Source organism: Lycium barbarum, chromosome 4 (genome assembly GCF_019175385.1).
Source record: "Lycium barbarum isolate Lr01 chromosome 4, ASM1917538v2, whole genome shotgun sequence".
Lineage (NCBI taxonomy): Eukaryota > Viridiplantae > Streptophyta > Magnoliopsida > Solanales > Solanaceae > Lycium > Lycium barbarum.
In genome coordinates, this window is record NC_083340.1 from 21,906,685 (window position 1) to 21,978,773 (window position 72,089).

General features: G+C 33.1%; 5 protein-coding genes, 1 long non-coding RNA gene and 1 pseudogene across 10 annotated transcripts; 4 read left to right on the forward strand and 3 right to left on the reverse strand.

Moving 5' to 3' along the window:
* The first annotated feature begins 19,303 nt into the window (after positions 1-19,303).
* Positions 19,304-21,251, forward strand: LOC132637271 (polyphenol oxidase E, chloroplastic-like; annotated as a pseudogene).
* A 4,648-nt stretch (positions 21,252-25,899) lies between these two features.
* LOC132635536 (polyphenol oxidase B, chloroplastic-like) lies at positions 25,900-27,870 on the forward strand. Its single transcript, XM_060351967.1, has one exon. It carries the CDS (start codon positions 25,927-25,929, stop codon positions 27,085-27,087), a length of 1,161 nt encoding a protein of 386 aa, XP_060207950.1. The 5' UTR covers positions 25,900-25,926; the 3' UTR covers positions 27,088-27,870.
* A 1,975-nt stretch (positions 27,871-29,845) lies between these two features.
* On the reverse strand, positions 29,846-48,275 carry LOC132635537 (mediator of RNA polymerase II transcription subunit 28-like). Of its 5 annotated transcripts, none has more exons than XM_060351970.1 (4): positions 47,330-47,751; positions 46,561-46,673; positions 46,297-46,453; positions 29,846-30,033 (listed from the first exon to the last, which is right to left on the reverse strand). In XM_060351970.1, exons 1-3 carry the CDS (start codon positions 47,487-47,489, stop codon positions 46,319-46,321), a joined length of 408 nt encoding a protein of 135 aa, XP_060207953.1. In that variant the 5' UTR covers positions 47,490-47,751; the 3' UTR covers positions 29,846-30,033; positions 46,297-46,318. The 5 variants fall into 5 exon arrangements, 4 of the variants coding, with proteins under 4 accessions (XP_060207953.1, XP_060207951.1, XP_060207952.1 ...); XR_009580606.1 differs by having other exon boundaries at positions 29,849-29,971; positions 46,042-46,453; positions 47,330-47,746; XM_060351968.1 differs by lacking the exon at positions 29,846-30,033 and adding an exon at positions 48,075-48,275 and having other exon boundaries at positions 46,026-46,453; positions 47,330-47,498.
* Positions 48,276-48,805: 530 nt separating this feature from the next.
* Positions 48,806-53,959, forward strand: LOC132637272 (uncharacterized). Its single transcript, XM_060354384.1, has 3 exons — positions 48,806-49,201; positions 49,833-50,630; positions 53,686-53,959. The coding sequence occupies exons 1-3, from the start codon at positions 48,806-48,808 to the stop codon at positions 53,866-53,868; spliced, it is 1,377 nt and encodes a 458-aa protein (XP_060210367.1). The 3' UTR covers positions 53,869-53,959.
* On the reverse strand, positions 50,789-52,640 carry LOC132638278 (uncharacterized). Its single transcript, XR_009581655.1, has 2 exons — positions 52,180-52,640; positions 50,789-51,162 (listed from the first exon to the last, which is right to left on the reverse strand). It is a non-coding gene; the product is annotated as an uncharacterized LOC132638278 (long non-coding RNA).
* A 4,348-nt stretch (positions 53,960-58,307) lies between the features above and the next one.
* Positions 58,308-61,180, reverse strand: LOC132637273 (uncharacterized). Its single transcript, XM_060354385.1, has 6 exons — positions 61,120-61,180; positions 60,280-60,820; positions 59,571-60,121; positions 59,380-59,485; positions 58,875-59,262; positions 58,308-58,742 (listed from the first exon to the last, which is right to left on the reverse strand). Exons 1-6 carry the CDS (start codon positions 61,178-61,180, stop codon positions 58,308-58,310), a joined length of 2,082 nt encoding a protein of 693 aa, XP_060210368.1.
* Positions 61,181-70,847: 9,667 nt separating this feature from the next.
* On the forward strand, positions 70,848-71,906 carry LOC132637274 (uncharacterized). Its single transcript, XM_060354386.1, has 2 exons — positions 70,848-71,098; positions 71,207-71,906. The coding sequence occupies exons 1-2, from the start codon at positions 70,848-70,850 to the stop codon at positions 71,904-71,906; spliced, it is 951 nt and encodes a 316-aa protein (XP_060210369.1).
* The last annotated feature ends 183 nt before the right edge of the window (positions 71,907-72,089 follow it).

The window sequence follows — 72,089 nt, forward strand, 5'->3', positions numbered from 1 at the left end:
TTATATATATATATAACGAATGAGTTTGGAACTAAAAATATGGCTAAATTACAACAACAACAACACATCCAGTGTAGTCCCACACGTGACTAAATTATTTGTGTAAATTAGTTAAAATTAAATTATACAATTATAACAATAGAGCTATTGAATATTTCTACCAATTAAAGAAAACTATCGCACATATGACTTTTTAAAAAGTATTTAACTAGTAGTATTAGAATAGGTGTCATTGCGGATAATATTTAAAGAATATTAATTATTTTCAGAATATGACTTGGCTTTTTTATCCATTATTGATCTTTTCATTATTGTTATGTCCAGATTCTATTATGAATTTTTACAACATTCTTCATAGGGCACTCTTATTTTTTTCTTGTTCGAACTCTTGTAATGGAGGAAAGAACCGAGAAAAAGGCATCGACGACAATCGATTTTACTACGGGACAATTCGTGTCATATTTATTTTATTTATATGCATTTGAACTTTATTTAAGCTCTTATTAAAGTAATTGATTTTGCAAGGAATACTATTTGCTACTACTAATAAAAAAAAGCTTATGAAATTATAGTAGTTATAGAAATAGGAGCAGTTTTTATTTTTTTTATTTTGGTTCTATGTACTTTAATACTCTTTTTCATTTGGACCCAGACTTTCCCCCCAAAAAATTAAAAAATCCCCAAAGACTAAATCTTCCCCCCAATAATTTTAAACTTAATCAAATACTACTCCCACGAATAAAAGCTGGAACCCTAACCTTTTCCCTTCCCCCAATTCCCTTTACGTCATAGGCTGCACCGGCGGCCTAATTTCTCCATTTCTCTTCTCTCTCTCTCTGCTTGAATTTTATTTGTCATTTACTTTTCTTGATTTATTTTTTCTTTTGTAGGTTTTACGAAGTGGAGTCCCGAAAGAGATTAATTGTATAATATGATTGTTGCATTGGATCATATTTTTGTGGATGTGAAGGTAATCCTCTGTGGTGTGGGCTTTAGGATTGACACTGAATTTTGAGATCTGTATTTTACTTTTTTAACTGTACCGTGAATGTAGCAATACTCTTATTTCACGATCTTTTGTCTTCTATAAAAGTTGCCTGCTATTTTGTTTAAACCATATTTTTCTAACTTCTAATATTTGCCCTTATCTTTGGTTTGCTGTCAGAGATCTCTTTCTCATCTTCATCAGAAGTCGATATGCAAAAATTAGAGTCAAGAAGAGAAGTCTTTTGAAGAGGATGCATGTTGTCATAGAGATTCAAGATGCTGCTTTGTATGAAGGCTCAACAAGTGACAATCAATGAATTGGTGTTTTTGTGGTCACTAGTCAATATTAGATTTTATTTATAGCATTCTCAGCTTAGGAGAAAATTTTGTATTCTTCCGGAATCATATATTTAATGGTGTTCACGAGATTTTTCAAAAGTTTGTCGAAGTGACTCTTTTGTTTAATTCAAAGTTCTATTGTAGTGTATAACTTGTGTACTGGAATTATATGATTCATCGTGGCATTAAATTAGATTTTTTCAGTATATAAAAAAGAAAAATGATGCTATTGACTAGAGATGATTTTCCGACATTTCTATGTATGCGTAGTAAGGATGGTATGATTTGATGACATTTCGTTATATGTCGCAATTAAATTAATTTCAAAATCGGTGACATTTAATAAAAGTTGCAAATAAATGTCGCTAATTATTTTGCCGACATTAATTTAAATGTTGGAAATTTTGTTGTGACGTTTTTAAAAAGTTGTAAATAAATGTCGTAAATTATGTACCGACATTAATATAAATGTCGAAAAATTGCCGACCCTCAAATTTACGACATTTGTACTAAATGTAAAATAAATGTCGCTAAGTGATTTTGCGACACTTATGGCACTTAATATGACATTTATAAAATGTCGTCGTAAGCCTAATTTCTTGTAGTGCCTGTAAATTGGGAATCCTTCTGATTGATTTGACTATAAAACGTTATCTGTAGTTACGTTTTATTTGTAAAACGTGACACACAATAAGATTGTGCACTTACAATTCTTCTGACTGATTTGACTATAAAACGTTATCTGTAGTTACGTTTTATTTGTAAAACGTGACACACAATAAAATTGTACACTTACCTTTAATAGTTGTTATCTGTTATGTCAATGTCATTTCCATGCTGACAACATTTTCTTACACAATTTAGTGTGCAAGTTATGTGATTATTTTATTCACATAGAAAGAAAAAAAAAATTGGATATTGTTACCCACGTGATTAGATGGCAGAGTCAGAGCCAAGAGTTCAACTTTATGTTTTTAGATTTTAGAACGACGATTTCAGATTTAATACTTATGTTCTAAACTTATTATTTATACATATTTAATAAATTTCTTAACACAAATATATTATTTGAGCAAAAATTATTGAGTTTGGCGAAACCCGTGTCCAGGCTTCTAGTTTCGCTCTTTCAACAAAAAAAAAAGTTACAAAACTACCTTTAGCGCAGTAAAATACTGCGTTATAGAAACAGTACCAAAAAGCAAAAAAATTGGCCAAACTTTATTTTTTGCAACACTTAGTGTTTTTTTCCATACTTTGACCAACGATTAGTCGTGTGTCATGACTCCGAAACGTCAATATTTTATATAGAACCTGATATTTTTTTCTGCGTACAATAATGTAGGCCCAATACATCAAGGATACGTAGACGTTCAGATCATCATTTTAGGGGATGAAAAGGTGCCCGAAGTAAGTTTTGTTTGAAAAAACTTAGTGTTTTTTTCATACTTTGACCAACGATTAGCCGTGGGTCAAGACTCCGAAACGTCAATATTTTATGTAGAACCTGATATTTTTTCTGCGTACAATAATGTAGGCCCAATACATCAAGGATACGTAGACGTTCGGATCGTCATTTTAGGGGTTGAAAAGGTGCCCGAAGTAAGTTTTGTTTGAAACAACTTAGTGTTTTTTCCATACTTTGACCAACGATTAGTCGTGGATCAAGACTCCGAAACGTCAATATTTTATATAGAACCTGATATTTTTTTCTGCGTACAATAATGTAGGCCCAATACATCAAGGATACGTAGACGTTCGGATCGTCATTTTAGGGGTTGAAAAGGTGCCCGAAGTAAGTTTTGTTTGAAAAAACTTAGTGTATTTAAGTATCACTATCTTTGTAAGGCCTCACAGGCTAAGCAACATGAGATAGCGGGATTCCTACCACTACTACAGGTATACCTAAAAATATTAATAAAAGTATTAACTGTATTTATAAAAAAAAAACTTGTTCAATTCCGAGATGAGGCTGACTGGCCATAGCAAATCCATAATTTTGAGCCAACAAATTCATGTGATAACCATGCTGACCACTCATTTGAAATATATTATTTTGATTTGCTGTTTTGGTCTTTACATAAATCTCCAAAATATTTATATCGATCTTATCCGCAAATTTTTGCCGTATGGAGAAAAATTGTAGCAAGGACTGGTCATTCTCAATTTTAAACTCAATGAACCTTGTATTGTTACCTTGAAATGAGCATGGATATTTTCCAGAAATATCAATTTGAATATTTTCACTATTTGTCCCCATCTTCTCATGCAATAGTTCAACCAATTCAGCATAGTTCGTTGAAATAAACATGCTGACAATCATTTTGGCACCTTCAGTGTACCTGAATCCGTTCATTTCAGTAATTATTTCGCCACCCCAATACAAAGCAACCATCACATTATGTTCAAAATTGGCCATCTTTACTCCTACACACGAAAATAAGACACTTATTATTATTAATATAACAGAAAAATAAATTAAAACTATAGTATTATTTTAACATATTACGAAATATTTGACTTAATTAACTTATACCTGTTGAATTTTTTAATGCTGTTCCAACAATAGGCCACACAAGTAGAAGCTTTGATGAAAATTGTTCGAATGTGTTTGAACATTCGTTTCATACACTATATTTTATAATGATATGTGGTTTGTTCAAAAAGTATGAGGAAGAGGGACTTTAGCAGTGTGTCGTTATTGTGTGTCACGTTTTACAATTAAAACGTAACTATTAATCACGTTTTATAGTCAAATCAATCAGAAAGATTCCCAATTTGCAGGATTCTCGGCAAGATTTGCGCATGCCTAGTTTGAGTAGAAACGTAACTGTCAGTTACGTTTTATGCTAAAATCGTAACTCCTAGTTACGGCTTTAACATCAGTCAATGTCAGATTACAAAAAAGGATTGTTCATTTTTGAATTCTCTAAAGTCGTTACTGACAGTAACGTATTAGGAATAATACGTTACTAACAGTCACAAATTAGCTTTTAACACCGTTAACCCGACCAAATTTTTTCCGTTAGAATTTTTGAATAAAATAATGCCTAATACGTTACTCAGGAATACGTTTATGCTAGTTCCGTAAAAAAAATAAAAAACGTATTATTTTGATAAATTGATTTAAAAAATAGCTTATTTTGGTCAAAGGCTCAATGCTAAGTGTAAAGTGTGATACACGTGCACAAAGCTAAGTACACTTATTGTGACTCATGGTATTAAAATAAAAATAAATCCATAGTTTAAGTGAAGCCTACCATTTTGTTCCACGTATTTTTCTATGATGCATATATACACACATATCTTCGTACATATGGAAAGAGCGACATAAAGTTGCTGAACCTCGTTTTCTTTCCCCTTTTGTAACTAAAGCACATCAATTTCAAAGTTATTCTATACGGATTATTGTTAAAGAATTCATAAGGTGCATTTAATTTCAAGCTTAAACACGGTTATTTCTCTTATGATTTTCCGATTTAAACATTGATTCTACCGGATCCTTGCACGTCAAAGATTACCTCGCAGTGAAGTAATCTTGAAATTAAAGTGTTCTTGAGCTCTTGAGGTAAGATTCCATTTTATTTCAAAGTTTGTACAAATTTTTGGATGAAGGAAGTTGTGGGAAGGAGTTTCAATATATGTTGAAGTTCATGTTGGGTTTATGGACTATTTTGACCACGTTGTTTTTGTGTTAGTAGGCTGATTTTTTTTATGTATGGGGTAGTAATCGATATTATGATGGTGTTGCTATTGATATACTTTATGAAATTGGAAGAAGAAAATGCGACGTTGTAGTCTTGTCGCATTTGTAAAGGTTTCGGGTGGAATATGATGTTGATGTGATCGTTGGAATATTGTGTAGATCGTTTGAAATGCTTTTGAACTGTGTTGAATGATCTTGAATTAGTAACGAATATGTGAGCATTGGAATTAGCTTGAAAATGTGTAGTGAATTGAGTGTCGATGAATTATGTAGAGAAGAAGGTTACTAATGTTAGAATATGTCTTAAACTGATTGTTGGTATTATTGTTGTTGTTGTTGGTTGCTGAATTAAAATTCGGGCTAGGCATATAAACAGGGGAGATGCTGCCCGATTTTCGGCAGAATATAAAATAGTATAATTTGAAGTATGGTACAAGTGTACGATGAAAAGGCTAACATTAGTGTGAATTATCTTAAATGTAGACTTACAAGCTCGGACACATAAGCGTAGCTAATAGGACGTGGAACAGGTATGTTAAGGCTTGCCCCTTTCTTTCAAAGGCATGATTCCTGCGCTATAATTTTGTAAATGTTCCCATATTTTCCTTGTTTTCAAAAGTTAGATGTTTTGGATTCTAAGGCATGATTCTATCCCTGATGACCCGTAAATATTTTCCAAAAATGTCTACACTGTTTCAAAACAAGGGTTTATGATTTTGTAAGCTTTCATAATTATGACGACGGACATGTCTTGTAATGAAAACGATCTTGTCAAAAATGAGAATATGTCTATAATGATTATGATGAATATGGTTTCATGGTTGCAAATCTCAAGTTATGGATTCAATATGAATATGAGAATATAGAGTAGTTCTTGATCTTCAACTTTATTCCTTGAATATGACTCTACTTCCTAAAGACTTCCACGAATATAAATTGACGCCTTATGAGGTTTATGATTTTATTATGTGTTTTCTCTTAACGCTACCCTTTATTGATAGTTTCGCCTTATAATTATCGTTCCTTCAAGGTGAGACAAAGAGACCATGGTTATTTCATAATGTAATCGGAGGTTACCGACCTTACGTCACTCCGATAGATACATAACCCTCTTCAGGCTCTTATGCATGCTGTTTATATGATGTATGTATACGACACCTGGACATGATATATGTATATGTATATGTATATGTATATGTATATGGGAAAAAAAGAGGCCAGAGCGCTATGGACGCTGATATATGTACATGACACACGTATCTGTATATGGGAAAAAGGGCCAGAGCGTTATATACGCGTACCCACCTGATCAGTTGGCATTATATGACATGATATCGTCCCGGACGCGGGATACCCGGACGCGGGATATATGGCTAAATGGATCGGAGCCGACGCCTCGGCAATATGATATGTTCTATTTTCTATATATATGAAAAGAGATGTTTTTCCAAGAAAGTAAAGTATTATATGCACATATGGATCGGGCTGCACGTTCCGCATCAATATGTTATAGTATATGCACATATGGATCGGGCTGCGCGTTCCGCAGTACTAAGCATGCATGGTACCGCCAAAAGGGCATTCACACGTACAGGTTACTCCTTCATCTCATCATATGCTCTATGTTTCCTTTGTGTTATTATCTATGCTATGTATTCCTCATATGTTATTATTCATGCCTTACATACTCAGTACATTGCTCGTACTGACCTATTTTTCTTCGGGGGCTGCGTTTCATGTCGCGCAGGTACACCCAGACGAGTTGAAGCTATTATAGAAGACGTTCCAGCGAAGTTGGCGACCTCCATTTGGCCCTGGAGTGTAGCCGAGTCAGCTTACTATGCTATGATGTTCTGTTTGAAGTTAGAGACTTTGCAGACAAAGTCATGGGTATCGGGAGTCAGTTTGTATTATGATATAAGTATTTCAAAGTTACAGACTTTATTTGATTTGAAAACAACAAAAGAATATTTCAGTAAACTCTATTATGTATACTTGATTTAGAGGTTCAAAAAAAAAAATTAAGTACGTAATAAGAGTCAGCGGGTTCGCTCGGCTCCGGATATGGGGTCGGGTGCCCATCACACCCCAGTAAAGTCGGGGTGTGACAAAGTGGTATCAGAGCAGGTCGGTCTAAGGGTTGTCTGCAAAGTCGTGTCTAGTAAAGTCCTGTTTATGGGTGTGAAGCCGGCCACATTTATAAACAGGAGGCTGCGGGGCATCTAGGGACTGTTGACCTTCTTTCTGTCTTTGATCGTGCGATAGAGCCAAGTCATAGGAAATAAGACTCCTTATACTAATCGTTGAATTCCGCAAACGCCTAGTATCGACGGAAGAAAGCGAGTGATGATATGGCAAGTCACAAAGGTAAGTCTGGATATTTGTTCTGTTATCTGAAACTGGAAGCTCTGGATAGCTAGAACGTGTTATATAGCCGTATGTTCTGTGAGGTCTTGTCGATATCTACTGCATACGGACTGTAAATAATAAGAATGGTAAAGGAGATTCTGTCAGAATTGCTAGGTATGTTTAATAGGAAAAAAAAGTGTGGAAAGGAAACATCGTAAACAGACAATAAGTGAGATGTGCCGCTTAGAGGAGCCACGGATTTGGACACGGCATGAAGAAAAATTGTGAGAAAGACGATTAGTAGTCCGGACTGGCTGATAATCGGATATCCATAAGTAACGACGACGAAAGTGTAATTGTTACCATCAGGAATCTGGGAATCCAGGGCGAAAGATAGTTATGCACGTAAGTGAAAGGTGAACATTGGAAATCAAAAAGGGTAAAATAGTAATTGCAAAAGAAAGGACGTGTTACGAAAATGTCCCGGAGCCAGTAAGACTTCAGTTTGCTTCAGAACACGTAATAAAGGTCATGTGAGGAAGCGGACGCGAAAATATCAGTATTAAGGCACCGAATTCCAGTGAAGTTTCGAGGTTAAGCGTGCTCAGATGGGAGCAATTTTGGGATGGGTGAACCCCTGGGAAGTGTAACAAAATTTCCACAAATTTAGTTATAAGAGACAAAAGGGAATTTGGGGTAACCTAAAGGAAATTAGAGTATGCGGAGTAATTAGAAACCTTAAAGAGGTCGGGTAGGTTAAGGTGGAATCGGCCGGTGAAAAAGAAGGAAGCGTAATACAGTTCTGGGATCAGAGTAAGTTTGAATAAGCGTTTGGAAATGTTTTGTGAGCAAAATGGGTACTAAATGCATAAGTATGCATATGATATCCCGTTTATGACTGTACCAATCGGCGGTGGGCCCCAGCATCCAGTGTTGCGAGATGTAAAAGACATTAGCTGAACGAAATTCAAGAGACAAGTAAAGGGTGTGGTATAGATGTTATAAAATAAACTGATACTGATCTCACTACAATAAGGTTAGAAGATTCTGATACAACAATATTTGGAAAGAAAAGAAAAGGAAGTAAATGGAAGACAAGAAGATAGCAATTGTAACGTTTGAAAATTATTGAAGGAAAGAAAGAAACCTCCCTGAAGTATTACGAAACCCCCCTAAGGTCAGTTGAACATTCGAGGACGAATGTTCTAAAGGGGGGGAAGATGTTATATCCCGTATTTTTCGTTACATCTCGTATTTTTCATATGCTGGGATGCATCATATTAAACCCATACAAGTTTGAAAGTATTAAGATCATTTATGAGGTCATAGAGGGTTTATGATAGTGTTATTGTGAGACCTTGTCAGTTTGACAACCTTGATGCCGTTAGATATTATTTTGATATGGTATTTCCTTTTAAGTGAAATATTTTTGTAAAGGGTGTGATAAATATGATTTTATATAGTTATTGATATTACTACTTTTCTTTCCAGATAATTCTTTATATTATATATATTACATGAGGAGATTTATAAATGAGATTTTTATTATAAGAATAGAAATTATTTTCTCATAAGAAAAGAAAATTATCTTTTAAAAAAAATGAATGATACAAAAATTTGTACTCTTGATATTAGCTTGGGGAAATTTAGAATTTGACAAGATGGAATTTTATCCATGTCTTGATCTTTATGAAATATTAGTATATGTTTTGATTTTATAAAGTACGTATAATTTATTGATGATATATTTATCACATTAGAAGATTGGATAACTAAGGGGATATTTTTCATAATACTAAAATAATAATATATGGATAAGGATCAAAATGCTAAGTGTAAAGTGTGATACACGTGCACAAAGCTAAGTACACTTATTGTGACTCATGGTATTAAAATAAAAATAAATCCATAGTTTAAGTGAAGCCTACCATTTTGTTCCACGTATTTTTCTATGATGCATATATACACACATATCTTCGTACATATGGAAAGAGCGACATAAAGTTGCTGAACCTCGTTTTCTTTCCCCTTTTGTAACTAAAGCACATCAATTTCAAAGTTATTCTATGAGGATTATTGTTAAAGAATTCATAAGGTGCATTTAATTTCAAGCTTAAACACGGTTATTTCTCTTATGATTTTCCGATTTAAACATTGATTCTACCGGATCCTTGCACGTCAAAGATTACCTCGCAGTGAAGTAATCTTGAAATTAAAGTGTTCTTGAGCTCTTGAGGTAAGATTCCATTTTATTTCAAAGTTTGTACAAATTTTTGGATGAAGGAAGTTGTGGGAAGGAGTTTCAATATATGTTGAAGTTCATGTTGGGTTTATGGACTATTTTGACCACGTTGTTTTTGTGTTAGTAGGCTGATTTTTTTTATGTATGGGGTAGTAATCGATATTATGATGGTGTTGCTGTTGATATACTTTATGAAATTGGAAGAAGAAAATGCGACGTTGTAGTCTTGTCGCATTTGTAAAGGTTTCGGGTGGAATATGATGTTGATGTGATCGTTGGAATATTGTGTAGATCGTTTGAAATGCTTTTGAACTGTGTTGAATGATCTTGAATTAGTAACGAATATGTGAGCATTGGAATTAGCTTGAAAATGTGTAGTGAATTGAGTGTCGATGAATTATGTAGAGAAGAAGGTTACTAATGTTAGAATATGTCTTAAATTGATTGTTGGTATTATTGTTGTTGTTGTTGGTTGCTGAATTAAAATTCGGGCTAGGCATATAAACAGGGGAGATGCTGCCCGATTTTCGGCAGAATATAAAATAGTATAATTTGAAGTATGGTACAAGTGTACGATGAAAAGGCTAACATTAGTGTGAATTATCTTAAATGTAGACTTACAAGCTCGGACACATAAGCGTAGCTAATAGGACGTGGAACAGGTATGTTAAGGCTTGCCCCTTTCTTTCAAAGGCATGATTCCTGCGCTATAATTTTGTAAATGTTCCCATATTTTCCTTGTTTTCAAAAGTTAGATGTTTTGGATTCTAAGGCATGATTCTATCCCTGATGACCCGTAAATATTTTCCAAAAATGTCTACACTGTTTCAAAACAAGGGTTTATGATTTTGTAAGCTTTCATAATTATGACGACGGACATGTCTTGTAATGAAAACGATCTTGTCAAAAATGAGAATATGTCTATAATGATTATGATGAATATGGTTTCATGGTTGCAAATCTCAAGTTATGGATTCAATATGAATATGAGAATATAGAGTAGTTCTTGATCTTCAACTTTATTCCTTGAATATGACTCTACTTCCTAAAGACTTCCACGAATATAAATTGACGCCTTATGAGGTTTATGATTTTATTATGTGTTTTCTCTTAACGCTACCCTTTATTGATAGTTTCGCCTTATAATTATCGTTCCTTCAAGGTGAGACAAAGAGACCATGGTTATTTCATAATGTAATCGGAGGTTACCGACCTTACGTCACTCCGATAGATACATAACCCTCTTCAGGCTCTTATGCATGCTGTTTATATGATGTATGTATACGACACCTGGACATGATATATGTATATGTATATGTATATGTATATGTATATGGGAAAAAAAGAGGCCAGAGCGCTATGGACGCTGATATATGTACATGACACACGTATCTGTATATGGGAAAAAGGGCCAGAGCGTTATATACGCGTACCCACCTGATCAGTTGGCATTATATGACATGATATCGTCCCGGACGCGGGATACCCGGACGCGGGATATATGGCTAAATGGATCGGAGCCGACGCCTCGGCAATATGATATGTTCTATTTTCTATATATATGAAAAGAGATGTTTTTCCAAGAAAGTAAAGTATTATATGCACATATGGATCGGGCTGCACGTTCCGCATCAATATGTTATAGTATATGCACATATGGATCGGGCTGCGCGTTCCGCAGTACTAAGCATGCATGGTACCGCCAAAAGGGCATTCACACGTACAGGTTACTCCTTCATCTCATCATATGCTCTATGTTTCCTTTGTGTTATTATCTATGCTATGTATTCCTCATATGTTATTATTCATGCCTTACATACTCAGTACATTGCTCGTACTGACCTATTTTTCTTCGGGGGCTGCGTTTCATGTCGCGCAGGTACACCCAGACGAGTTGAAGCTATTATAGAAGACGTTCCAGCGAAGTTGGCGACCTCCATTTGGCCCTGGAGTGTAGCCGAGTCAGCTTACTATGCTATGATGTTCTGTTTGAAGTTAGAGACTTTGCAGACAAAGTCATGGGTATCGGGAGTCAGTTTGTATTATGATATAAGTATTTCAAAGTTACAGACTTTATTTGATTTGAAAACAACAAAAGAATATTTCAGTAAACTCTATTATGTATACTTGATTTAGAGGTTCAAAAAAAAAAATTAAGTACGTAATAAGAGTCAGCGGGTTCGCTCGGCTCCGGATATGGGGTCGGGTGCCCATCACACCCCAGTAAAGTCGGGGTGTGACAATTTCAACCTCACCAGGTCGAAAATTATCAATATCTGGATTGATTTTCGACCTCATAATCTGGAAAAAAAAATCCCCAACATTCAGCTGCTTACAGTAGCCTACCTGCTAATCTCTTTCATCGACCAAATCAACAATGCAATTCATCAACACATCCAATTCATCAAAGTACTTCTACACTCATAAACTACAACATTCTACAATCAAATTCAACCTCAAATTTCAATTTAAAGTACTTCTAATTCAAATTACAACTTGATTGAAACACTTAAACATCATAAACTTAAACAACCATAAACTACATTCTACAATCAAATTCACCTTCAAAGTACGTCTAATTCGAATTAAAACTACATTCAAACACTTAAATATCATATACATATCCAATAAAACATAGGAAAATTAGAATCCAAAAGTATACGAATCAAAAAAGTCAACGTTGGGTGTTGGAGACATGATCCGAATCCTTCTGTTGGAGACATGATCCAAATCCTTCTCACTATCCTCATCCACAAGACCATGAACTGTCACACCCTAACCTTACTAGGCTGTGATGGGCACCCGACCCCATATCCGGAGCCGAGCGAACCCACAGACTCTTATTACATACATAATCTTTTCAGACTTTTAAATCGAATACAAATGAAATTCATAGTAAATGCGTTCAGAATATTCTTTTAATCTCTCATATCAAATAAAATCGGTATTCATATGGAATTTATTTTATAACACAAAATGACACATCGGCTGATGGAGCCGCTTACAGACTGACTTCCAATACCCACGACTCTGTCTGCAAAGTCTCTAACATTGATTATACATCATAGCATACATACACTCTGACTCGGCAACACTCCAGGAGTAAGTGGAGTTCGCCAATCCCGCGGGACCATCTTCTATAATAGCTTCAACCCATCTGGGTGTACCTGCGCGGCATGAAACGCAGCCCCCGAAGAAGAGGGGGTCAGTACGAAATATGTACTGAGTATGCAAGGCATGGAATACAGAAAAGGGAATCATAACTGAAACAAAGATTTACTCGAATCAAGTATGACTTTTTAAAACATCAAAACACTTGCTTTTTTAAACGAAATCATGTATGTCATCAGCATAAATCATAAATGAAAGTCATGTGTCAACATAATGTCGTGGAACGTACGACCCGATTCATATATCATAATATATCATGTATGCATGTAACAGATCCCGGCCCTTTAAGGGACGCGGTGAACAAATCATGTATGCCGAAATCATATGTCTGAAAGGGTACGGAAAGTAAGGAGCTTATTCAGAACATCAAATGCTTACTTTTGAAACATAAATAATGCATATCAAAATCATGCATAGGGCACAGGAACGTGGTCGCCACTCCTGCCTTTGGCGCCACAACACATCATACTCCAGAGGATTTCATATCCCCGAACATCTCCGTCACACATCATATCATATACACGGTACCCCGGGAACCGGACAAATATACACGAGAACCCGGGAACCGGACACATCATACTCCATAACATATACGAAGTAACCGGGGGCCGGACACATATACACGGTACCCCGTAACCGGACACATCTAACTCCGGAATTATATATATGGAACCCGGCCCTCAAGTAAGGGACTCGACGAACCATACGCACGATACATACCGGCCCGGGACTCGGCGAAGGAGGTCATAACATATCCACGAGCAGAGTAGTGAGAAACTATATGCATATAAATCAAGACTCGATAGATACGTACACTTACCGACATCAGAAGGCTCATAAACAAATTTCGGGTCAATCCGACTTAGTATCGGAAAGTTACGATTGTTTGAAGTACAGAGCCTTCTAAGAACGTTTCAGAAGCCGTTTTTGGAAATTCATAGCAACAACCATATCAAGTACCTTTCGGATATCGTTATGGATCAAATCAAATATAACTTTTGGAACCGTATGTACGTGAAAGTTACAGACATTTTTACCACCGAACTTTTACGAACATTTCAAAGCAAATCCGAGATCTTTTACGAAAGTTAGGGGCATTAAAACTTACATAACTCTTTTAGAAACACAATTCTTTATACTTATCTCATTATTCAATCATATAATAAGCTCGGTCATATCAGACATACTTATGTCAGAAGTGAATCAGCATCATAGACAACCTCGGAAACATATCAAACAGAGCTTCGGAATCACGGATATATATCAAACCATATAAAGTAGCTCATTTATTTGTTAATCATACAATAGACTTAGCCATACGAAACATGCTCATGACAAAAGGGAATAAGCATCATGACCGAGCTCGGAATAAAAAAGTAGAGTTACCCCGAGGTGCGTGTCATGTCATACCTTACTTAGCTCTAGGACATGCCAAAGAAAGAAAGGGTAAGCCTTACATACATGTGCCGCCTTATTAGCTACGCTTATTTATCCAAGCCTGCTAGTCTACATACAAAAGAATTCACATAATCATTAGAATCATTGTCGTTCACTAGCCTTAGACTTTCAAATGAATGCACTTATATTCTACCGAAATTTCGGCAGCATTTCCCCTGTAAATACACCATCCCCGAGATTCCAACTCGGTCAATTTTATCAACAATCCGAGAATTTAACTCGGCCAAAGTATCAACAAAATCCAAAATCATTCTATTCATGATTCAAGAATACTTTGAACAATACGCACAATATTCAAAACAACCCAACCAACATACCACACACTAACAACTTCATGAATCAATCCAAAATACTTTCTAACGTTAGTAACTCCTTTTACATAATTCAACGACATTTTTCTTACATTCAATTCAATCATAACAACCCAACTCACAATCTTCCAATCACATCTGTTGCTTCCAAATTCAACAAGAACAATATCAACACATTTCCTTTCTTCCAAATTCATAAACTACACCAACATTCTACATATTAACAACATTATCCTCATAAATTCATGAAACTATATTAGAATCTCATTAGTTTCCACAAAAAGCCACAAACAACTATAACTTCCACTTGGATCATTAAACTTTTATTTGCATCATAAAATCCACAACACAACAACAAGATATACTAAATAAAATTTGTTCACCATTCCTACACCACATACACCTATTCGGCCAAGCACCAACACCCATAATTTCATGAATTTCATCCATTTCCACACTCCACAACATATACAAACCATGCATAACATATGAAAATGAAGATTAAACCTTACCTTCTTCACTCGGCTAGAGTGTAGGTTTGCACAAGTAAATGATTTGCTTGCTCCAACAACCCCTCCATGTTGTTAAGGACGTTCCAATTGGTAGAAAAGCTAGAAGAAAATAATTTTTTGTGATCAATTCCCATAGGGCTAGGTTCGGCCATGGCTTGGACGAATACTCTCCCCTTCTCCTTCTTTCTTTTCTTTGCTCTTAAGTTGTGAAGGGAGATGAATTATCTAGATTTTTCTTCCACTCATTCATATATATATATATATATATAGTTCCCACAAGCATGTGAGGGGCACATGCCCTCTCTCTAGAAGTTTCTTAAAATAAATAAATATGACCACTTGTCTTGTTATATAAACTTTGGTCCATATATATTTATAATTGGCCCCATTCAAGAACCTTCTTGAATATTTTGTAAAATTCTCATTTTGCCCCTAGTCTTCCACAATATTACCATGAACCACTTTGTGAATTTCCCTTTCCGCCCTTAGCCTTTCTCAATATTTCCATACTAATAAACAACTTGTATATTAAAATGACTTTGGAAAATTAGTCTTGCCCTCAACTTACCGCAACTATCTTGAATCGTCCGAACATACAAAATGCGGGCTATAACATGAACTACGTTGGCCTGTGACATACGTCGTCTACCATGAGAAGGTCGGGGGGTGGGTAGGTTGTGACCTACGAGCATCTCCGGAATATATGGGGGAGGAGATCGATCTCTGCCAGGAATCCTAAGGGTTCCTGGCACTACGCCCTCTGGTGGTATAAACGGACCCTTCTTCTTCTTTGACTTTTTCGGGGCTTTAGCAATAGCCTTACCCTATTATCACCCGCCATCTACACAAATTAATAAAAAGAAAGGGTTAGAAAAAATGTTGAACGAGACATACGTACTAAAAAAGTTACTAACATCACTTGCTCAATGGATATCATGAAAAGTATGCACAGGACACGTGAAAGATGCGATGGATATCATGAAAACTAAGTGTTAATAAAAAAGTGGGTAGGAATAAAAAGTTAGTCATGTTAGTCTCTAACTAAGTGTTAATAAAAACAAAAGTAAAAGCATGTGAGATTATTGTCAAAAGTAAAGTTTCAGAAAGTAAATTACAGAAATTAAAAAAGGACTATGATCTTCAGTTCCATACCAAGTTCTCATTTTAGATTATTTTCAATGTTTCATAAATATTTTGGGAAAAACATAGCCGTAGAGTTTAGTTCAAGAATTTAAGGGTGCTTTCTAATCACAATTACCTTTTTGATAGGTAAGCCAAAGAAATGATGTATAAGCTTGTTGCTCAGGAATAATTTAAGAAACTCAAGAATTTCAAGTATGTACTCACCCAAAACCATAATTCACTCAAGTGATGAAGCTTAATCCACATCAATAGTGCATAGAGCACTTCTTATTTTGGTAAAAAAAAAAAAATTAACTTAGGCCTGGATGGTTAGGGAAAAGAAACTCAAAACCTTATGTGTCTGCTCACCTAGCTATGACTTGGCAAGTTTGGCAGATGGACAAGGAACAAGGTACATATTAGAACAGAGATTCAGACCATTTGGTCAACAATGACATTTCTCTTCCACCTTGATACTGACATGGAAATCTGAAATTACAACTTCCAAACAAGAGCAAATAATCTAACCTCTGCTGCTACTTTCTTGTATCTAGCAAATCTCCCTTAACTCCGGCAATTGACAACCTATTCCAAAAATAAGGACAAAAATAATAAATCATATAAAATGACAATATGCATAAAAAAAAAACACCTAAAACCTTGTTTTCATATTTTTCACTTTCAATACATTCAAACAACCAAATATTTGTTGCAAAAACTGTAACCAAACACAACTTCAAAATTCCAAATAAAGTGAAAAAATTTCGGGTTTCATGGCCAAACGTCTACCAAGACCTGGACACTTTACTTCTAAGCAGACTAGCAATCTTCCAATGCAAGCAACCATATATTTTTTTTGACATGGGAACCTGCAGGCATGTTTTTCCTTCTTTCTTTTCATTTGGCATCACCTACAGTCTGCTAATATAGAAAATTACCACTCCAGTATGTTTCAATCTTAAACAATAAACATCTAATATCAGATTTAAAATCCAAAACATCTAATAATAATTTTGGTAAAAGTTCCCATTTTAGAAATGTGGACATTAAATTTGGGAACAGAGGAAATAGTTAGTGACTATCAAGAATTAACTTGTCCTTGAATGTGGTGCCCTATTGATTGTATTTGAATAGCTTGACTGTGTATGACTAACTATGGTGCTATTTAACTGCTTTACTGGTAATAAATGAAATACTAGTTACCAAAAAAAAAAAATGACAATATGCATCAATGTTTTGGTTCATATGTATCACCTCTTAAAATTTACACAACAATCATAACTCATAATTGCATAAAATTATCAAACAGTACACAACAATCATAACTCGCAATACAAAAGGAAGCTTAAGTATTCGGATACTATGCATCAATGTTTTGGTTCAAAGGACCTTTCTCTATTTTTCTAGCTTCATTCACATGTAAGATTCTCCAATTTGTATTGTCAAAGACCAAAATTGAACAACAGAACATATACCTTGGGGGAGAATTCCAACAACTGGTTGATGATCTGAATATGGAATTTCAGCTGCTTCTGCCAAAAACAAATTTGAAAAAAATAAAAATACAAAAGTAGTCAGCCTTAGAGGTTTGTTGAATTGCAGTACAAGTACATGAGAATTAGAAAATATGAGAAACTTTTAGTCTAATGGAAAGATCTGTAAATCTCAAAATAAAGCCAACTGTCATCTGTGGCCATAATTTTCTAGAGCAGCTAGTTCACTCCCATACATCCCACATTTATTGAACAATATAGGATACAAAACCAAAGTTACTCAAGTTGATTGTATCAGCAGAAATTAGATTCAGAGCTAATGTACTGGAAATAAAGCTATGCCAGAATAAGGTATGATAAGATTTAACAGTGATGGAGCTTTTTCACCAAAACTAATCTCTATCAGCCCTATAATAGTACGCACGGACAAGGATTATGCACAAATTCATTGGTCTTGGTGGCAATGAGCGACAACACAACATCATATCTCTACAAATAGTAATTATTTCCCAAATCTTTCCAACAACATTGCACTTTGGCTCAAATAGCTACAAATGCAACACCAACAACATTTCAATTTTAATTTCAATTTACACTTCGTAAAATTTTAACAAATTAGCTACAAATGCAATCTTTAAAAACAAATGCTATCTTTAAACCAAACTAATTGGAATTTCAATTTGAATACTACAACAACAACATTCAATTTCAATTCAAAACCCAAAAATAAAGTTAACATTCTAAACCCTAAAACAAACATTGAACAATCAACAAAGTTAACAAATCTACTAATTAAACTACAACTATACAAAGTAATGCAACTAATAATGATAAAATGAGATTGAAAACCAAAAACCAAAAAAAAAGGACTAACCTAGCTCACTGTTCAGTCGGCGGCGGCTGGTGGCTGCTCCGGTGATTTAAGTGGACGACGTCACCTACTTGGAGAATGCCGGTGGTAGTGGGTGGTCAGAGATTGTTGCAATTTTGATTTGAGCAGCTTTAAGAAAGATAAATTTGTGCTTCATATTCTTTTTCTCTTCTCTTTCTAGTTTTAGCTTTCTTTTGTTCTCTTTACTGTTGTATCAGATTTCTTGAGTTGCAAATTCATTTTGCAACAGAGATACGGTGGTGGGGTGGCGACAATTTTGGGGAAATGAGTTTAGAGGTAAAGTGTCTTTTTTTCAAGAAAGAGGAGAGTATTGGGGGGAAGATGAAATATTTGTGTGGGTGTATTTTTCATTGAACTTTTTCCACCTCATATGGTCGAAAAATTAAGTCAGATTTGACCAACTTTGACTTAATTATTTTGATCTCATGCGGTCGAAATTTGATTTTTTTTTAATTTTTTAATTAATATTTTTATATTTATATAATATACTTTCGTGTAAAATGATTTTTTTTACATTTATTATTTGTACAAAAAATAATTTCGACCTCATGCGGTCGAAATTATATTTTTCGTTAAAAAATCGACCCCGCATGGTCGAAATCCTAAAAAAATAAAAAATAAAAATTAATTTGAAAATTTCGACCACATGAGGTTAATTTTTTTTCAACCAAAAGTGAGGTCGAAATTTCCAGGTCGAAAATACCTATTTTTTTAGTATTGAACCCTCAACACTCCCTTTACATCATCCACAAGTCTTCTTTAGCTTCTACTTCAAAGCCCTCTCAACTTTTCTTGCATGGGAAACGTAACCAAACCTTCAAAATCTCATGCAAGGTCTCCAACAATGACCAAAACGGTGAAACAAATTCAGTTGATAGGAGAAATGTGCTTCTTGGTTTAGGAGGTCTCTATGGTGTTGCCAATGCTGTACCATTAGCCACTGCTAATCCTATACCAACCCCTCATCTAACTTCTTGTAGTATAGCCCATATAGATGAAACAGACGATGTGGAATACAGTTGTTGCCCTCCAAAGCCAGATGATTTGGACAAAGTTCCATATTACAAGTTCCCTTCTATGACCAAGCTCCGCATCCGTCCGCCTGCTCATGCTGCTGATGAAGAGTATATTGCCAAGTACAATTTGGCCACTAAACAGATGAGGGAACTTGACATAAATCCAACAGATCCACTTGGGTTCAAGCAACAAGCCAATATCCATTGTGCTTATTGTAACGGTGCTTACAGAGTTGGTGGCAAAGAGTTGCAAGTGCACTTCTCTTGGCTTTTCTTCGCATTTCATCGATGGTACTTGTACTTCTATGAGAGAATTTTGGGCTCTTTAATCAATGACCCGACTTTTGGTTTGCCATATTGGAACTGGGACCATCCAAAGGGCATGCGTTTGCCTCCCATGTTCGATCGTGAAGGTTCTTCCATTTACGACGAGAAACGTAACCAAAATCACCGCAACGGAACCGTAATCGATCTTGGTCATTTTGGTGAGGAGGTCGAAACAACTCAACTCCAGATGATGACAAACAACTTAACTCTAATGTACCGTCAAATGATAACTAATGCTCCATGTCCCTTGCTGTTTTTTGGTGAGCCTTACCCTCTGGGATCCGACCCCAGTCCAGGAATGGGAACTATTGAAAACATTCCTCATACTCCTGTCCACATCTGGACCGGTGATAATCCTAGACAGAAACACGGTGAGAACATGGGTAATTTCTATTCAGCTGGTTTGGACCCGGTTTTCTATTGTCACCACGCCAATGTGGACCGGATGTGGAATGAGTGGAAACAAATAGGAGGCAAAAGAAGGGACCTGACACAGAAAGATTGGTTGAACTCAGAGTTCTTTTTCTACGACGAAAACCGCAACCCTTTCCGTGTGAGAGTCTGAGACTGTTTGGACACTAAAAAGATGGGGTATGATTACGCGCCAATGCCCACCCCATGGCGTAACTTTAAGCCAATAAGAAAGTCCACAACAGGGAAAGTGAATACAATTTCACTTCCACCAGCCGGCCAGGTATTTCCACTTGCGAAGCTGGACAAAGCCATTTCCTTTTCCATCAATAGGCCAGCTTCGTCAAGGACTCAACAGGAGAAAAATGAACAAGAGGAGATGCTAACGCTCAACAAGATACAATTTGATGATAGCAAGTATATAAGGTTCGATGTGTTCCTCAACGTGGACAAGAACGTGAATGCAGACGAGCTTGACAAGGCAGAGTTTGCGGGGAGCTATACTAGCTTGCCACATGTTCATAAAGTCAACGGGTCTGATGCTGCGAGTGTTACTTTCCAGCTGGCCATCACTGAACTGTTGGAGGACATTGGTCTAGAAGACGAAGATACTATTGCGGTGACTCTGGTTCCAAAGAAAGGTGATATCTCCATTGACAGTGTGGAGATCAAGCTTGAGGCTTGTTAACTGCTGACGTTACACTTGAAGCTTGCTGATCGATGATTGTCTGTTCTAGTTTCCTTATTGCGTTTATTTTGTTGGTCTCCATTTGCTTTTCCATGTTACTTTTCATGTTGAAATCAGCTGGACGCTTGATTTCCTTGCAGTCGTTATTCACGAATAAATCAGTACCATGAAGACTGATGTACAGTTATGTTACTCTATATATATATATGATAAAGGTAGCTACTACTATATATGATAAAGGTAGCTACTACTATAATATTATGATAATTCAAATTCTTTGCGGTATGATAAAAAGTTACTAATGTGAACTTGCTAATATCCTTTTATGTAGGGGTGACAAATATAGTCTAGATATTAGTGACCCGCTCAACTAGCCGAGAATTTTATAGATTGGACTCGAGATAATTTAATAATGGGCTATGTCTTAACTCATTCTTTGTGCATTTGACTTTGATAAATATATATGGTAGGGTCTGCCTGACCCCACCAGGAAGGTGGCTTAATTTAAAAAAAAAAAGGTCTCGAACTTAGCCCTGTTTCTATGATCAATTCAACCCGCTTTCTAAAGCAATTTCATATGCGCAAAGATAAGATTCGACAATTGTTCTCTTTAGCTTGCATTGACATTTTCACTGGATATATATGAAATTGGAAAGAGAAATAAGTTTGTTTACCAATTCGAATAAGTTTTGAACTGATTTTTTGTTATGATATACTATCCTAATATGCTTGAAATATCTAGTATGTTATCTTACAATTTCTTTGTATTTCATTTCATTCTCTTGTTTTTGTTACCAGAGGTCCTATTTTCTTTACTGTTTTTTTTTTAATCACCTAATTTATGGAAATAACATATCAAAGTTATTGCTTTTTGATTCAGAAAATAAAAACAAAATACCTATTTTGCATGCCGTCATACTAAAAATTAATTTTAAGATAATAAGTCTTATATCCATTTAACCCTCCCGACAAGAAAATGTAAAACCCAAACTTACATAATTTGGACGTGATTAATAAACTATCCACCTTGCACCGATTATATTGGTTAAACTTAAGAACATGCAATAGCCAATATGGCTGACACATGTTAGGAAAATTGCATGCATTCCATATGCCAAATTATTTGTTAAATGAGTTACAAAATTATGCGATTGGTCCCATTTTATGTAATTTTTACTTGGCATAACTTACTATGTTACATATTTATGGAATATAACTATACTTTTTAATAATTAAGTTTAGTAGCTATAATATTATATTTTTACAACTTATAGCTACTCACTTTTCTACCAATTAACTTACCACTCCCCACACCCCTATTTTTTAGCTGCACACTTTCTCTCTCCCCCCTGTTCCAGGCTCTTCCCTTTACGACGAAAGACGTAACCCACACGTCCGTAACAGAACCATAATTGATCTTGGTTCTTTCGGCGAGGAAACCAAAACCACTCAACTCCAGACGATGACGAATAACTTAACTCTGATGTATCGTCAAATGATAACTAACGCTCCAGGCCCGCTGAGCTTCTTTGGTTATCCTTACCGTCTGGGAAGTGATATTGACCCAGGGGCGGGACACAATGAAAACATCCCTCACACTCCTGTCCACATTTGGAACTGGTACAGTGAAAGATTCTTATTTGAGCAATGGCATAGCTTACTATGTTACATATTTATGAAACATAACTATACTTTTTAATAATTAAGTTTAATAGCTATAATATTATATTTTTACAACTTATAGCTACTCACTTTTCTACCAATTAACTTATCACTCCCCACACCCCTATTTTTTAGCTGCACACTTTCTCTCTCCCCCCTTTTCCTAAATATATGCGTTTCTAACTCCCCATCTCCCCTAATTTCGTGCTTTTCAAATCAGTTTCTGATTTCTTTCACTTCCTTTTTTTACTCTGTATTAACTGCTCATTAATTTCAACCCTTTACCCCCAAAATTCAACTCTATTTCCTAAAATATGTAAGATTCTCTTTTATTTTTGCGTTTTAAACGACGAATATATATTTGAATTCATCTGTTGAAATATCGAATTCAAGTTGAGTTCATAATTGAGGTGACAACGTTTTCACTGCAACTTTTTTATTTTATTTTAATTTTTCTGAAATTTTGAAAAATATAGTCAAAATATATCTGAAATATAGTCAACAGAAACCAGAATAAGTAATATTGAACATATTAATCAAAATATAATTAAAAAAATATAGCCAAAATATAGTCATAATTGAGGTAGCAACATTTTCACTGCAACTTTTTTTTTTTCTGAATTTTTCTAAATATAGTCAAAATATATGAAAAATATATCTTAAATATAGTCAACAGAAACCAGAATAAGTAATATTGAACATAATAATCAAAATACAATAAAAAATATAGCCAAAATATATATGAAAAACAACTAAAAAGTTCAGAAAAATATAAAAAATAAAAAAGTTGCAATTACACGGTGAAACGTGTAATTCAGTTGATGAACAAATCAAGCTTTGCATGATTTATGGAACATTAAAAAGAGATTTTTTTTTAGTTATATTTTGGGAAAAAATATGAAGAGAGTTTTTGAATTCAAATTTTATGTGCATGATTAGATGTTGAATGAGTTATGTGATTAGAAATGGAAGAGAATAAGATTTGCGTGATTTATGGAACATTAAAAACAGATTTCTGTTTAGTTTGAAAAAGATTTTTTTTTCCTTAAATAGAGGCATTATTTGCTCAACAGTTCCGTGTATTTAGTCTATATTTTGGCTATATTTATACGACGCGTCCAGGACCTAAATATAGGAAAAACCAGCTACGAATTGTAAATAATGAACTTGTAGTTATAGCTTGTTAGAAGTAGCTAAAAGATAGTTATTTGTGAAAATTTTACTTATATTTAACTATAAAGTCTATATCATTTTACTCTACAAGGAGCTGCACCTTAATGAAAAGCTAGTACAAATCTGGGCTAATTTTATGGGTTGATTGCCATTAGTCATGAATTATAACATTGTGCTAATAATATTTAATGAAGCAGGTCAAATTGGACGGGTCATGACCCAATCTGATTTTTAGCCCAGTACATTTAAGCCCAAAGAAAATTTGGGCGGGTCATGATCCAATCCAATTTTTAGTCCAGCCCGTTTTAACCTCTCCACTTTCAATCCAGCCCACCCATTTAATACCCCTACTTTTATAGGCGTGCTAAAACTAAGAGGAAAAACAGAAATTTCTTAAAAGGGTGAGTCACATTCTTTTGAGTGGAAACACTAACTGCAATCTTGAAAATGAAAACGAAGAAAGATATTCTAGGATAACTCTAATGTTCTTGTAATAAAGTATCAATATTTTGATCTACAGGATTGATCAGTCACAGTACCACCGTTATACAAGAGGTGTTAAATGGATACTCGTTTGCTGAAAAATTACAACTACAATTACACAAGCAAATAAAATTAGGGATTTAGTGGTGTAATGTTAAGAGGTATTTGATCAGGGATGTTGGGATTTGTGAAAAGAAACACCTTATTATGTTCATGACCAATTGAATCTTGACACTATATACGTTGAATCCTATTATCATTTTCGTATATTTACTTTTTTATATTTTAATTTCCCGTAGTGAAAATCCTGCTCCTGAAATCCTCGAACACTTCAATTATCTTTCTATGCATTCATTTCCAACAATTTCAACATGTACAACGAAGCTCTAGATTTCCATGTCCAAAGGGGGAACCACATGGACATATATCCTGACTAATACTTTATTTAATTGATAAAGAGTATTTGGTGTGCAAGTATCCATAAGATCTACGCCAATATTACTATCAAAATTTTCTTGCTGTTTAGAAAAGTACTACATTTGATTCGTCTACTATAGATCTCCTAAGAATAAAAACCCAATGATGTAAAATTAAAATTGGTAAAAACTTACCCCATCCGGAGTTTACACCAGACCAATAAATAAATGACACTTGTCACTTATTTTAACTTCAATTTTTAGTACTTAACTATAGTTAACTATCATGTGTTTTGCACATGATCTTAATGTAAAAAGTACCTAATATTTTGCTATTCTCACTTGTCCTCTTAGCGGTAACGTCAATTAAGTCGATCAGTGCCTCACTGGTATCTTCTTGTCCTTTTAATGCCACTAACAACATCTCAAAATCAAAGGTCATCACTAGTCATTTCTTTTTTCCTCTTCACAGGCCATTGCGATATAAATTTTTTCCTTCTGATGTAATTATCATTAGCATAATAAACATTTTTAACCTTAACCAAAAAAATACACTTATCTCTATATATCCTCAGTACACATCAAAAGATTAACACATACAAAAAATCTTCACAAAATTGTACTTGACATTTTCGTCATGCAAGATTTTCTATTCAAAATGAACTAGATATACTCATTAGTTTTATAATTCTTTCTAGCACATCTTATAAGCTCTTAATCAGAACTTTCAATCACGCGGTAATTTTGAAATTATGCCTTTTGATTTCTAATGGGCGAATGAAAGAATGACGAAATATTTTCAAATTACAAGAACTAAAAGAGGGACAATGTTGATAGTAACCCTAAGCTTTCTGACATTACAATATTATGATTTTAGTTTCTTTTAAATTATCTATTTATTAAAAGTAGAATTCTTAATAGATTTTAGTTAGTCAACTATGGTTAATTTAACTAAATTAGGTGTAAATATCAGATTCGGATAATTTTTTACCATTAAGATTTTCCCCCAACTTATTATCCTTAAATCTCCCACCTACCACGTGCCGAATTTATTTTGGAGTGCAGGTAGGTGAGCCTCTCAACTTGCTCCATGTGGGGTATATTTTATTGGGTGCTAACATACTATATAAGGCAAGGTGGAACACTAAGAATCTTCAGCCAAAACTTAGCTATGGCAAGTGTGTGCAATAGTTCAACCCTCAACACTCCCTTTACTTCATCCACAAAGTCATCTTCTTTAGCTTCCACTCCTAAGCCCTCTCAACTTTTCCTGCATGGGAAACGTAACCAAACCTTCAAAGTGTTATGCAAGGTCTCAAACAATGACCAAAACCAAAACGTTGAAACAAATTCAGCTGATAGGAGAAATGTGCTTCTTGGTTTAGGAGGTCTCTATGGTGTTGCTAATGCAGTGCCATTGGCATCAGCTGCTCCTGTACCAGCCCCTGATCTCAAATCTTGTAGTAAAGCCGAGATAAATCCTGGTGGTCCAGAAGTACCCTATGTTTGTTGCCCTCCTAAGCCAGATGATTTGGACAAAGTTCCATATTACAAGTTCCCTTCAATGACCAAGCTCCGTATCCGTCCGCCTGCTCATGCTGCTGATGAGGAGTATATTGCCAAGTACAAACTGGCCACTAGCCGAATGAGGGAACTTGACACAAACCCTAATGACCCTCGTGAGTTCAAGCAACAAGCCAATATCCATTGTGCTTATTGCAACGGTGCTTACATGATTGATGGCAAAAAGTTACAAGTTCATGAATCATGGCTTTTCTTCCCATTCCATAGATGGTACTTGTACTTCTATGAGAGAATCTTGGGATCCCTTATCGATGATCCAACTTTTGGTTTGCCATATTGGAACTGGGACCATCCAAAGGGCATGCGTTTGCCTCCCATGTTCGATGTTGCAGGCTCTTCCCTTTACGACGAAAGGCGTAACCCACACGTCCGTAACGGAACCATAATCGATCTTGGTTCTTTCGGCGAGGAAACCAAAACCACTCAACTCCAGACGATGACGAATAACTTAACTCATATGTATCGTCAAATGATAACTAATTCTCCATGCCCGATGCTCTTCTTCGGTGCGCGTTACGTTAAGGGAACTGATCCCAACCCAGGTCAGGGAACAATTGAAAATATCCCTCATACTCCTGTCCACATTTGGACTGGTACAGTGCGAGGTTCAGATTTGGGTAATGGCGTCAAGTCAAACGGTGAGAATATGGGTAATTTCTACTCAGCTGGTTTGGAAAAATATAACCTATTACCTGTATATACAAAAAAATACAGTAAAAATACAAAATCAAAGGTAGATACACTGTAATATGAAAATACTTACCCCATTATCAATATATACAAATACAACACAATACATTATAATGAAATTAACATACAATAAGAATGATGTACTGAAATGGAAAAAATTAAAACCTATGTGAAATGATAATACTTACCCTATTATCATATATACAACACAAATATATGATAATGAATTAACATACAATAAGAATGATGTAACATAAATACAAAAAAATATAGTAAACATACAAAATCAAAGCTAGATATACTGTAATGTGAAAAATACTTACCATATTATCAGTAGATACAGCCCAAATACATACAATAAGAATGATGTAATGTACATACAAAAAAAAAATAGAGTAAAAATACAAAATCAAAGCTAGATATACTGTAATGTGAAAAATACTTACCCTATTATCAGTATATACAACACAAATACATTATAATGGAATAAACATACAATAAGAATGATGTAACTGAAATGGAAAAAATTAAAAATTTAAAACCTTCATGAAATGAAAAAAACAAATAAAAACCTTGGAGTGTATTGCATAATTAACGGGCATTTGTAGGGATCTAGTAGCTCAGTTGGTTAGCTACCTGAACTTTCACCTTATTAGTGAGGGTTCGAATCCTCACGTTGTAATTCTCTTCCCATTTCCCCTTCCCCTACCCCCTATGTAATAATTTTAAAAAAAAAATAACGGGTATTTACACAAAGTAAATATAATAAAATATACATATGTAAATCTACCACATAATTAGGCCAAAAAAGGGGGAGATGGGTGAGGATTTAATTTTGGTACAATCTGTAGTTACCACTTAATTGGGGTAAAAAAAGGGGAGATGGAGAAACGTCAATATTTGGAACAATTGGTAAATTGTTAGTAATATTAGTGAATATTTAATAACTAGTGTCAGTTGGCCCGTAATAAGTCCGGGCCGAAACCGATCTTACAAAATTCAATTTGTAAATATTTTGTAAATCTTTCCTGTTATTGTTTCTTTGTTTTTCTAACATCAATTTGATACTTTCACTAGATTTCTATCCGAAAATTAAGGGAAAACTACTTTTTAGTTTATATATTAGATTTTTTTAAAAAAAATCCAACATTGGCTTTTCTAATTGCCATTTTACTTAAATATTTTTAGACTAAAATCTACGATGATACAAATTCGACTTTTCATTTGTTAAATTAATTTCATTTGTTTTTTGAATTAAAATTACTTATTTTTTACCTAAAAATATTACAATAATCAATTAATGTCAAAAATATTTATTGCGAAAAAATATTGTTGTATGATGAAATTAATAAAATTAACTTATAAATAAATATAAATAATTAAAATCCTTGATATTACAAGACATTTTTGTAGATGTTTTCTCAAATTAAACACATGAAAATAATATTAAAAAGTCCATAAAATTAAATTTTTCTGACTTTAAGCTTTCATTTTCCTTCCAAAAGATGCATGTTAAAAAATAACATCTTTTTCTTTTTCTTAATTTAATAAATCATTTTATGAAATTCACATTGTAATAATTTTTTCATGTTGAATTTAAATTTTTTGTCTTTGATTAAACGGTATTTTGCAAAATATTTTACAATTAAAAAGGTAAAAAAAAATATACTTCACTTTATGCAATTGTTTAGTTTTATTATTGTTTGGATTCTTTAACTACAATGTTTTTATAACTATAATATTTTATAGTTACTCTTTTAATATAGTAATTTAGTAGATAAGTTTTATGTTGAAAGCGTGCACACGTAAAATTTGATTAATTAACTAATTGTTAAAATTATTTTTTAAATAGCAAATTATAATGGGTAATTAACATCAACAAATAATAAATAGTTTTATCAAAATAATATTTTAATTCAATAATCAAGGCCATATTATAGAATTTGATTGACATGATAATCATATTCTTTAAGTGTCTATTCTTAAGGAAAAATATAATTTTAAACAAATTTAATATATTTCTCATAAAAGATTCAAACATGTATAAGCACGTGGGGACCACTAACTTCATGACATCATCATCGTCTTTAGTGACATAAAAAAAGCCCTTTAAGGTTCTCAAAATTTACCAAAATTTGTAAGAGTTCATAAAATAATAAAAAATTTAATTAGGGATAAAAAAAGACAAAAAATTCATGTGAAGACTACAAAAAATTGGTATTCTCCCTTATATATAATAGTAATGTAGATAATAGTAGTAATATCGATCCTATAGTATCTGCCCACGTAATTTTCCTTACATAATTTCATGATCTAAATCCAAGTCTAAGAGGAAGAAGACTGGAGCCACTTGAAGCCCAAATCGAGCCCAAGAAAGGAGCTGATAATGCCAAGAAAGGGTATGAAATTTCTGCCCATAATGAGCTGAAATTCATAATGGGCTGACTCTCATGCCCAAATTTGGAGCAAAAAAGGCGTGGGTTTTTTTTGTGCTAATTTGCCACTTTTTGCCTTATTTTTATTAGGTAGTTTTGGAAAGACTTTTACTTATTTTTCAAGTTTAACGTTTTCTAGCTATGCTTTTTGAGATAGGTTTTCTCCTATATTACAGGGGTAGGTTTTACACCTTTGCGTGTCGGCTATTTGGGATTTATCATACAACCTTATAAGAATGATTCTTTTAAGATGTAAGATTAATTCTCAACTTGATATCTTTGTTTTTTATAAAAGTAATTAAAGAAGGTAATTAGTATTATACTAATTATTATCTCTAATTACAATAACGAGTAAATCGTAAAGACGAAATTCAATCAAACTGAACCTCTTCTAATATTATACACAAAGCTCAACAAAGTTCTCTCCATCCACAAAATTAGATGCACGGGAATTCACATCGCTGTTGAGAACAGTACAGGGACAAGTATTCTCATCCTACCCTCACCCTGTCATTTTAAAAAAAGTAGCAACAAGTCATCTCTGTAGTGAGCTCGTTATCTTCTACCACCTTCAAATTCAGAATGCTACGAGATGTGAGCAACAGAAAATAATAAAACTGGACCTCGCTACGAGATGTAATTTTGTATATCATTTTGATAGTCGGAGGGCTTATGTATATAAATGTAGATATGTTTTGAAAGTGAAAATGATTCCTCCTCATGGCTAGCTGTGTCAGGAATAATAAATGAAGGCAGATTAAGTATGATGAATAGTAGAATGAGTGGTGCTCGGTAGTTAGCTCCGGGTACTCGTCATGGCCCCTAGTCGGGTCGTGACACTATTACACAAGGAGCAAAAGAATTAGGGATTGCGGTGTATTGTTATGAGGTACTAATCGGGTATATTGGATTTGTGAAAAGCTACACGATCAATTAGATCTTGACACTATATAGATGAATGTCGTCGGCATTTTTGTGTGTTTACTTCTTTATATTTTAATTTTTCTTAGTGAAATCTCTAGCTATTATGAGAATCCAAGAATACTTCAATTATCTGTCTATGCTTTTTTTTCAAAAAAAAAAATCTGACTATGCTTTCGTTTCCAATAATCTTAATAGGTACAACGAAGCTCTCCATGTACAAGGGGGCAACCACATGGACATCCTGACTAACACTATTTTCTTTAGACTTCATCGATGAGAATATTGGCGTGCAAATAGCCAAAAGATCTACACCAATGTTATTACCAAAACTATCATTCTGTTTAGACAAGTACCATTTGATTCGTCTAATATTAGATCTCCTAAGAATAAAAACTCAATGATATACTATTAAAAGTTCCCTCCACTTACTATCCTTAATCTCCCACCGACCACGTTCCGAATGTATTTTGGAGCGTGGTGGTAGGTGAGCCTCTTAACTTACTGGTGTTACAATTATGTTACTCTCTCTCTATTTTCTTTCCTAACTTAAGGTGGATGTAGCCTTTTGATACCGGCTGAACTCAATATTTTTGACGTGAAACATAAATTTATGTGTAAAAATCAACAAAATTGCAACAAATAGTAGAATAAACCTATAACTTTAATTATATAATGAATTCAATGGTAAAAGCCTTAAGAATTTAAACCATATAGCTTAAAATCCTAGACTTGGCTCTGAATTTAAATAGGAAAAGTAAAAAGTAAACCAAGAGATTTAATTGCCAGAGTTAAAAAATTTACAAGTTGAGGCTCCTACTTGCACTCAGTGGCGGAGCTAGTCAGAGCCAAGGGAGTTCGAATTACACTTTATATACACGGTGAAAATTATTTTTTATGTATCTATAGTAGACATTGAACCCCCTTGGCTTCTTTTGTCAGCTTCTTTATATTTTTTAACCCTCTTTATTTAAATTCTGGCTCCGCCACTACTTGCACTATTCTTGAAAAAATGCGCTTTTTAAATATTAGTAGAAGTTAAAATTATGAAGTTTCTAACCATCATATCAGGCAGCTCAAGCTTTCATTTTTATTTTTCTTTTCAAATATAAGTTTCTAGTGAAAAAACATATCCAGTTTTTCGCTAAGCTAACATCTTACTCCTAGTTAGTATCCAGGTTCAGATTTGAACTATTAATAGCTAAGCTATAGGGATAATTTTTACATGAGATTCCTGAACTTTTAAGCAAATATATAGGGATAAGATTAGGAACAATAATTAACATGTGGATTTAGTAAATAACAGTAACTATATATATATTGAATAATTACTCCACTAGTCGTTAGTAGGTACATCAAAACAATTGTTTAAAAGAAAAGGTGCATTTCTGAAAAGAGTACTACTTAAAGAAAGCAAGTAGACTTATAATATAGGAGTAACTTGTTTTCTCCTTCAATTCGAGACGCCTCGGATTACGAAAAAGCAAAGCAAGATGAAGTAAGAAATGATAAAAGGAGATCGAGAAGATGACAGCTAATATTAGAATATTTTAAGTATTAGCTCCACCGCTGATTAATGATGAATTTAAAAAGAAAAAAGAAAGTAATAAAGTGGACACTCCAAGAACGTAATTTGAAATTTTGAATATATGATTAAACCTCTTTATAACTGTCATTCATTATAACATCATTTTATTATAACGGTCTGATTTTCTCCGGAACCTGATTTCAACATCACCTCACTATATCAGCCATGAAATTTCCAGACAAATGCTGCCATTATAGAGAAATTTGACTGTATATAGATATTGTTGGGGAAGATTTTGCGTTAACTAGCATACACTGTTAGACCCCGTATTTTATACGTCGAGTTAGTCGCGAAGGAATCGACGTGAGATAGAAATCTCGGATTTTAATTTCTAAACTAGAACTAATCGGTCATAAATTTTACTTAGTATAAAAATGTTATTGGAGATTAGGAATTACTTAATTGTGGTATTAAGTAAAAATTTGTGACAACAATGAATCAAGAAGAAACACCAACGTGCAATACACAAAAGATGACTCAAAGTCATCTAAAACAAGGCTATTATGGAAGACATACACATATGCATTTAATGTTGATTCATCCACTACATTTTCAATATATTGTGGACAACTAAAACACACTTCACAACCAAGTGTATATTCGGCTAAGGAGCTGAAATTTGGAGGAGGAAAAGGTTAGTCATGCAATTGAATATTGAAGCATGCATTACTTTATAAAAGTATACATTATTTTAGGAAGACATAACATGGTGGAGGGATCATTTCACATTAAATATAGATCATTCATCTTGGAATGATTACAATGGACAAAGGGTGGTGTGTGAATCATTCACCACACATGAGATTGTCTTGTAAACAATTGAAAAGAAAGAAGAAAGGAAACAAAGATGAAAAATCAGCCAACATACTTAGCCGAAAGTTGAAGAAAAAATTAGGAAATTTTAAGTGTAAAGTTAGTGGAATGAATCATACCATAAGTGGAGCATGTGACCAACTTTACTTGTAGGCATCAAAGTTGAACCAAATATTGACCAAGAAATCATCCATCACAATTCATTACAACTGCACAACACAAAGAAAGAAAAACCTAAACCTAGAGAGAGAAGCATTCGGCCACCTTGACTGATTTTTGAGCCCTTTGAGTCTTGATTCAAAAATTATTTTCGAATGTGTTTCAACCCTTTAGATAGTCTCTAAAACGTGAAGATAGTCTTTGGAGCAACAAGAACCATTTTCATCTCAAGTCACCAACTCTAGCCAAGTAGAGAAGTCAAGTTGTCAATGTAAGATCTAACTTTCTTTTCCATGCATTAAGGGTGATGTAGATGAGTAGATATAAGTTGTATGTATGAAATAAGGTGTGATGATGTTGGAACATGATAGTAACCATGAGTTTATATGTGTTGATGTTGAAGTATGGTTGTAACTTGATGAACATGAATCGTATGCATAAAATCATGAAAGCTGGTGTTGGAATGTTAGTTGGCCGTAGGGACTGTTTTGGTGGAATTAATGGACTGATTTTCTTTAATAAATATGGTTGTTACTATCATAGATCTCATGGTAAAAAGAATGAAAAGAATTGGAAGGTTAAAGGTGAAGTTATGATAGTATGAAAATGATTGAATCTATGATTTTATGTGAAGTGATGTTGAAGCATGTTGAAACCGTTTGTGGACTGTTTTGTGAGGAAGTTAGTGAACTGTTTTTACATGATATTTTGATTGTTATTATCATGAATTTTATGATGGAATGAAGGTGTTTAATGGTTGGAGATGAAACTAAAGTCGTTTGTGAGTTGTTGTAAGAATTGTAGAAATGACGATGTAGCTTAGTTGCGTATGAATTGATGTTGTACTTTTCGTGTGGATAGCTGGTCATAACCTACTGAAATTATATGAAAAGAAGACATGAAATAATGTGTAAGAATCATATGTGGTTTGCTTAGTATGTTCGTAAACGCTTGCAAGAATTCCGAACATTGTTTAGGGACTGTTTTGGACATGTTGTTGGACTGTTTTGGATATGTTGTGGTAATGGACTGTTTTGGACTTGTTTTTTTCATCAAGTTGAAAAAAATAATTTTAGTTAAGAGTATACATCATGTTGTCATAGTGGTTGGGCTGTTATAGAATCGTTTCGACGAAATAATATGACTATAGACTAACAAGAATAAATTGGATGTGTCATAATCGCATGTACACTATTATCTAGTGTTGTAAGGTGCGGGCTGTTTTGACACGTTGTTGTTATTGAACTTGGAAGATTAATGATAATTAAGATTTTGCTTTGTATTGTATGTTGGATGGGCTGTTATAAGTTGTTACATGCAAACGTTAAGGCTACGAACTATTAGAAATAACTTGAGAATGTAGTAGCCGTATGTGAATCGTTATTGCATGTTGTGAATGTGGGCTGTTTGGAATATTGTGTGGGCTGTCCGGATTGATGTTGAACATATAATTATGATGTTGGGCTGGTTATATGTACTTGGCTTGGATACAAGAGCAAACGTCGCCTAAACATCTAGAAAGATGTTACTAACGTTAGAATACGTTATGACTCTCCCCGTAACTTAAACGTAGTTGTTGGCATCTTAATATAGGTTGAGATATTATTGGGCAGCGTATACATATTGTGAGACAAATAAGCGCTAAAGGTATGTGAAGCTAACCCTTCTTTCTTTTTGGCATGATCGTTGTGAAATGAATATACGATATATATACGATTCCAAAGGAAACTCCTATTCCTAGAGCCACTAGGATGGCTATTGATTTTTGATTCCCATAACTTATGTTTTGATTCATCTATATTAATGTGTACACATGATTTCAAAGATTCATTTTGATATAATCCACAGGGACATCCGAAAGGTATATGAGATGACTATTATTTGAAATTGCGAACGATGGTTCGTGTTGACTATTCTATTGAGTCTTTAAAAATGTTTTGAATTGCATATAGTTTCTCACTACTCTGCTCGTGCATATCTCAATATATCTTTCACCGAGTCCCGGGCCGGGTATGTTATCGTGCACACTTTCACTGTATTGTTCGCCGAGTCTCTAATTAAAGGGTCGGGTACAATATATATATATATATATATATATATATATATATATATATATATATATATATATATATATATATGTATGTATGTATGTATATTCTGAAGTTATGATGTGATATGAAGTTGTCACGACCCAACTAGGAGTCGCGACGGGTACCCGATACTTGTACCGAGCACCCTTTATCTATCGTTTTACCTCTACTGCTGAGTGGGCCGTATGAACTATACCATTTTTTTTTTGTTACATAACACTAACATTAATAGCATAATTATAAACATGGGCTAATAAACTTTGCTAGCATATTATACAGCGACGAGGACAACAAGAGTACAAAACATCTGACTGTACATATCTGTTTACGAGCCTCTAACAAAGTACATATACCTATACAAGAAGGGCCGGGTTTTACCGTGCCCGAATATATACACAAAAGTAGTACCAAGAAACTGAGGCTCCGGAACAACTGGAGCGCTGCCACAGTACTGCTGATGGAGCTCCTAGGAGTCAAATCTGTCTACCTGCTGACCTGCGCGGCATGAAACGCAGCGTCCACAAGAAGGGACGTCAGTACGAGTAATGTACCGAGTATGTAAGGCATGAATAATAACATACGGGAAAATATAGAACAAGGATAATGACAAAAAAAGGAACATAGAGCATGTCATGAGGTAGAAAGATAACCTGTACATATAAGTGCCCTTTGGCGGATACCATGCATGGTTAGCGCTGCGGAACGTGTAGCCCGATCCATATGTGCATATACTATAACATATTGCTGCGGCACGTACAGCCCGATCCACATACATATAATACCTTGCTTTCTTGGAAAACATTTCTTTTTATATATATATATATATATATATATATATATATATAATATATATATATATCATAGAACATATCATATTGTCGAGGCGTCGGCTCCGATCCATTTAACCATATATCCCGCGTCCGGGACGATATCATGTACCATACTCCAACTGATCAGGTGGCTATGCGTCTATAGCGCCTTACCTTTCCCCATCTTCCCCATATACATTTACATGTACTTATAACATGTATACAGCATGCATGAGAGTCCAAGAAAACCATGTTCGCGTCGGAGTGACGTAAGGTCGGTAGCCCCCGATTACATTATGGAATAATCATGATCGTCATGTCTCACCTTGAAGGAACTAATATTATAAGGCGAGACTATCTATGAAGAATAGCATTAAGGGAAAACATGGAACAAGATCGTAAAACTCATAAAACATTACTTCATGTACTTTAGAGTCTTTAGAAAATAGAGTCATGGCAAGGAATAAAGTTGGACTCAAGAACTAATTCATTATTCTTGTTTTCATATTGAATCCTTCACTTAGGACTTTTAGACATACAATTGTTCTTGTCATAATCATTCTAGACAATCCTTTTCTTTAATTTCTTTATTGTCATTACACAAGCATGTTCATCATTGTAGTCATAGAAGCTTACAAATTCATACACTTTTGCTTTGGAAAGATATAGACATTTTGGAAAACATTACGAATTATTAGAAAGAAAATTATGCTTTAGAATCCTAGACTTGATGGAGTTACCTATAAAAGTTTTAGGGCATTTCGATTCCGTTTGTGGAAGTTACATATATTCAAACTACTTTTCCATCTAAACTTGGAGTATCTAATTCAATTCTATTGAATGAATAAGGGTCAAGTTCAAACTCGGATTTCTAGAATTAGAGCAGTCCCCGAGGTTCGTATCCAAGCCTATTATGTCTAAGACATGCCAAAGAAGGAAGAGTGAAGCCTTACATACCTTTTTCCGCTCCTTATGCTACTCCAAATTCAAGTTGCAAATTCGCCAAAATCTACAATTTGGTCACATTTACCAAACATTGATTAGAGCATTTATAAGTTGAATCTTAAGATAACACTTGTCTATCGAAAATTTCGGCAGCACTTCCCCTGTAAATACACCATCCCCAAAATTCAACTTAGCCAATTTTTAATCAACAACAATCCGGGAATTCAACCCGGCCAAACTATTAGCATAATGTCAACAACCATACTAACAATTTCCATATTCAATCCAAAATACATTATAACAACTCAATCAATATACTACTTCCTTCAAAACCTTCCAACTCCAATAAAAACAATAACAACTTAATAATTTACGCACTAACAACTTCACACTAACAACATTATATTCCATACATGCATGAACATCATATTTAATTTATATAATCTTCCAAAACAAGCCTCCAACTACTAATACTCCACTAAGCTCATTAGACTTTTATTTGCAACATAAAATCCACAACACAACAACCAACATACTAAATAAAACTTGCTCACCATTCCTTCATGATTCACCAAATATACACGGCTATATATGTGATATACAACTCACGGCCAACATCACACACACATGGCTACAATTTCACTAAAATCATCCAACTTCCATTATTAACATAGCATTCATTACAACCACAACTAACCACTAGATAAAATAATTAAAACATGATCCTTACACACACATCTACATGCACGGCCACACCCCCATATTCATATTCCTTATGAATTTCATCCATTTTCGTACACTACAACATACATAAACATCCATAACATATAAAGAAAGGAGAAGAATGAATTCTTACCTTCTTCCTTAACTTCCCACTTAGTTAAGACTTGTAACTTGCAAGAATATGAATTTCTCTTGTTCCAAGGACCACCCCACCTTGCTAGGAACCCTTCAATTGGTAGAAAATAATTTTTGAAGAAATTTTTGTCAATTTTCTTGGCAATTTGTGCACTTGGCCGAATGGCCCTTGAAGCTTCTTTTTTTTTTTTTTTTTTTTTTTTTTTTTTTTTTTTTTGTTCTTGGTTTCTTGAATTGTCTAGAAAGTTTTGGAAATAAGATGACTAAGTCCTCTTTTATCCTTATTTTGACCAAGTCCACTTGTGGGCTTAGCCCACCACTTGGACGGCCAACAAGGCCCAAAACATAAGCCCACCTTTTTTTTTTCTTCATGACAAATAATTTTTTTTCGAATTCCAAATTTACCCTTCGTCTTTCTCCATTTTTCCACGAGTCATATTGCCATTTTACCTTTTTGCCCCTAGCCTTTCTTAATATTTCCGCTTCTAAATTCTTCATAAGCAACTCATATGCCTAACAAAATAAAAATAAGGCCTTGCTTGTCATCTTCCCGCAATTATCTTGAATTATCCGACTGCACAAAATGCGGGATATAACAGAAGTTATGTTGTGTTACGGAGATATGCTGTGTTACGGAGATATATATTATATTCTGAAGTTATGCTATGTTATGGCGCCAGAGACGGGGTGGTGACCATGTTCACCGAGTCCCATAATGGGGACGGATATGATATATGATATTGACATGCATGATTTATGTTTCGAAAGCAAGTACTTGGCATTCTGGCTATTGTACTCATTTTCTGTACTTCTTATTTCAATTATGATCCCGTTTTCTGTATTTCATGCTTTACATGCTCGGTACATATTCTGTACTGACTCCCTTTCTTCGGGGGGCTGCGTTTCATGCCCGCAGGTGCAGACATTCGCTTTGGTGATCCGACAGCTTAGGATTTCCCCTTTTGCTATTTGAAGAGCTTCATTGTTCCGGAGTCCAAAATTTGGTACAAATCCTTCTCGGATATATATTTATATGCCTATGTGGACTAAGGGTACGACGGGGCCCTGTCCCGTCATATGTTACGTTACTGATGATACTCTTAGAGGTCTGTGGACATATGTGTGGGTTGTGTATGGGTTCTATTCAGTTATGTCTATATGATGTTCTGTGATATGATATTCGTCCATATGATGGCAGCTTTGCCGGCTTGCATATGATATTGTTATATGATGGCAGCCTTGTCGGCTTGCGTATTATTTCATGATAAGATCGTTATAAGATCCATATTGAGTTTGATGTGAAATGAACCTATAGTTAAAGAGTATGTATACGGGTGTCCATGTCGGGCACCAGTCATGGCCTACGGGGTTGGGTCGTGACATACACAAAGCTTCTTCTTTTCTTTTTTTCTTCTGAGAAGTATACGCAAAGCTAATAGAAAAGAAAAAATAACACAAGGATTATTGAGGTTCGATCAAGCCTACGTCCTCAAGGCACACTACTAAAAAAATGGCGAAAACCGACGACGAAAACTGACGGACCGCATCGGTTTTTTTAATGAAACCAACGGGAAACCGACCCTTTACGGTCCGTCGGTTTACATAGCCTCGCTTTTTGGAAACCGACGGACCACGTCGATTTTTTCCGACGGACTGCGTCGGTTACGTGGTCCGTCGGGTTTTATCCAATAATTTTAAAAAAAAAAAACCGACGGACTGAGTCGGTTTTTTTTAATTTCTGATTTTTGACCTTATATTAAAACAATATATATTTTATGAAAAAACCGACGCACTGCGTCGGTTTTTTATTTAAATTTTTTTATTTTAAATAAAAAACTGACACAGTGCGTCGATTTTTTCATAAATTTTAAGAATTAATTTCCAGAAAATCGACGGACTGAGTCGGTTTTCCGTCGGTTTTCTGAAAAATTTCCTGCATGCAATTCATGCATTTTCTGCAGCCACACCTGCACAGAAACCAGTACCAAAAGCTACTCAAAACTAGCATTAAAATGCTCCAAATCAATTCTAAAAGAGCTACAACACATAAAATCACCCTAAGTAACAATCAAACACATCAAACACTATCTAAACACATCAAATAGGATCTAAATAGACCTTCAAAGTTCAAAAATATTTAAATGTTCAACCAAAAGTACCATTAACTAGTTCCATAAAGCATAAAACATAAGTCCATTATGAAATCCAAACTAAAACATAAGCCCCACGACTATATAAATGAACCCTAACCGCTTCCGATTTCAAATACTTCTTACACCGGCAACGAGAACAAGCACACCTAATTACCCCTTCATTTTGAAAAGGGTGAAGTGACATTGCATGTGTGTAAACTTGTCAACAAATTCATCGTGTACACCCACACGATCACTATTATTTATATTATACATCCACATACGATCCATCTACAAAAATATATCCACAAATTATTGAGGTTATAGAAATATATTTTAACTTAAGAATTTTAACTTAAGATATAACTTAAGAAAACACAATCCCAACCAATTCTAACTTTGAATTCTCAATAACAATTATAACTTTAATAACTTATGGATTCTAACTTTAATATAACTTTTAAAAGCACAATCCCAACCAATTCTAACTTTGAATTCTCAATAACAAATCTAACTTTAATAACTTATGGATTCTAACTTTAATATAACTTTTAAAAGCACAATCCCAACCAATTCTAACTTTCAATTCTCAATAACAATTCTAACTTTAATAACTTATGGATTCTAACTTTAACAACTTATGGATTATAACTTCAATATAACTTTGAAAATCACAATCCCAACCAATTCTAAAAATTAAAAAGTAAATCTAGCCAAATAAAGTCTACATTTTAGTTTTGAGGTTATAGAAATATTATAACTTAACATTCTAACTTTGAAAAGCACAATCACAGCCAATTCTAACTTTGAATTCTCAATAACAATTCTAACTTTAATAACTTATGGATTCTAACTTTAATATAACTTGGAAAAGCACAATCCCAACCAATTCTAACTAAGCTAACACAAATATATATATATATATATATATATATATATATATATATATATATATATATATGAAAAGTAAACTAGTCAAATAAAGTTTACATTTTTTCACAAATTTAATAATAATTTAAGAAAGCACAACACCAACTAATTCTAACTTTCAATTCTCAATAACAATTCTAACTTTAATAACTTATGGATTCTAAGTTTAACAACTTATGGATTATAACTTCAATATAACTTTGAAAAGCACAATCCCAACCAATTCTAAAAATTGAAAAGTAAATCCAGCCAAATAAAGTCTACGTTTTAGTTTTGAAGTTATAGAAATATTATAACTTAACATTCTAACCTTGAAAAGCATAATACTAACCAATTCTAACTTTAATAACTTATGGATTCTAACTTTAATATAACTTTGAAAAGCACAATCCCAACCAATTCCAAAAATTAAAAAGTAAATCTAGTCAAATAAAGTCTACACTTTAGTTTTGAGGTTATAGAAATACTATAAGTTAACAATTCTACTTTGAAAAGCACAATCTCAATCAATTCTAATTTTGAATGCTCAATAAAAATTCTACTAACTTATGGATTCTAACAAAAAGCACAATCCCAACAAAAAAAAAAAACTAGTCAAATAAAGTATACATTTTTGCACGAATTCAACATCAATAATATTACAAACAATGATAACTAAGCTAACACAAATACATTGACAATGAACATAAAATATAGCACAATCTCAAGCAAAAAAAAATGAAAGTAAACTAGTCAAATAAAGTTTACATTTTTTCAGAAATTCAACATTAATAACATTACAAATGATGTTTAACAAAGCTAAATAGACTAACATTAGGCCTAAAATCTACAAATAAAATTAAAATTGAAAGAATTTTAAAAGCCCTAATTTAAAAGAAACTACCTCAAATTACAAGTTAAAAATGGGGCTGGGGTAGGTGGGGTTGGGCTGCGTAGGTAGCGACGGATGGGCGGCGGGTAGCAGCAGGTGGCGGGCGTGGGCAGAGAGGGGTGGGCGGCGGGTTAGGGTTTTTTATTTTAGAGAGAAGTGGGTTTTTTGGGGGGGGGGGGGGGGGGGGGGGAAGATAGCAAATGATATGCCAAACCTGTTTCTATTATATTGTTAAAAAAAACGACGGAAAAACCGACGCGGTCCGTCGGTTTCTTTAAAAAAATTCGTTTATTAATATTTTACAAAACAAAATGAATTATAAATTATTTAATATATTTTTAAAAAATTGGCGGAAACATAATTTCAAAATTTTGCGGAAAAAACCGACGTTGTCCGTCGATTTTTTATTAAAAAAATAAAAAAAATAGAAATACACAAAATCGACACACTGAGTTTGTTTTCCGTCGATTTTTTGTCCGTCGAATTTTGCCAGTTTTTTAGTAGTGGCAGAAGCAGAGAGAGATTCTACTATAAATGAAAAGAAAACTATAAAAATTACCAATTACAATCTCTTTGTATAGATCCCCAAGTATTTCTCAAACCCACAAGGATAATGGTTCTCAAACCTATAATAAAGACAATAATCTCTTAAAAATACAAAAAATTATGAAAAAGTTCATGACAAACAACAATTCTTCCATTTGTATTGAATTCACTTTATCAATAGGAGCAACATCTCTCTATCTTGCCTTCAGCCCTTACAAAGACTCTACTGAGTACTCTACACTTCAATCAGGTCTAGTTAATACCTAAGGTTTCTTTGCTAGGCCTGCCTTGTCATCATATTAGCTAAATTAGCATGCTTCTACACTTTATTGACATCAACAACCCATTTTGATATAATGTCTCCAATAAAATGATGTTTGACTTCAATATCTCATGTTTGCTCATGGAATATATGATTCTTAGTATAAGATCACTTATCAAGCTTTGTAACCAAATAGCCTCTTTCACTGCATGCTTCCGTAGCTGTTATATACTTGACCTCTATAGTACACAATGCAATAATAGACTGCACTTGGACGAGATTTTATATGGTGGGCAGTGTCGTTTTCTAGTTGGATGGTTTAAGCCTGATGAGGCTAGGTTGTTGGGTACAGATCCAGCGAAGCAGGCCTTGGAAAAGGTCAAGTTGATTCAAAAGCAATTTTGCACAACATAAAGCATGCAAAAGAGTGATTGAAAGGTTTGTGATTTGACGTTCATGGATAGTGAGAAAGTACTTTTGAAAGTCTCCCCTATGAAGGGTGATAGCATTCATGGTGACATACTTCCATTAAAGAACTTGGAAGCTAAGGAGATCAAGATAAGGTTGATGAAGGTGTTTTTAGTGAAAGAAGAGCTCAAGCATGTGCTAAATAATCATGACAAGAAGTAAATTAAGTGTTATACATATTTGGGAAAATTTCATGTACATGTAATATAATAGTGCTATTTACCTATAGTACCATTAAAATCAAATTTACTGGAAATAATGATAGTTTGATTATCAAAACTACCAAATAGAATAAATAGGGGTATGATATAAGTTTATCTTGAATAGAATTCCCTTAATGATACCTTATTTTAAAGGATATGTTGTTACCATGTACCTTCTTTTGCTATTCATATCTTCCTCTAGTAACAAATTTTGCTGTCCAATAACGTATTCCCATAAAATTTTATCACTTGCGTTTAATATACAACAAAATATATTAAAAATACAAAACACATCTATAAAACTCTTCTATAAAAAAAAATGAACATACATAGGTAGATGAAAAATTATTAGTAGAAGAATGATATAATGTACATACAAAAAAAAAAGAAATCGAGTAAAAATACAAAATCAAAGCTAGATATACTGTAATGTGAAAAATACTTACCCTATTATCAGTATATACAACACAAATACATTATAATGGAATAAACATACAATAAGAATGATGTAACTGAAATGGAAAAAATTAAAAATTTAAAACCTTCACGAAATGAAAAAAACAAATAAAAACCTTGGAGTGTATAGCATAATTAACGGGCATTTGTAGGGATCTAGTAGCTCAGTTGGTTAGCTACCTGAACTTTCACCTTATTAGTGAGGGTTCGAATCCTCACGTTGTAATCCTCTTCCCATTTCCCCTTCTCCTACCCCCTATGTAATAATTTTAAAAAAAAATTAACGGGCATTTACACAAAGTAAATATAATAAAATATGCATATGTAAATCTACCACATAATTAGGCTAAAAAAGGGGGAGATGGGCGAGGATTTAATTTTGGTACAATCTGTAGTTACCACTTAATTAAGGTTAAAAAGGGGGAGATGGAGAAACGTCAATATTTGGAACAATTGGTGAAGTGTTAGTAATACTAGCCAATATTTAATAACTAGTGTCAGTTGGCTCGTGCTAAGTCCGGGCCCAAACTGATCTTACAAAATTTAATTTGTAGATATTTTGTAAATCTTTCCTGCTATTGCTTCTTTGTTTTTATAACATCAATTTGATACTTTCAATAAAGTTCTATTCGAAAATTAAGGGAAAACGACTTTTTAGTTTAAATATTAGATTTAAAAAAAATAATCAAACATTGGCTTTTCTAATTGCCATTTTACTTAAATATTTTTAGACTAAAATCTATGATGATACAAATTCGACTTTTCATATGTTAAATTAATTTCATTTGTTTTTTGAATTAAAATTCTTATTTTTTACCTAAAAATATTACAATAATCAATTAATGTCAAAAATATTTATTGCGAAAAAATATTGTTTTATGATGAAATCAATAAAATTAAAAGTCCATAAAAGTAAATTGTTCTGACTTTAAGCTTTCATTTTCCTTCCAAAAGATGCATGTTAAAAAATAACATCTTTTTCTTTTTCTTAATTTAATAAATCATTTTCTGAAATTCACATTGTAATAATTTTTTCATGTTGAATTTAAATTTTTTGTCTTTGATTATACGGTATTTTGCAAAATATTTCAATATTAAAAAGGTAAAAAAAAATATACTTCACTTTATGCAATTGTTTAGTATTATTATTGTTTGGTTTCTTTAACTACAATGTTTTTATAACTATAATATTTTATAGTTACTCTTTTAATATAGTAATTTATTAGATAAGTTTTATGTTGAAAGTGTGCGCACGTAAAATTTGATTAATTAACTAACGTACTTCGGACTATAATTTACAATCTCGATTCATTTTTAAGTATATTTAAAAATGATAGTCTATTTGTATTTATTCTTTTGATTTAAAACCTAATCTTACCTTAAGTGAAATCTTTGTTAATTACTTATTTTTGCCAGCATGCACGACACAAAATTACAGGAAAAAATAAAAAACTTTATCTATAACCAGACAAATAATTTTTTTAAATAGCAAATGATAATTTGTAATTAACATCAACAAATAATAAATAGTTTTATAAAAATAATATTTTAATTCAATAATTAAGGCCATATTATAGAATTTGATTAACAGGATAATCATATTCTTTAAGTGTCTATTCTTAAGGAAAAAATATAATTTTAACAAATTTAATATATTTCTCATAAAAGATTCAAACATGTATAAGCATGTGGGGACCACTAACCTCATGACATCATCATCATCTTTAGTGGCATAAAAAAAACCCTTAAGGTTCTCAAAATTTACCAAATTTGTAACAATTCACAAAGTAATAAAAAATTTAATTAGGGATAAAAAAAAAAGACAAAAAATTCATGTGAAGACTACAAAAAATTGATATTCTCCTTTATATATAATAGTAATGTAGATAATAGTAGTAATATCGATCCTATAGTATCTGCCCTCGTAATTTTCCCTACATAATTTCATGATCTAAATCCAAGTCCAAGAGGAAGAAGACTGGAGCCACATGAAGCCCAAATCGACCCCAAGAAAGGGGATGAAATTTCTGCCCATAATGAGCTGAAATTCATAATGGGCTGACTCTCATGGCCTAAAGGGGGCTGATTCATGCCCAAATTTGGAGCAAAAAAGGCGTGGGTTTTTTTTGTGCTAATTTGCCACTTTTTGCCTTATTTTTATTAGGTAGTTTTGAAAAGACTTTTACTTATTTTTCAGGTTTAACGTTTTCTAGCTATGCTTTTTGAGATAGGTTTTTTCCTATATTACAGGGATAGGTTACACCTTTGCGTGTCGGCTATTTGGGATTTATCATACAATCTTATAAGAATGATTCTTTTAAGATGTAAGATTAATTCTGAACTTGATATCTTTATTTTTTATTAAAAGTAAATTAAAGAAGGTAATTAGTATTATACTAATTCTCAACTTGATATCTTTATTTTTTATTAAAAGTAAATTAAAGAAGGTAATTAGTATTATACTAATTATTATCTCTAATTACAATAACGAGTAAATCGTAAAGATGAAATTCAATCAAACTGAACCTCTTCTAATAGTATACACAAAGCTCAACAAAGTTCTCTCCATCCACAAAATCAGATGCACGGGAATTCACATCGCTGTTGAGAACAGTACAGGGACAAGTATTCTCATTTAAAAGAAGGTAGCAACAAGTCATCTCTGTAGTGAGCTCGTTATCTTCTACCACCTTCAAATACAGAATGCTACGAGATGTGTGAGCAACAGAAAATAATAAAACTGGACCTCGCAAAAGAAGAAAAATTTGTACAGTTGTTTACATCAACATAGATCTGCAGTAGTTTACACCGTTTCCAACTCCATGTTGTGTTTGTCTAATTGGTCCTTCAACTCCTTCCTCCATTCTTGGATCAGTCTCTCCTGCTTGCTTATAAGCTCCGTTTTTGTTTTCAACTCTTGCTCCATTTTTGCAATATCCTATTCATATTAATTGGAACCCACAAAACTCCATTAGCAATGACAAAAATTAGTGGAAACAGTACTAGTCCCCTAGGAACTCTAATTTTATCTTTTATTTTACTTGCCTTTCTAAGCATATCTGGCTTGGAAGGCAAATCCTCGCGTTGCAACCCAATCAAATAAAGTTGAAGCTTTTTTGCTGCTTCCATGAAATCTCTGGCATGCCTCTCAACATCAACTGGGGAACAACAAATTTGTAACACATTCAGCTAAAAGAAGGAATAATTAAAATTACTACACTTGAACGAGCCTGAATAAGCACAAGAATAAGATAAAATGGAAAGAAGAGGGAAACAAAGACAAAAGCATAGAATCCAAACTTTATTCCTGCACAAGTATTAGGGAACAATCAGAACCTGAACGTGTCACCATCTAGATGACATTATATGTCAGGAATTTCATCAAACTCACATCAAGAGAAAAACACAAGGTAACTCAATGAAGCTTATATGAACCGAGACAATAAGAACTAGGGAGGAAATCGTAATCTGCTTAATCGATCTAAGAGTCTTGCGAATAGTTGTAGTATTAACCTTGTGAATCATATGATGAAACTTTAGAGACGAGTAATAGAGGTAGACTCGGGTAAATTACAAAGGTAACAAAGAGCCATTTTTGCTAAAGGCTGGGAAGGCTTAATTGTTATTATATTGCTTTTATTAGGTCCTGTGTTTGCAAAGAATCTTTAGCTTCGTTGGAGATTTGTATAGCACTCTAGATAAGTGTGAGATATATTACTACTAATGTCATCCTTCAAAGAATACTAGTAGATACAAGTCTCCAGATCTTCAAGCAAAAAGACAAGGGGTATATGTTTTGCCTAAAGTTACTCACTCTGATGATAAGGATGGGCTGAACGGTCAATTGCCTGGAGCTCTCTTGCAGGCAAGCAGGGAAGCAAAGCAGCCTCTAATGCCATCACACAGGCAATCATGTCATCCCTTGAAGCAGGAGATTGCATCTGTGATTCTGGAGTTTGCTGTCGATCAGCCATGTGTTTCGACTGAAAAACAAAGAGTAAATGAAGACTTCTTCCTGATGAAAAAGCAAGGGCACAACCACTTCAATCCCTTGTCGATTTTCGAGGGTTAAATTCAACTAATTACATCCCACATAGATAAACTATTTTATACAAGAATACAATATGTTGCAATTTTTATCATTTCAAAATTACAACATATTAAGTTTGATACTGGAGCCGTTTGTCCAGAGAAATTATTTCCTTTAAAAAAAAAAAATATCAACTTGTTTTCAGGTTAAATGCATGTCCAAACACTTCAATTACCAAACCTTAAACTTCAAACACTACTTCTTCTTTTTCAAATATCACAATTTTTATGTCCAAACGCCTACTAAGGAATGCCAATTTTCCCCTTCTCTTTTCTTTTTTTCTCTGTATTTAGATTCAATGATATTATTTTAATCCGTCGCTCGAAAACCCATCAAACCAAACACTAATAAAAGCATGAAATTACCAAAAGAAAGTATACAATTCAAATATAATTGGATAAAACTACATGAAAGGCAACAAGAACCACGTGCAATAGCGGTAAATTTGAATGTATGAGGATGATTTTACCTCCTTGGTATGCAATTTAAAATGAGATGCTAGGAAATCCAACTCAAGAATCGAAAATGGTGACACTTCAACTGGGATTTACAATAATTTGAGCTGGGTTTATTTAGGGTTTAAATGGGGCAAGATAATCAAGAAAATATTGATAGTTATATAGTATGAATGAATGGGTACAAGCCTGGTACTGTAATGGGTTTGTCGTGCGGGTTTTGTGTAATATTGAAAATCACATATTAATACCACTTGAAGTTAAATATTATAAATTATATTAATACTTTTTCTTATTTACAAAATATACAATTTTAATTACTTCATATACCAGATTGTGGTTTAATGTGTAGTGCGTTGATTTTAGGCTTTTAAGAAGGAAAGAATCTGCATTTAAGAATTTTGACTTTATTGGAAGATACGATCAGTTTTTACACTTATCAAAAAATTATTCTCTCTCATCCAATCAGTTGTTCACATTTATCAAAAAGGTTTTTTTTGTCTCTCTCTTTCTCTCACCAACTCCCTCTCAAACTCCCTCTCTTCCATTTTAGACTGTTTTTTAAAAAAACTTAAAAATATCAAAATTCCATTTTGTTTTCTAGTAAATATCGATTTCAACTTTTAGATGTAAAATTATACACTATTTTCGTTATTGTTTTGATGTTATCAAATCTTCTACAACTCACATTGTTTTTATTTTGCTTATCCGAATTTCTTGTTTGAATTTCTGGTAAAAGATTCGAATGGGTACTCCAACACCTAAAATCAATCGGCTTTTTGCTTCTTCTAGCCCTAAGATTGGTCCGAATCCATCTTTTGATTTGCATGCATTCACTCAATCTCCTGTTAAGAAAGATGGAAAACAACATATTGTTACCCCCAAGGTTGTTCAACAAAATATGGTTACACGAAGCAAAGGCAAACGGAAGGGGAAAGAAATTTCGCTTGGAATGTCAAACGAAATCGGTTCTAATTCAGACTTTGAAGATGAAGTTGCTTCTCCTTCTTCTAAGAAAAAGAAGGTTGACAGTGGTAAAACATCCAATCCGAAGAAAGAAAATGAGTTTCATAATGTTTTACAAAAAGATGTTAAAAATGGTCAAACATCAAAGAGAAACCGTGCAAAACCGAAATTGAAGGTAAAAAGCAAGTATTTATTACTTTAATTGTTGTTTATGTTCAAATTAACTGGTATGAATTTTGGATAGAAAATGGTATGTATCATGTTTATATTTTGGGTTTATTTTTGGTGTATAAATGTTGTATATTTATGTATTTTTATTGTATATAAACATGAGCCATATATGGTAGATATAATTTTGTTATTTTTTTTTGAGTTGATTGTTCATCTGCTGTTAATACATACACTTTTTATACACCAAATATACATTCACTGTTATAAGCTTATAATACATATACTGTACTAAGCCTAAAATACATATACTGTAATTGTTGTTTGTGGGCAAAGTAATTGGTATGAATTGTGTTTAGCAAATGGTATGTTTCATTTTTAAACTTGGTTTTTTATTATTTGTGTATCAATGTTGTATAATTTTGGTATTTTTGTTGTATATATACTTAAGCCATATATAACAAACATAATTTTAATATATTTTCAGTATGTGTTCTCTTGTGGTAATACATATTATTGTCATACACTTTTAAAATACATTCACTGTTGTGTTCTATACATTTAAGACCTTTTCAGTGTATCAGATTTTCTCTTAGTTTTGATTTTGTTTAGTAATTTGTTATTTATTATATATTTAGGTAAAGAAGGTTCAAACCAGATTTTGTACTTACACCAACATCAAAGCTATTGAGCATATAAAGTTGCGATTAAAGTCTAAGAAGCAATTGCAGATGTTTAGGGAGACCCCATTTGGTCATTTTCTTGATTTACCAAATATCAAGGTTCACCCACAACTCATTCGCAGCTTGATGTATGCGGAGACTGATAATGATAGAGATGATATGTTTATCATCAAGTTGAATGGAGAAGAGCTCTTTTTTGGCATAAGAGAGTTTGCCATTATTAGTGGTTTGAAATGCGGCATGCCGAGTGAATTTGTTTCGGACCATAATTCACCAAATAGGTTAATGGATAGTTACTTTCCCAATCAACAAAGGGTACTCAAGAGTGAGTTGATAAGCTTTTATGAAGGAAGCATTTGTGTGGGTGATGATGATCTGTTAAAAATGTCCATTTTGTATTTTATTAGCACATTCCTATTCTCAACTGAGCCTTCCAAATCTTATGTATCTAGGTTGGACTTTGACTTAGTTGAGAGTGGTGAATATAGGAACTATCCGTGTGGAAATGATTGTTTTTACGAAACACTTGCTTCTGTTAGTCACCAATTGAGTGGTGATCCATCGTATTATAGGGTTAGGGGCTTTCCACTTGCTTTGCAGGTTTGGTTTTATGAATGTTGCTCGAAGGTTGATCCTTTTGTTGCTACTCGTATTCGAAACTACATTCCTCGTATTCTTAATTGGCAAACATCCCAAGATATATTGTACTTTGACTATCTGAAGAGGGGGATGTTCAAAACTTATGGGAATCAGGTAAACAAGAACACTTTCTGTCACGACCCAGCCCCGTGGGCCGCGACTGGCACCCTACTTGGGTACCCAGACCAATTCGCATATTCACTTATCAAACCCAAACTTATTTCAAAATTTCATAAAAGTCGTTTCAAACATAATTTATATCAAAATCTGTCTTAAGCGGTCGCGTGCATCAAAATATCATATCAAATCAGAAAAGAGCGGCGGAATATCCATCGCCGGTCATAAGTACAAACATAAGCATAAGGGCCGTTTAGGGCCATCATAACAAACAGACCGCATTAAGACCAAATGTCAAAACCAAACGAACACATATAGGACCCTCGCCCCACATACATGACTACAGGCCTCTACGAATCCAAAACAAAGACATATGGCGAGACAGGGCCCCGCCGTACCCAAATAGTCAAATGTACAAAATATATACATAGCAAAAGATGTATGTACCAAAAGTGGACTCCGGATCAAAGGGAGTACTCCAAAATGGCTGAACGTAAGGCCTACAACGGTGGATCACCGGCGTCTGTACCTGCGGGCATGAAACGCAGCCCCTGAAGAAAGGGGGTCAGTACGAAATATGTACTGAGTATGTAAAGCACGGAGTACAGAAATATAGGCCACAACTGAAAGCAAATAAGATACAAAAAAGGAGTCTGAACGGAGTATCAAAATCTTATATCAAAATCATATGTATATATATAATGTAGACAAAATCATGCAACGCTCAAGAACGTGGTCACCACTCCGACGTTGGTGCCACACACAGCATAACACCAGAAGGTTCAAATCTCCGTACATCCCCGAACACACACATGTGAGCGTATCGCGTCACCAGCCATATCACAGCATAACTCCAAACGGAACCCGACCCTATGGCGAGGCCTCGGGGAACCGTAACACAGCATACGGCCGAATCATCATAGGGCGCACGAATCATAACCGGCCCGGGAACCGGTGAACGAAGTCATAGTAAGGCACGAGCGGAGTCGTGAGCAAACAATGCAATTTGTATATCAAAATAGCCTTTCAAAATTTGATGATTTCATAAGCACTTCATTAACCAAAGTAGTCGGAAAATTAGCTAGTACAAAAGTTCATTTCACAAAATGTTTCCCAAAATGGTACGTATGGCTCAAAACATAGCTTAGCATATCATAGTGATCAAAACATATTTCATAGAGGAAAGTCTCAAAATCGAAGCTTCTATATCAAGCTTATCCAAAAAGAGAGCCTAACAGGACAAATAAGGCATCTCGGGGTTAGCGGGCCCACCTCGGGTCAAGTCGAGGTGGCAAACATAATTTATGGACATTTAGGGTCTATGGGACCATACATAAAGATTCCGAAGTAGCCCGATCACATTTACATAGGTTTCGGACGCTTACTTGCCTTCTAGCCAAAATAGGGTCATTAGGCTTCAATTGAATTGAATGAATAGTAGCCATTCTATAGATCGGATTTTGAGGAGCAGAATTGCTCCCGGGGTTCCGATATCAACCTAACATACTAAGACATGCCAAAAGAAGAAGTGGGGAGCTTTACATACCTTATAGACGTCTTATGCTCACCCCAAACTCAAATCCCGTTTCGTCCAGAATCTGCAAATGGTCAAAGTTACCAATTAGAGGTTCTAAGGCTTAAGAATACTCTTAACTTCATTTTTGTCTACCGAAATTTCGGCAGCATTTCCCCTATATATCTAACACCCCCGAGACTTAGCTCGGCTCAATAAACATCAACAACAACAACCCAAACATCACAAACAACATAAACCACAACTAAAGCACTCTAACTTCAATATTCTTCCTTTCTATATAAGTTGACAATTTTCATTCAAACTTCACAATACCAAACTAATGTCCACATTATTGTATTCATTCACTCATTCAAGATTATTCAAACACATCCCAATCATGTTCCAAACAATATACACAAATTCAAGAAGTTCGTCACTTTCCATATTTCATCCGAAACGTCAACAATTCCAACGAACATACTAACTCGTATTGTCTCATTCCGAATTCATTAACAACAACCATAAGTCACATTTAAAGTCTTAACGTCATAATTATACAAGGATATACACAAGTATACCAAAATCATATACTTTCCCATAATAATCCGCAACCATTTTCAAATGTCAATTCGATTCGTTAAACATTCATTTACGTCATAAGTGTCACAACGACGCAACAAACAACTAAACGAATCAAATTCACGTTGCCTTACACACCTTATGGCTCACGGCTACCACATCAAACACACATACACACACGGCTTCATACACACATCAAAACTACGAATTTCTCGTCTATTCTCAATCCTTAACATATTCATACCAATTCCATAACATTTAAGGGGCAAAATTCTTACCTTTTCTTGAAAATCCGACTTGTCGCAAACGTGATTCTTGCGCCAAATAAATTGTATCACGTCGGAGAGCGTCTTGTGCTTGTTACAACTACAAGAAGGACACGATTTTTAGGACTAAAACAAAGGCTAGGAATTTTTTTGTTCTTTCTCTTCTAGGTTCGGCCGAGAGGTTTTTTGAGGTGCTTTCTTATTTTTTTTTTGTTTTGATTGATTTTCTTGAAAATTCCAAAGGGGTTATGGATATATATCATGATCAAGGGTCATGTGATAATCACATGACCACTTAAAATGGATCTTGGGCCAAGCCTTGGCCGGCTACCCTTTGACACTTGGGCTCAAATTTTGTTCCAATTTTTCTTGGCCCAATTCGTTAAAATCTCGTTTTGTAATTCCCGAAACTAATTTCCGAAACTCCAATTCTCACCCTCGGCCTTTTCCGATGTCTTTGCACCAATAGTTTCGTAACAAACATAAGCATATCAACAAAAATCCAAGTTTTGTCTTATAACGTACAAGTCGTACTTATTTTCACGATTTCAAATTATGCGGAAACACGGGACATAACACTTTCAACATCATGCATTCATTTTTCATTCACTTTTAATACGGGTTAAATTCTGTTTGTTTTATTAGACTTGCTAACCTGTATGAACACACGTGTAATTTTTTGTTTTGTTAGGTGGTTTTTTCCAACATCACACCAGCAAACGATGAATTGCCACTTCTCACTGAGTTACCAGATCTGCCACGACCACGTACTACTACAAGTGATACACCATTTGTACATGGTTCTTTATTTGAGGCATTGAAGAATGAGGTTGTAAATGTAGGTATCGAATTCACTATTTTTAATCTTTTTTAAAAGGTATGGAATGATTATGAGTTGGTTAACACATATATGGCTCATAAATTCTACTTTTTATAGGTTCGTGAAGATTTGAAACTATTTCAGAAGAAGGAATGTTGGATATTAATGGATTATAGATTTCATTATTATTTTTTCTATTGAAATAAACAAATGATAATAAGTTTATTGTTTAATGCTTATTTCAGGTAGAGGATGATTTTAAACAGTTGAAGCAACACTTGGATAAATCAATATTGGACATACTCACAGAGATCAAGTCCTTACATGGCAGGCAGACGGAAAATAATGAATATGAGATTTTTTTATTTTTTTTTAGAAAAAATGAAACTTTGATGGATTACCTCTATATTATTAATTCAATTTTAAATTAATAAAGCATTCATTAATATATAGGGTACTGGAGGTGTGAAGGTTGTAGCTGGAAAAAGAATTTATAGTGGTGACCAGAATGACAAGTATAATGACATACAAGCTGAGGTTGATGAACAAGCGGCTAAGGGTGCGGTTGGTGGGCTTGATGGAAGTGTGCCAATATCTGGTCAAGCTGCAATATATTATTTGAAGACCCATAGTAAGCTTTTAATTTCTGGTAAATTATATTTATGTCCATATTTCACATCCTTAAATAGATATATCATAGATGGTTCAAAATGTGTATTTAATTTTTTTCAGTTAACATTTTTAAAACTTATATATCTTTCATATTTTTGTATGAAACGTGTAGCTGGTGTGCATGCTGGGATTGGTGAATCATGTGATAATGATCAGGATGATGTAGAAGCATTGAAGAGTCTACATGAACAAGAAGAATTGAAGATTCAAGGTCATTCTTTTGCTTGATAGAATTAGAATCTGTCATACGTACATCTCAAAAATCATATATGAAAACTGTATGTAAAGTGTATTAACATAGCTTCTAAATTACTTTGTATGTATGTTTGGTCTAAATAGAGTTTTAGCTGAATCTTTCGAGTGTAGTCCATTTGGTGTTAGTTATATTATTAGGTATCATATTTATCACCCATAAATCCATTCAGAAAACTGTATAAAAATTGTTACAAAAGAAGTATTTAAATGTCAATTCAGCATTTAACTTCTGGACATAACTACTTATGCAAAATGTAGTTGGTGTGCAAGATGGATTTGATGGAGCTGGTGATAATTGTCTATTTCATCAACAAGCCTCAATGATTCATTCCGAAGATGTTCCTAATTTAGGTAAGGACTTCACTTTTCATTGAAATGTATTTGTTTGACAGAGTGTTTTATGCAATAGCTTTCCATTTACTTTCATGTATATATCTGATAGTATATGTGTTAGTACTACCTGATAGCTTTCATGTACATTCATGCTTGAATCGTGAATTGTCGAATCATGAATTATGTGCATGATGGAGATGTTAAATTGTATAGATGCTAACACTGTTAGTTTCATACTGTTTTATAGATTTATGAAATATATTGTATTAAATTTTCTGAAATTTGAATTTTGCAGATGCTTCTTTAGCTGATGTGGTTGTTGGAATTGATAAAATGGGTAGTTTGTGCAATTCTGTCTCCAAAACCCCTACTCTTGATGACATTGAATTGCCTGCATATAGCGAGACCCAGATTGTTGCGATTGAAAATAGTTATTATTCTAACAATGACACTCCTGAACAACAGCCAAGACTCAGAAAGACTGGAAAATACAAATCATCTCCGTATGTTGGTTTTAGTTCAGCTGGCAGCAGCGCGGGTAAATCACCTATATATTTCAACACAAAACATCCTTTTGCAAATTACAATGGATTCGAAGTTGATGATGCACTGCTCAATGAATTTACATCTTGGGTATATGATAAAGTCTCTAAACGGAAGAACAAGTATGTATAAAATATTTTATTTATTTAACTAATTTTCTTGCAAACATTTATGGCTTTTTGCATTCCAGAATTTCAGCATACACTTTAAAGGACAACAAGATTGGTAATCCTTATGATTTGGGAGTTAAGAAAGTAGACAAAATGGAGTGGTTCTACAATGTCATTCAAACTGGGAAAGCGTGGGAAGACTCGGTATGTTGTCTCCAGACTTTTTGTTGGAATGTTGTTTGGAGATATCCATATGTGTATGAAATGTGCATATCCGTATGCATATTATAAAAACTGATATATGACTGTTAAACTGAATACTTAATAACAGAATTTTTTTACCATTTTACTTATATTTTCATTGACATTCTTTTTTCCGCATGTTGATGTCATTATGTATTACTTGAGGAAAAAAGCAAAGTATGGTCCAAATAACCCAGTGAGATAGACAACAACAGATTGTTTTTTCATAAAGTGGGTTGAGGCTATCCACAAGCAGTACAAGGAATACAAAAATGATAAGCGTTTTATTACTGCTGAGCATAATGTGGCAAAAATTATTCGTGGGTTTAAATTGATTGCAAATATTGCTTGGGATACAGTTGATAATGTGCTCATCCCAGTCAATATAAGCGAAGAATACCATTGGGTGTTGGTTGTTTTATGTATTAAAAGAAGGTGTTTCTATGTATATGATTCATTCCCGGGTGGGGCTATGCATACTAATTCAATTCGAGAAGTTGTTGAAAGGCTGGCCACCATGATACCTCTTTTTTTCAATTGCACTGGATTTTATGGGAAAAGGAATGACATAAACTGGATAACTGAACCAGCATATGTTGGGAAGAGCTTTGATGATCCTTTTGAATATGTATTTGTGGATCATTTGCCAGAACAACATCCGGAGTCTAAGTATGTATCTCTACTTTATATATTATTTTTAACATATTATAATGGTGTTCATACATATTAAATATTAACCATTTTTTTTATGTTTGTGATTATTTACAGTGATTGTGGGTTATACAAATGTGCATTTGCTGAATTTATCAGCCAAGGTGTATTTGAAATTTCAGAAGAAGATTTTGATGTCGCGCTTCATCGTCGGAGGTATGGCGCCCTGTTGTGGGATTATGCAAGAAAAAAGCAGGCTGATGGAGCTATTAGTGAGAGTGAAGTAACTGGAAATGTTACCAGCAGATTGGGTGGTCCAAAAATTTGCAAGGAATTAGTACCTGAAAGGGATAAATTGCCGAGACTGAAACGAAAAGTTTAGAATTCTTAGAATTAATGACTAGTTATTAGTTTGTTGGTTTAAGAAAGATGATTTTTGTTGATGTTGGCCTAAGTAGTTGACTGATTTTGTTGGTTAATTTAGTTTGATTAATATGATGCTTTTATTATTCTTACACCTTATGTCATTAGTTATTAATATGTTTACCAATGTAGTTATGTTAATACAGTTCATAATTTGAAATCAATGTTCGACCATATTTGTTTTCTAATACACAAAATATACACATGTTTTCACATGAAGTATATAAACTTATTAAATTCAATGATCATACAATAATGATACACTAAAATATATGATTTCCATACATAATGTTTCATACATTATTTATACAATAATGTATACATTAATAATACAATTTATATACGGTAATTTATAATGTATGGTGCTTACATTGTTTAAACATTGTTGATACACTATCAAGAATTTTGATCATGCACTAACATAACACTTTAATGATACCATTTACATACGGTCATTTATAATGTATGGTGCATTCATTATTTACACATTATTGATACATTAACAAGAATTGTGATCATTCACTAACATAACTCTTCCTTTTTATATGAAACACGTTATGTGATACATTATCCATACAATATTGATACTATAGATATATATATATATGTTGCATACATTATTTATACTGTATTGATACACTAAAAAGATATGTAATTTTTTGTGTTTCATACGTTACTTATACAATAATGATACACTAAAATATACGATTTCCATACATAATGTTTCATACATTAATTATACAATAATGTATACATTAATAATACAATTTATATACGGTAATTTATAATGTATGGTGCATACATTTTTTAAACATTATTGATAAACTATCAAGAATTTTGATCATGCACTAACATAACTCTTCCTTTTTATATGAAACACGTTATGTGATACATTATCCATACAATATTGATACACTAAACAACTAAACTAATACCAACTAAAGCTATTGATACATTATCTATACAATATTGATACACTAATCAACTAAGCGTTTTAGTCAATATTCAGTAGTTAAATATAATGCCATGATATTTCAACGGTTTGATACAAATTTTACAGTCAAACTAAACAACTAAAGTTTTGATGCATGCCCTTAAATATGCGAACAAAAAAAAAATCCACCCATGAAATAAACATTAAATTCTTGCTAGCCAATTTAATAGACAATGTTGCGTCAAAATAAATTTAGAATTTATAAAGTAATGATTTCTACTAACAGTGAATGAAAAAAAATAAAAAATTTGGCTATACGGAATTTGATTTCATTTGGGCAAATTGCTACATGTCTTCTTGTTGTGCCCCTCTATGCCACACTTGCTACATGTCATCTTTGCCCTCTTAAATTTCATCTCGTAAAATGGTTTCATTCTCTTCAACGATGGTCTCCCTGGAGGTCTTTTAGAATCCGGTGGTAAAACAATTTGTTCTAACACATCAAATGGTATCTCCCATGTACTCTCGCATGGAAGAGGTTCCACTGGTATGGCATATGTATCTTTGAAATTTTTATTGCTGTAGTAGGCAGAGCAGTAGTCCTCTCCATGTTGGTGCCTGTACATTATAGCAGCCAAAGCATGTCCACATGGTATCTCATCAAGTTGAAACCTTCCACAACTACAAATCTTACTTCGAAGACACACACTAAATATCTTCATACCATCTGTCACTGTAAGTAGGAATTCAGTGGAAGCCCTTACCTACCATAAAAAAGTTGGTTCATAATTTAAATTCAGAAATTTAACAAAAAACATACAACATAAATACATAAAACATACAACATAAATATATACAACATAAATGATACCCTATCATACAGTTTAAAAACTTACAGTCATACGGTGTGATAATTCCTTGTTATCCTCATAAGCTTTATTGTACTCATTAGTAAGATCAGTGAATGTATTTCTCCCTTCTTCACTGTGTTTTTCATTCCAAGTTTCAATCAATTGTCTCATGTAATCCATTAACTTACAGACTGGAAATTCTCTAGCTTTGGCAATGCTGTTGTTTATAGATTCAGCAATGTTTGAAGTCAACGTCCATGTTCTCTTCACTGTTGCATGTACCCGAGACCATTTGTGATACCCACTATCAAATAAGTATACACCCAACTTCTTATCTATTGTGTCCAGCCTTCCCATGAGTTCACTAAATTCTTGAAGAGTGTATGCCTTAGCTAATGCAAAGTATAGTTTCCTGACCTGTTCTTTATTTCCCCTGCATTTTTTAAGTAAATTATTCCACAAATGCCAAATACATGCATAATGAGTCAGCCCGGGATATACTAATGCAGAAGCTTTCCATATACTATCATGTCTATCTGATACAATGCACATATTCTCCCTTTCACCAAAAGCTATCCTAAATCTCTCAAAGAACCATGTCCAAGATGCATTATTCTCTGAATCAACAATTGCATATGCTAATGGCAGTATACTACCTGTTTTTGTACAAAAATTATATGTAATCAATACGGTGATTTATAAGTGAAATTTAAGCATAAAATTTAAAATAAATTTACATACCTCCAGGATCTAGTGTGCTTGCTATTAGCATAGTTCCTTCATAAGTTGATTTTAGATGGGTGCCGTCAACAACTACTATAGGCCTACAATACTCCCATCCTCTAATACAAGGTTCCAATGCTACAAATGCATACAAGAAACGGTCTTCTGCTGTTTTTTCCAAACTAACAACTGAGCCCGGATATGTCTTTTCCAGGATGAAAAAGTAGCTCGGTAACTTATTGTATGACTCTGTTGGATCCCCTCGCAACATGTTTAATGCCTTTTCCTTGGCTCTATAAGCTTGCATGTAAGTCATTGTTAAACCATGCTGTTTTCTCATATCTGATGCTATATCCTTTGGTGTGTATACTCTTTTTGGATCTTCATACTTATCCATTATCATAATTCCAACAACCGCTGTAGTTGCTTGACGTCTTGAATAAATCCTATCTTTTAATGAGCATGAATGTTGTTCACAAAATGATCTAATTTTGAAAAGCCCTGAATCATTCAAACTTGACGATTTAAAACTCCAAGAGCATTCGTCCGCAGGGCACTCAAGACAATAGCTATTGTTGGAAGAAAGAAAAATATCAGAAACAACTTTTATTTACTGATTTCATACATATAACATACAACAATCCAAATCATAAATAATTGAAAGGATTGTTTAAAAGTTATATCATACATAGTATTCAACATATTGAAAAAACATTAATTCTCATACCTTTTAGAACTAGATCTTCTAACTCGAAATTGGAATTGTTTCGAAAAGGCGTAGTTCTTCATAACCGCAACAATTGTTTCCTTGTCCTTATAAATTTGTTTTTCAGCAACAAATTCATATCGATTGTCGCTTATAATTCCATTTCGTTGACATTCCACAGCCTTAAAATCAACACTGGGAACTATGGCATTCAATTGATCAGTTATTCCATTGTGTGAAGGTACGGATTTTATAGAATTTGAACTGCTGCCTCCTTCGTCTTGGATTTCAATTAAATCCAAAGCTATATCCCTCAATGTAATACATAAAGGATACTTACTGAAGAAGTTTTTGTTTTCCTTTTTTTGATCTAAATATACATGGACACCCATATTGTTGTGTATGGTCATTGGCGGGCATTTGTCACTAACAATGTATTTAATCTCCAATCCTTGAATTGTTGTATCTATTCCTAGTTGAGCAGCAATTACAGTGACCAAACCACTAAACTTTGATTTGGAATCGTATAATATTCCTTCAACTTCAAAATTTATGTATCTACCTGTCAAAAAAAATAAAACAAAAAACACATTATACGAACCGCGATTATGATACAAATATAATACACAGTACATACACACTAACGATACATTACATAATTATATATATACATTTTAGATTCATCGTACATACTAACGACACATTACATAATCAAATATATACAGTTTAGATTCATCATTCATACATATTGTATACACAACTAAACATATTATATGGTTTTAAACAGCAAAAAAAAATTTAAAAAAATTGACATGAAAAAAAACAAAAATTTTAAAAAACTGGGCATTAACATATGAACACCTGATGCGTCCCATCTTCCATTGTGTTGTACCATTATTGAATGAGTTGTCTCATCCGCCATTGAAACATACGAAATTATTTCTCCGGAACTTTGATTTCGAATGTTGTATGAATTCTGCAATCACAACTACAGTTAAATGAATCTTCAAGAATCTTCAACAATGATGGTGAAAATATGGTTTCTACTTTAAATTTTGTGAATTGCTGAAATCTGGGAGAAAAAACAGGGAAGAGATATTATGGGGAGTAGGATTCTAATCGGTTACACCGTGATCTTTGGGGATTCATGTACCGTATATTCCCTTCTTTTACCGTATTAGTTTTTTTGTATAGGGTTGGTAAGTTTTCTAATCTTATTTTTTGCAAACCTGAAAGTATTGGTATTTTTTGTAAATACTCCCTCTATATATGTATATATATGTAGTCACCCCTTATTTTAACCCCAACTGCTCTTAAACCAAAAATAATATGTAACAAATTTGTTATCACATATTAAAATTCACTGATCGTATAAGAAAATGTATACTATTACGATATATAATGTAGATCATTTTGTTATTACTTATCAACCAGTCTATCATGGTATGGAATCTTACCTAATTTTGCTTCAGAAAGTTTCGAGAAAGACAAGTTCTTTTCTGATTCTAAAATGCTTTAAGAAACTATTTCAATAACGTGCTTGATGCCAAATGAAACTATATTCTAATGAATATCAAATCTACATATATAACAATATATGGATGGTAAATAATATATTAACAATAATACGTAATATATTAATGAGGATGATGACCAACCAGATCTAGTTAAGAAAAGGACAAATTTGTCGCATCCTTATTTGTTTAGACTATCTTGTTGGCACCAGTCCTAGTGATAGCAGTTCCTCCAATAAAATACACTAATCTCTCATAGTTGTATTAACTTATGAAGAATTGAAGATCACATCGTAGGTACATTTGTTATTTGTAAGATATTCCCGCCGTCCATACAATGACCTGACTATTAATTTATGAAGAATTGAAGATCACATCGTTTGAGGTACATTTGTTATTTGTAAGATATTCCCGCCGTCACCTAATTCATTGTATATAGATTAGTTGTTCGACACTTGAAAATCAGGAAAAAAAAAAAACATTGTTCGTTTTGAGTTTTGAAGATATTTCATTGTACTCCTACTTCTTTTCCATTCAATCCCTCTAATAACACTTCTTGTGTTTACTCTTCTTCTTTTTTCATCCGATTTTTGGTGTCCGCTTTGAAAGTTCAACTTATTCGAATTCGCCTGTATAAGACTCATTAATGAAAAAAGCGCTCTCTTCTAAAAAATCCAACTCAAACACGAAATCTCTGTTAAGACCGGAGAGATCCATCATCCTACAACGGCCATAGTGATACTTGTTATGTTTACTTGAGAATGAACATAGGGAAGTTAAAAGATTTCAGGAAGCATTAATTTCATAAACTAGATGGGATGTTTATAACTATAGGTTTAATAAATCAAAGAGGTCCCTCTAATATGACTCATTAAATTCCATGGTAGATTATTATCTATAGTTTTAAATTATTATTTTAATTCTAATCGCTTTTCGCCTTTCACCATTTGCTTGTTGATGATGGATTATATCATTAAACTTTTGCCAAGCATTTTGCGCAACATTTTTATCAGATGACATGAAGGCTCCACTTCAGAAAATGTTTAAAGATTTTAATTTATTAATATAAAATAAGTTAACCAATGGAAATAGTGAGAATTGTTAGTTGACGAATATTATGCTAAAGTTGAACGAAAACTACTTGGATATTATAAACTAGTGAACCTATCCGCGCTTCGCGCGGATTAGACATCCGAATATTATTTTTGTAAATTTATTACTATTTTTTTAAATTCAAATATTCCAAATGTTAACCAATTATATTGTTAACTCTTAGTTTATATATTTTTCATTACGTGAGAGTTTTTTGTCTTCAATAAATACTTATACAATCTCCGTGAGTGAAATAATATTTTCATTTTTCTTAATGGGGTGTAAAGATGGAGTTTCAATAAATATTTGTATAATCTATGTGAGTAAAATCTATGTGAGTAAATTAATATTTCATTTTTCTTAAAGGAATATAAAGACAAAATTTCAAGAGAAATCGATCTCTTTCTGTGCATATGCAACCTTCTCCTTCCCCCTTTTAAGTTTTAACCCTTTTATATTTAGCTTTTTTCTTTTTTCCTTTCTTACCTGCTTTCATTTCCTAATAATAAAGATAAAGTAATAAGAATATAAGGTTCTCAAATCTCAACATAAAATATAGGATAATATATTAAAATAATGCATAACATATTATAGGATATGAATAAGCATAGATATTATTACACATTAATTGTAATTTAATTAGATAATACGAAAAGTACCAATATATTAAGGAACAGGAAAAAACAAACAATTTTAATTGGAGAACAAAATTATTAGGAGTCAAAAAGAACTAATAAAATATAATAAATCTATTGTTTTAATTTTTTTATCATTAAATATTTTAATTTAACAAATTTGATTAAGTCCTAAAATTGATATGGAGCATGATTCGGTAGCCATTTCCTTCTTTCTCAATTTTTGTTTTACCATTTGTTTTTGGTCATTTTAATTATCATGCATATCCCCATGTTGAATGTGGCAGCTAGTTTTTAATTTTTGAAAATCATTAAAAAAAAAAAAAAAAACAACAACAAAAGCATCAATATATGTCACAAGACCGTAGAGCATAGGTAGAGATATGCCTTCCAGATTTAAAAATTCATGAATTCAGAGAGTGAATATAGCTATCTTGAAAGAAATATATTCAATGTTGAGATGATTATCACCGAGTGTCTAGGTTTTTCGATGCAAATGACATAGCATGGATTATCAAAATTCAACAAATAATGAGTAAGAGTAGTTCTTGAATTCAAAAGGGTAAACTTTTCAATCAAAACATTAGCATATGCCTTTACCCGTAAAGAAATTGCTTGAGTGTCCAGGCTCCATTGTGCAGATGGCGTGGCACATATTACCAAATTTCGGTAAATAATGGGTAAGAACTAATTATTGAATTCAAAAGAGTAGACTGTTCAATAAAACATTTGCATATATCTTTACCTGTAAAGAAATTGATTCATTTGAATATGCTTGGAAGATGACACATACAAATAAATTCTAGCAAGATATTAAATATTCACTCACACATAAATTTTACAAGATAAGCTGTGACCATGCAAAGTAAAATAAAAAGCTGAAAAGGCAGTTTACCTCTTTCGGAAAAATTTCCAAATGCAATGTTGAAGACTTCTTCTTTCCTAGGTAACGACGGTTGAAGCTAAAATAGATGGATGGTATAGCCAACATAAGGCCTAATTAGGTTCATTCTTGTCTTTTAACCTCCCCTCAAATATATTAATACACATTAAATAAAAATTAATTTAAGAGAAGGCTAGAAGAATCATAACGTTTTAGAGCACAAATGGAGATTTTTAGGCTTTTCAATATTAGCTAAACTAATAAAATGGAGGACGAAAAAACCAAAATAAAAGAGAAAAAAGATGATTAGTATTCTTGTGTTGCAAGATGAATTTACCGTTAGTTATCATTTAATACATATATCTATTGTCTTTACAGTTTATTCATTTCTTAAGTAACGTTGCTATGGTATGCCTCTTCATTTTTTTTTTAATTTATTACTACAATTCTTTATTCTTTATTGTCTTTACATATGGGTCTTCAAATTTAGTTAAAGGGAAAAATGAAGGGAAAAATATCAAAAAGATGAGATAAAAATTTAAATACACTTGGTGGCTATAGAGAAATGTCACATAGGATTGGCTATTTCTAACTTTATTATATATATTGATGATTGCCTAGCTTTATGATATATATATATATATATATATATATATATATATTATGAGAAAAGGTAAAGGTTTTACCAAATGAAAATATTTGGAATATGATAATAACAATAACAAGTGTTTTGGGCTGATTCAACCAAAAACGTTGCCTGGGCAGTGGTTGAATCATAAAGATCATCATTTACTACTACTACTACTACTATTACATGGGTTTATTGCTACATTTACTTGGAAGCATTTTTTTAATTCATTAGTTAGTAGGGAACACTCATAAAAATCTAAAAAAAGGAGAAAAAAGATAAATGTCAATGGAGGTCATAGAGAGGTGCCACATAAGATTGTTTATGCCTAGCTTTATATTATATATAGATTTCATGACTTTAATTTGAGTGAGACGTGAAAGCAAAAGCTGAGGCTGAATTCTGGAACAGGACAATTAGCACATATTTCCTAAATAAAGGGGAAAACATCAAGTCCATTAATAATACTAGACGGCCTATGCCCGTGCTGCGCACGGGCCCAACACTTTAGATTATAGTGCATCTATGTGTATGTAGTTGTCTTTGAATGGTGATTATATATATATATATATATATATATATATATATATATATATATATATATATAGAGAGAGAGAGAGAGAGAGAGAGAGAGAGAGAGAGAGAGAGAGTATATTATGTTTAAAACACGATTAATATAACATTATAGTTTGTGCTTCGTATCTAAAATTTTATTATATTAATGTTTGCTACGAATACAAAATCGAAAAATTTATTAATATTTTTTAAAAGAGAAGACTTATTTAAAAGGAAACTATTTTCCTCTCTTTGAGATAAAACAATAGCAATATTTAAGCATCAGTTGGTACTTTCAATTTTAATTCGATTAATTTAAAGGTGTAAAATACTTATTATTTTTTATCAAATTTTGATTTGAATAATTCTAATTCAAATTATTAAATTAATTTTACATGTTTAAAACGAAACAAAGTAGAAATTGATTTTCTATTTAAACAAAGAAATACTATTTTTTAATTTTTGGTAAATATTCTTGGTTTAGCTCATTTTAATTGTCATGTTGTCTTTTGCATGGTTTTTAGGAAAAGGTCGATTAGAATTATAATTTAACTAATTTACCTTATTCATTATTTGATCTCCATTTGATATTTTTTTTACAACATTAATCTCTTTTCACATTTATTAGAGTAAGAATAAAAATAAAAAAATAATTAAATTCTATCTTATTTTAAAATATAAATATTTTAATTATATTTATTTTAGTGAACATAATAAATAAATGACATGGCGAAATAGCAAATACAACAATTTAATATCTAGATTAGATCTCAGGCTAATATAAAAAAAGAAAGAAAACTGTATGGTTTGACTACTTAACTTTTTGAAGAAAAGTAATTTCATTTGCTCCCACTAATGGATTGATACGCATGTGGCAATGAATCCATCATTATTCATCATTATTGACTTAATGAGATGCTTTGAAAATTACATGAATATTATTTGATTTTTTAATATGGAGTGCACTGTTTTTTTTGGACATTACTAATTTGCACTATTTTTATGATATATATATATATATATATATATATATATATATATATATATATATATATATATATATACTATGTTCAAAATACGATTAATATAATATTGTAGTTTGTACTCCGTATCTAAAACTTTAGTATATTAGTGTTTACTGCGAATACAAAGTCTGCACTTTTTTTTACATTATTTTTTTTAATATGGGGTTCACTTTTTTTTTTTTTGATATTGCTTGATTTTGTTAATATGGAGTCCACTTTTTTTACAGTGAGTTTTGAGATGGTGGGTTCCACTTTTTTTTTATATTGCTTGATGATGTTTAGTATGAGGTCCACCCTTTATGGGGTGCACTTTTTTTTGACATTATTAGTTTGTACTATTTTTATGCATATAATATATATACATATAGTATATTCAAAACACGATTAATATAACATTGTAGTTTGTGCTCCGTATCTAAAACTTTATTATATTAGTGTTTGCTACGAATACAAAACCAACACTTTTTTTAATATTATATTTTTTTTCAATATGGGGTTCACTTTTTTTTATTTTTTTATATTGCTTGATTTTGATAATATAGGGTCCAATTTTTTTTCCCCATGAGTTTGGAGATGGTGAGTTCCACTTTTTTTTCTTTTTTTTTTAATTACTCGGTGTTATTTAGTATGGGGCCCACCTTTTTTTTTAAAGGGACAATGGACGACGAAGCATGGGTCTAAACCCATGCTTTATACAGTTTTTTTTTTTTTTTTTATATTGCTTGGTGTTGTTTAGTATGGGGCTCACCCTTTTGGACATTATTAGTTTACGCTATTTTTATGCATATATATATACACTATGTTCAAAACACGATTGATATAACATTGTAACTTGTGCTCCGTATCTAAAACTTTATTATATTAGTGTTTGCTACGAATACAAACTCTACACTTTTTTTTTTACATTGTTTATTTTTTAAATATGGGATTCACTTTTTTTTTTCTTTATATATTGCTTGATTTTGTCAATATGGGATACTATGTTCAAAACACGATTAATATAACATTGTAATTTGTGCTCCGTATTTAAAACTTTATTATATTAGTGTTTGCTACGAATACGCACGTGGCAATGAATCCATCATTATTGACTTAATGAGATACTTTGAAAATTACATGAATATTGTTTGATTTTTTAATACGGGGTGCACTTTTTCTTTAGACATTATTAATTTGCATTATTTTTTAATATTAGTTGTTATTTAATATATATGGGGCCTATAATTTTTTTTATTAAATTGGAACGCGTATATAAATATATATATATATATTAGAATTATGGGTCTATAATTTTTTTTAATATTAGTTGTTATTTAATATATATATATAAGGCTCATAATTTTTTTTATTAAATTGAGACGGACGACGAGAAAGTGAGCCCAACCGGCTATTCTTAATAGTAGAAAAGTGCGAATTTGAAGTGGAGAGCCAAATAAAAGAATAGAACATAACAAGTTGGTTGGGTTTATATGTTGTCAAGAAAGGTACGGAACATGGAATTTGCACAATAAGAGAGACATGAAGAGGAGGTTAAAAGTGTGTGAGAATATTTGGCATGGCGTACCAAAAAGGCTACTTGTATAAGCCACTCAGTGCTATTTTCTATTTCCCTCTCCTCAACCCTTTTTTTTGGGGGGGGGGGGGGGGGGTCAATTAAATTTGTAGTCCCGTATAAATTAGTTTTATGTCTTTTTTTTTTTGTAATGTATATGCGGCTCTCTGAATTTATCATTTTTCTTTTTATTTTGACACCTCAATAAGTGTTGTTTTTATTGAATTCCTGAACTCGTCCTCAAGTATGTCTATCGAACACAATCTGACTGACATAGTATTCCATCTTCGATGTAGTAACATGCTAATATATATTCTAATTTAATTATGTCATCTTTTAGCTAAGATTAGCAGCAATTGAGAGACAAAAAAGAGTGACTTTTAATTAAGTTGTCAGTGGAAGAGCAAAACCAGCAGAAACCGACACATCCATGACCTAAAGAATAGCTTACCACATGTCTAAAATATTATTCCACCTTCATTTCCCCAATTTAATTTCTACTTCTAACAAAAATCAGATTTCAGAGGATTTAATAGACACACTTAGCTCAGGAATTCAATAGGAACAATACTTAGTTGAGATGCCAAAATGAAAAAAAAAATACCAAATTTAGGGGGCCGCATATGCATTAAGTCTTTTTTTTTTATTAAAAAAAAACAAGAGATATGATAATAACACACATGAGATATGAAAAGATTATTTTCTTATATGCGTCGTGTATTGGTGATAATTTGAATTCGTACGGCACATGACATATCAAAGAAGAAGCATTTTTTATCAAGATTTTTTTTTTTTTTTGGATTTTCCCCAGTATCTGGTATTCAGATTGGAGCCTGGGTGTATCCGAATACCTGCTGCATAAGGTCCATTTCTGGGGAAAACACTTCCTACTAAAGATTTTTTTATACTCACAGCTCAAAAACTCTGATTATGGGTGAAGCAGTTCATCCGTTGCATCACATTTTTTTACTGGTTTTTTATTCTCAATGCTCAAATTTTTATTTTTTTTATTTTTTTTTATTAATAATATGAAATTTAGTCATTCCATATACTTTTCGATGATGATGTTGAATTAAATTATACACCACCTTTTCCCATTTATGATTCTTTCCCCTATGCATACCTAATGAGGCCCCATTGCCCACCACCCTAAGATCCTGGCAAGCTCTAGCATATCTATTATCTCATCCATTACGTCCATCCATTTATTGCATCTCTGTCTCACAGCCTTTTCACCCAACACGCAGTGATGGCAAAACTCCAATTCTGCTATGTAATATAGAGTACGGATGTCCACTACATAAATATAATGTCTCTTCCGTTATCTTTCACCATCTTAATGGATCTTCCACCATCTTAATGGTTTTTCCATTATCTTCCACCATCTTAATGGTTCTACCATTATCTCATATATTGAATGCATATGTAGCACTATAAATAGAGGCATAAGTTTTCATATGGAAGACACTTGTAACACATTTTGGAAGAATAGTAAAATCTCTCCTCTTTGTCACTCTATGTTTATAGTTTTCATCCTTTAATATTATTACTCTTTTAGCTTCATTTTATAACACGTTATCAGCACGAGACTCAAAGATTAAAAGTAAGAATACTGCCATGAAATTATTTTGAGAGAATGTTTGAATGGGCAATTCTCTTTTGCTCACATCAGAAAGGTATAAAATGTTTTTTCACTGTTTCTGCTGTATTTGGACTTGCTAGGTGTTTTATGTGTAATGATTTAAATTGATAAGATGAAAAGGCATCTAACTCAGTATCCTTGTGTTAGTTTGCACTTGACTTCAATTCTAAATCACATTTCTTTAATCTTGGAATCCTTTTTTTTTTTTTAAGTCAATATGTGTTGTGCAGTGCATTAGTTATTTAAAGACAATTAGCAGTATTCACGTTTGTTAGATACAATGACAAATTTACTTTAAAACATATTTTGGTAACCATCAGCATGAAGCTCTCTAATTCTATTTGCACTGTTAGTTCGAGTTCGGTTTTCTTTCAGGTGAAGTCTTATTTATATTCGATAAATATTTAGTGGCAGATTTATTTGTTTTAAACATACTTACATTTGGTTTGTGGCTTGTGATCTTTCTGTGATGTAGACAAGAATGAGCTAAGCAAATTAACAGTGACTAGAACATCTAAAAACAACAGCCGTACTCGATGATATAGATAAACCATGCCAAGAAGAAATGTCAAAGTAGACAGAAAAACTAATAGAGAATGCAGAATGGACAACATATCATAGCACGGGCTGGCCAGCACTTCACCATGTCAATTTTAAAACTGATAATTGCAACATCACTATAAGATGACATCAAGGGACATAACTAGCTTTACATATATCACATGACAAATAATGAGCAGTAAGAAGTCATTTCGATATACAAAAAAAAAAAAAGGATTAGCCCGTCTAAACTTAGCCCACCTAATTTATTTAGATAGGACAGAAGATGTTTGTGCATCGAGAATATCTAAGCTTCAATGTTTTTCAGCAGACATTGCAAAATGATTATGAGGATTAAAAACACACATGATATATTAACTGTACGAGTAATTTTTACTTTTGGTTGTGCGTACTGTTTGTGAAAAAAAAAGGGTTATTGGTTCGTGGAAATAAAAATACTATTTTGAGATTATGTTATTTTATTATTTCTAACTCAAATATTTTTATGATAGTTTTGATCATCATGTCGAATTTGTCAAAGCTTGAGTTTGTGGCACTTGAAATCTCCGGAAAGAATTACCTATCATGGGTACTCGATGCTAAAATGCACCTAGACGCCAAAGGTCTTGGTGCCACGATTACTCAAAATAATACAGCATCGAGTCAAGACAAAGCGAAGGCAATGATTTTCCTTCGTCATCTGGATGAAGGATTGAAAGTTGAATACCTGACAGTGAAAGATCCACTTGAATTGTGGACTGGTTTGAAGGAAAGGTATGACCACATTAAGGTAACGGTATTGCCCAGGGCTCGTTATGAGTGGATTCACTTACGGTTACAAGATTTTAAAATTGTATGTGATTATAACTCTGTTGTTTATAGAATTACGTCCCAATTGAAATTATGTGGGGATAATATAACTGACGAGGATATGTTGGAAAAGACTTTTACGACTTTTCATGCCTCCAATTTGGTATTACAACAACAGTACCGTGAAAGGGGTTTTAAAAAGCATGCTGATTTGATATCATGTCTTCTTGTAGCTGAGCAGCACAATACCCTTTTATTGAAAAATCATGAAGCCCGTCCCACTGAAACTGCTCCATTCCCAGAAGCGAATGTGGTAGCAACACATGGCCCAACTGAAAAAAGACAAAATAATCAGGGTCATAATAATGAGCGTGGGCGTGGCAGGGGCAGGGGTAGGGGACGATATAATAATCGTCGTTATGGTGGTCATCATAAAAGGGAGAACAATATGGGTTATCAAGGCAATCCTTCAAGGAACAACTGTCATCGTTGTGGTTTGAAAGGTCACTGGAAAAATGAATGTCGAGCGCCTGAACATTTTGCCAGGCTTTATCAAAATTCCTTCAAAAGAAAGGCAAATAGAGGTGGTGCCTCTTCTACTAATGCCCGGGTGGAGTCACACATGACTTTTAAAAATAACGATGAGGCAGGGCCTTCACGAAAATATGATGATAATGTTGAAGCTAATTTGGCTTTGAAAGATGATGATTTTGATGGGTTTGATGATATTACTCATTTGGAAGTTGAAGACTTCTTTGGAGATCGAAATTGAGATTTGATCATTTCACTGGGGAATGTGTTATGTTCTTATTTTTATTTATGTGTTTTAAGTTGTCCTTATGTTGTTTCATTTTCGAGAAGTACTTAAGTTTTCTATGTTGTTTTATCTTCTGGATTAGTAATTAAGTTTTATATTGTTAGTTTCCGTATTTCTTACGATGTATTTTTGTTTTTA

Coding starts and splice junctions, on each gene's coding strand:
- LOC132635536 (XM_060351967.1), top strand. CDS start 25,927: ATGGCAAGTGTGTGCAATAGTTCAACCCTCAACACTCCCTTTACTTCA.
- LOC132637272 (XM_060354384.1), top strand. CDS start 48,806: ATGGGTACTCCAACACCTAAAATCAATCGGCTTTTTGCTTCTTCTAGC. Junction 49,202..49,832: donor GTGCAAAACCGAAATTGAAG/GTAAAAAGCAAG, acceptor TTATATATTTAG/GTAAAGAAGGTTCAAACCAG. Junction 50,631..53,685: donor TCAAAACTTATGGGAATCAG/GTAAACAAGAAC, acceptor TTGTTTTGTTAG/GTGGTTTTTTCCAACATCAC.
- LOC132635537 (XM_060351970.1), bottom strand. CDS start 47,489: ATGGCTGATCGACAGCAAACTCCAGAATCACAGATGCAATCTCCTGCT. Junction 46,674..47,329: donor AGCCCATCCTTATCATCAGA/GTGAGTAACTTT, acceptor GTTGTTCCCCAG/TTGATGTTGAGAGGCATGCC. Junction 46,454..46,560: donor AGCCAGATATGCTTAGAAAG/GCAAGTAAAATA, acceptor TAATATGAATAG/GATATTGCAAAAATGGAGCA.
- LOC132637274 (XM_060354386.1), top strand. CDS start 70,848: ATGTCGAATTTGTCAAAGCTTGAGTTTGTGGCACTTGAAATCTCCGGA. Junction 71,099..71,206: donor TGGACTGGTTTGAAGGAAAG/GTATGACCACAT, acceptor TGTTGTTTATAG/AATTACGTCCCAATTGAAAT.
- LOC132637273 (XM_060354385.1), bottom strand. CDS start 61,180: ATGGCGGATGAGACAACTCATTCAATAATGGTACAACACAATGGAAGA. Junction 60,821..61,119: donor TGGAAGATGGGACGCATCAG/GTGTTCATATGT, acceptor TTTTTTTGACAG/GTAGATACATAAATTTTGAA. Junction 59,486..59,570: donor AAGCACACTAGATCCTGGAG/GTATGTAAATTT, acceptor GTACAAAAACAG/GTAGTATACTGCCATTAGCA.